At 45.5% G+C, this 72089-nt stretch overlaps 2 protein-coding genes across 2 annotated transcripts in view; one reads left to right on the top strand and one right to left on the bottom strand.

Annotated features, from left to right (window-relative positions):
- LOC136628738 (zinc finger protein 268-like) overlaps positions 1-27528 on the top strand; it is a 451149-nt gene extending 423621 nt beyond the window's left edge. The window contains exons 9-13 of the mRNA XM_066604840.1: positions 1655-2438; positions 10413-10515; positions 23795-23920; positions 24456-24630; positions 25799-27528. Coding sequence (XP_066460937.1) covers positions 1655-2438; positions 10413-10515; positions 23795-23920; positions 24456-24630; positions 25799-27051 — 2441 coding nt within the window. The 3' untranslated portion in view covers positions 27052-27528. The remainder of the gene's footprint in view (positions 1-1654; positions 2439-10412; positions 10516-23794; positions 23921-24455; positions 24631-25798) is intronic.
- A 13659-nt stretch (positions 27529-41187) lies between these two features.
- LOC136628739 (zinc finger protein 665-like) lies at positions 41188-58999 on the bottom strand. The gene is made up of 4 exons (XM_066604841.1): positions 58922-58999; positions 57802-57904; positions 52391-52729; positions 41188-45982 (listed from the first exon to the last, which is right to left on the bottom strand). Exons 1-4 carry the CDS (start codon positions 58997-58999, stop codon positions 44400-44402), a joined length of 2103 nt encoding a protein of 700 aa, XP_066460938.1. The 3' UTR covers positions 41188-44399.
- Positions 59000-72089: the final 13090 nt, after the last annotated feature.

Below are 72089 nucleotides of genomic sequence, written 5' to 3' on the forward strand. Positions count from 1 at the left end.
CGGGGGGGGGCGTGGCTAGGCATGGAAGAGTGAGGTCGCATGCTCCGGAGCTCCGCCACCACTAAACCTCAGCCTAACAGGAACTACCATCAAAAACAGCCCCACGGATGATGACTAGAGTGGGGAAATGAAGGGCAAGTCAGCCGCAGACCCACGGATCCCCACTGAGCAGATTCCTGCACGGGAAAAGCGCCGGAGGAGGAAGGAGACACCCCGGCATGGCGCTGGGTCTGCAAGTGGAGCTCGCACTGCACCCGCCCGAGAGATCAGAGGCTCCCTCTCCAGCACCACACGCGGGAATGAAGAAACTGCCCGCAATTAAAACCCCAGGACAGCAAGGGGAGCCCGACCAGCTGTGGTACACAGGTGCTCCATTCTCGGGCTCAGCAGGAGCAGTGAAGCACCTCACTACCCTGGCGCCGGGACCACATGAGAAGCCCGTGGGGGATGCAGAGGCTCCGGAGTCAGACGCCGCAAGAGCAGGGAAGCTCCCCCCAACAAGACCCCGAGAAGATCTGAAGAGTTCTCCACACAGCAGGTCTGGGGTGCAGAAGCCTCATCCTCAGGCACCGAGGGAGCACGAAGGTCCCCCCCCCCTCCAACATGGCACTGAGGCAACATGAGGTGCCAGAGACACTCCCAGGAGGGACACCAGAAACGGTCAGTAAGGGGAACGGGGAAAAAGACCCAGGGACACTGCAGGAGCCCCCTACCAACCCTTTATACCACACAGGGCGAAACAGAGCATATGAAGTCTCCAGACAGGGGTACAACAACACCTGAAAAGGCCAGCATAGGTGGTGCTGAGGCAGCCCCCCCATCCAGCTAAATGAGGTCACGATGGCCACAATTAAAGGGGTTGTCCCGCGCCGAAACGGGTTTTTTTTTTTTTCAACCCCCCCCCCCCCGTTCGGCGCGAGACAACCCCGATGCAGGGAAGTAAAGAAAGTTTACCGGAGCGCTTACCTTAATCCCCGCGCTCCGGTGACTTCAATACTTACCGCTGAAGATGGCCGCCGGGATCCTCTGTCTTCGTGGACCGCAGCTCTTCTGTGCGGTCCACTGCCGATTCCAGCCTCCTGATTGGCTGGAATCGGCACGTGACGGGGCGGAGCTACACGGAGCCGCTCTCTGGCACGAGCGGCTCCATAGAAGACTGCTGAAGACCCGGACTGCGCAAGCGCGGCTAATTTGGCCATCGGAGGCCAAAAATTAGTCGGCACCATGGAGACGAGGACGCTAGCAACGGAGCAGGTAAGTAAAAAACTTTTTATAACTTCTGTATGGCTCATAATTAATGCACAATGTATATTACAAAGTGCATTAATATGGCCATGCAGAAGTGTATAGACCCACTTGCTGCCTCGGGACAACCCCTTTAATACAAGGAAAAGAGGGACCCATGAAACCCGCAGACAGGGTCACAACACAAACGCAAAGACCAGCTTATACGGTCTAGAGGCAGTCCCCACCCAATCTATGAAGGACACTTCAACTACAAAAATAGAAGAGCAGGAAGGCACCATGGCCCCCTATACACAATCTCCATCCACTAAAGGGGTTAACGCAGGAGTCAACCATGCTACACTAGGCCCTACCTCTCCACAACTACCTATGACGGTGACTCCTGATAACCTAATGACGCCACCTACAGACGACTCTCAAACACTACAAGCCCTGTGGGTTATGATTCGTGCTTTACCCAAGACAGATCTAGAGATGCAACTGCGGCGTATAGAAGAGAAACATGATAAGGCTATCGCTACAGTTAGTCACTCAGTACAGGCTCTCACAGAACGGGTTACGGCCCTAGAAGAAAACCCTGAGGTCTCGTCTACGGACTTTCAACAGCTCACTCTTGTAGTAGAAAAACAACAGAAACAGCTTAGAGACCTGACCTTTCACCTCGACGATATTGAGAACAGAGGTCGACGTAACAGCCTCCCAGAAGACATACCCCCAGACACGCTACACGAATGTGTAACGGCCATCTTTAACAAATTACTGCAGCGTCCGGAAGACAGAGCAATTGAACTGGACAGGGTTCATAGAGCTCTGGGGGGCAGAACACGGAGCTCTAACTTGCTGAGGGACCTAATCTGCCGAGTGCATTTTTACAGGCAAAAGAAGGAAATCCAACGACTGGCCTGGGAAAGAGATGCAGTCCAATTCAATGGAGCGGAGATCACTATCTTGCCCGATGTGTCCAGACTGACCCTCAACAGCCGGAGGCTGATCCGCCCCCTGCTCGAAGCAGCGCGTAGAGCGGACGCGACGTACAAGTGGGGTCACCCCTTCCACCTGATCCTCCAAAAGCGGGGTCGCATCTACATGGTCAGATCTCCGATGGATCTGGAGGGGGCTTTTAGGTTCCTGGAGGTCCCAGCAGTCCCGGTTCCAGATTGGACTGAGCCCATGGACTCTGCCCCAACAAATCCGTGAGTCAAAGGGTCCCCACGATGCGGTCTCTAACGACACAGGTTCAGAAACAGACTCACACAATCTGAACAGTGAACACGGGACTTAATGTTTTCGTCGCCGAAATTTCTTCAAAAGACGCTCTCGGGTTGAATTAGCCTCTCAGTTGGTGGACTATACCGTGCCATACTCATTCACAGTTTCCCATATAGTTAGTTTTACCACCTGCGGCGGCTCGGAGCTCCCAGGCAGGATTGCAAAGAAAAGTAGTTACTACAAGAAAATAATATTGTTTCTATACTGTTTTATATTTCTAGTTAATAGATTCTGGAGTCCGGAAGTCGCCTCTCCAACCCGGTGCACTTCCACGTTTCCCCTAGTAGGGTATCAGGGGACCGGATTCTGCCCTACGGTTTTGGGGTGACAGGCTCCCTGATTAAAATATAGTTGCTAACCACTAGGTTGCTAGATACTATTGAATATAACTTACAGTACATAGAGGTAAGAAGTTCTACACGGCGCTCAATGGAAAGGACTACAGAGGGAGCCCTGAAGATCGGCAAGTTCTGCTTTATAATAATCTACCTCATGGCATGTTTTTATGTATATCAGGAAAATGTTCTCTGACTTCCCAAACCTCTAATATTGAGGCTCTTCGGAGACGTGTATAGGATGGATTTTTGAAAGTCATAATCCAGTTGTTATTGAATAATTAACTGCAATAAATAAAGAATTTATTTAAAAAAAAACTTCTCTTCATATACCAAATGTTATTTATATGCTTCATCTGTAATTTTTTATCTTCATTTGTAACTTTAAAGGAGATGTCCCGCGCCGAAACGGGTTTTTTTTTTTTTTAAACCCCCCCCCCCGTTCGGCGCGAGACAACCCCGATGCAGGGGTTAAAAAACCCACCCGCACAGCGCTTACCTGAATCCCGGCGGTCCGGCGTCTTCATACTCACCTGCTGAAGATGGCCGCCGGGATCCTCTGTCTTCATGGACCGCAGGGCTTCTGTGCGGTCCATTGCCGATTCCAGCCTCCTGATTGGCTGGAATCGGCACGTGACGGGGCGGAGCTACACGGAGCCCCATAGAGAAGAGGAGAAGACCCGGACTGCGCAAGCGCGGCTAATTTGGCCATCGGAGGGCGAAAATTAGTCGGCACCATGGAGACGAGGACGCCAGCAACGGAGCAGGTAAGTATAAAACTTTTTATAACTTCTGTATGGCTCATAATTAATGCACAATGTACATTACAAAGTGCATTATTATGGCCATGCAGAAGTGTATAGACCCACTTGCTGCCTCGGGACAACCCCTTTAACCCTTTCCAATCCATTAATTTTTTTCTCACCCATTCTCCCCAGCTCCAAATAAATTGGACTTGGGGAGAATGGATGAGAAAAAATACATTTTCCCTGCACCCTCCTGAACTGACAGAGTTCAGGAGGGTGCAGGGAGGGACCTGCTTATCTGTCCAGCGTCTTCCGCATTCTCCTTCTGCCTCCCGGCTCGGGGATCATGTGACCGCTGGGGTCAGGTGGCACCTGGCGGTCACATGATCGCCGGGCCGGGAGGCAGAAGGAGATTGCGCAAGACACCGGTCAGATAAGCAGGTCCTCCCACGGTGCAGGCTCCCGGCTCGGCATTCATGTGACCGCCGGGGGTCAGGTTACACTGGTGGTCACATGATCGCCGGCCGGAATCTCTATGCATTACATAGCGCTTATTAAGCGCTATGTAATGTGTAAATGAGAAGGCAGAAAGGGTTAAAAACTCTTTCTGCCCTCTCCTCGGGGGTCTGATGATCGGGTGCAGATGCACTCCAGCACTGCAGTGTCGGGCCTGTCCCGACATCGGAGCTGTGGAGGAAAATGATGATCTCCGGGCAGGCCCGACATTGGATTGGAAAGGGTTAATATATTTTCATGTTAATAATAGTTAGAAGTTAATAAATTCAACAGTTTAAAGTTTTATAATTTTTTTGGTGATTGTTGCTTTATTAACCCTCGACCTGTTCCATTTTTATACAGCATTTAAAAAAGTCAATATATCGAAATATTAATCGTTTTCCACCGATATTTTACAATTATCGATAGTTTGTTCAGCGATAGTCGATGCTGTCGGCTATCGATATTTTTGTGTCGATGTCCCAACCCTACACCTGTGTGACTGCTTGCAGAATTTCCAACACTCCTCTCTCTTGTAAGCCCAGAACAGAACTGTTTTGCACAAACCTTGCAATCACATATATCCAGCATGGTCAGGTGACCACCAGCTCACAACATAAAATGATACATTTCCAGACAGACATCTCACATACCAGACAGTTAAAGGGGTTGTCCTGCGAAAGCAAGTGGGTCTATACACTTCTGTATGGCCATATTAATGCACTTTGTAATGTACATTGTGCATTAATTATGAGCCATACAGAAGTTATCAAAAGTTTTTCACTTACCTGCTCCGTTGCTAGCGTCCTCGTCTCCATGGTTGCCGTCTAATTTTCGCCGTCTAATGGCCAAATTAGACGCGCTTGCGCAGTCCGGGTCTTCTTCTCTTCTCAATGGGGCTCCGTGTAGCTCCGTGTAGCTCCGCCCCGTCACGTGCCGATTCCAGCCAATCAGGAGGCTGGAATCGGCAATGGACCGCACAGAAGAGCTGCGGTCCACGGAGGTAGAAGATCCCGGCGGCCATCTTCACCGGTAAGTATGAAGTCACCGGAGCGCGGGGATTCAGGTAAGCGCTGTGCGGTGTTCTTTTTTAATACCTGCATCGGGGTTGTCTCGCGCCGAACGGGGGGGGTTGAAAAAAAAACAAAAAACGTTTCGGCGCGGGACAACCCCTTTAACTCTGACATTACAGTGGACAAATGCATACACACTATTATGGAGCGGCCCCATTGTTCTGAGCCTCTATATATACGGGATAGAGCTGTGTGTGTAATATATACGGGTTAGAGCAGTGTGTGTAATGTATACGGGGTAGTAGAGCTGTGTGTGTAATCTATATGGGGTAGTAGAGCCGTGTGTGTAATCTATATGGGGTAGTAGAGCCGTGTGTGTAATGTATATGGGTTACAGCAGTGTGTGTAATGTATACAGGGTAGTAGAGCCGTGTGTGTAATGTATACGGGGTAGTAGAGCCGTGTGTGTAATCTATATGGGGTAGTAGAGCCGTGTGTGTAATGTATACGGGTTACAGCAGTGTGTGTAATGTATACGGGGTAGTAGAGCTGTGTGTGCAATGCATACAGGGTAGTAGAGCAGTGTGTGTAATGTATACGGGTTAGAGCCGTGTGTGTAATGTATACGGGTTAGAGCCGTGTGTGTAATGTATATGGGTTAGAGCCGTGTGTGTAATGTATACGGGGTAGTAGAGCCGTGTGTGTAATGTATACGGGGTAGTAGAGCCGTGTGTGTAATGTATACGGGTTAGAGCAGTGTGTGTAATGTATACAAGGTAGTGGAGCTGTGTGTGTAATGTATATGGGTTAGAGCCGTGTGTGTAATGTATACGGGGTAGTAGAGCCGTGTGTGTAATGTATACGGGGTAGTAGAGCCGTGTGTGTAATGTATACGGGTTAGAGCAGTGTGTGTAATGTATACAAGGTAGTGGAGCTGTGTGTGTAATGTATATGGGGTAGTAGAGCCGTGTGTGTAATGTATATGGGGTAGTAGAGCCGTGTGTGTAATGTATACGGGGTAGTAGAGCCCTGTGTGTGTAATGTATACGGGGTAGTAGAGCCGTGTGTGTAATGTATACCGGGTAGTAGAGCTGTGTGTGTAATGTATACGGGGTAGAGCTGTGTGTGGAATGTATACGGGGTAGAGCCGTGTGTGTAATGTATACGGGGTAGAGCTGTGTGTGGAATGTATACGGGTTAGAGCAGTGTGTGTAATGTATACAAGGTAGTGGAGCTGTGTGTGTAATGTATACGGGGTAGTAGAGCCGTGTGTGTAATGTATAGGGGGTAGTAGAGCTGTGTGTGTAATGTATACGGGGTAGTAGAGCCGTGTGTGTAATGTATAGGGGGTAGTAGAGCCGTGTGTGTAATGTATACAGGGTAGAGCTGTGTGTGTAATGTATACAGGGTAGAGCTGTGTGTGTAATGTATACGGAGTAGTAGAGCTGTGTGTGTAATGTATACGGTGTAGTAGAGCCGTGTGTGTAATGTATACGGTGTAGTAGAGCCGTGTGTGTAATGTATACGGGATAGTAGAGCCGTGTGTGTAATGTATACAAGGTAGTAGAGCCGTGTGTGTAATGTATACGGGATAGAGCTGAGTGTGTAATGTATATGGAGTGGTAGAGCTGTATGTGTAATGTATACGGGGTAGTAGAGCCGTGTGTGTAATGTATACGGGGTAGTAGAGCTGTGTGTGTAATGTATACGGGGTAGTAGAGCCGTGTGAGTAATGTATACGGGGTAGTAGAGCCGTGTGTGTAATGTATACAGGGTAGCAGAGCCGTGTATGTAATGTATACAGGGTAGCAGAGCTGTGTGTGTAATGTATACGGGGTAGTAGAGCCGTGTGTGTAATGTATACGGGGTAGTAGAGCCGTGTGTGTAATGTATACGGGGTAGTAGAGCTCTGTGTGTTTAATGTATACGGGGTAGTAGAGCCGTGTGTAATGTATACGGGGTAGTAGAGCTGTGTGTGTAATGTATACAGGGTAGTAGAGCCGTGTGTGTAATGTATATGGGGTAGTAGAGCTGTGTGTGTAATGTATACGGGGTAGTAGAGCTCTGTGTGTAATGTATACAGGGTAGTAGAGCCGTGTGTGTAATGTATACGGGGTAGTGGAGCTGTGTGTAATGTATACGGGGTAGTAGAGCCGTGTGTGTAATGTATACGGGGTAGTAGAGTCGTGTGTGTAATGTATACAGGGCAGTAGAGCCGTGTGTGTAATGTATACGGGTTAGAGCCGTGTGTGTAATGTATACGGGTTAGAGCAGTGTGTGTAATGTATACAAGGTAGTGGAGCTGTGTGTGTAATATATATGGGGTAGTAGAGCCGTGTGTATAATGTATACGGGGTAGTAGAGCCGTGTGTGTAATGTATACGGGGTAGTAGAGCTGTCTGTAATGTATGTAAACTCCTCCCAGCCTGGAGCCTGACTCCTCCCACACATGAGACTGATCACATGACGATGACATCATCACAGGTCCTTGAAGCTGCTGTGGGCTCTGCAGGTGGAGGTCTGTGTGTCCCTCATGCCAGGTTATTATTAACCCTTCACTCCCTGTGTGAGATCAGACGTCCCGGCTGTGCGGTTACTGATAGAGGCAGCTTTCCTCCTCTTCTCTCCTAGTTCAGTAACTGCGCTGCATTCCTCAGCAGACAGGCGCCATCTAGTGGAGGACAGCGCACACTACAGATATGTACGACCTATACAACACGGCTCCTACTACTACACACTACACTCATGTTCAGGCCTTCCAAAAAAGTGCCTACAAAATCTGTTCTTTAACCCTTCGGGGTCGCAGCCTCGTCTGATACTTAACCCCTTGACAGCCCAGGACATAAATGTTTTCGCAAATAGACATATACTTTAGTTGTATGGAAGGCGCGGTGTCAGAACCTGAGCCCACAGCTTCCGCAGCGAGAGTCGGCTGTGACTGACAGCTGGCTTCCTGCTGCAACATCTGGGATGAGTGAGAACACCGATCCCCACTGTTAGCCCCCTACAGGCTGCAATCAATGTTGATTGAAGCCTGTGAATGGTTTACAGCAGATGGGTGTGGTATTATTGTATCTTGACGCCACCGGAAGCTAGGAGTTTGACAGGAGGAACGCCCCTCTCCCGATAGGATCAAGCATAGAAGGTCCTAGCAGCACAGTGTGCTTTGCTGTTGCTGGCTTAGGGTGAGGGTTTCTTTTCCATTTAGGCTTATATTATCAGCTGTAACAAAAAAAGGGACCCTCACGATAAGCCACCAGGCCCAGTAAAAAGCAATGTTTAGGGTGCCCCTGTGTCTCTCACTGATGCTGCCCACGCTGCTTGCCTGTGATTTCCCCCCGGCCTCAGGGAGGATGAGGGCTGATTGATGACGCCGTATGTGTCTTCCGCTCCGCTGGCTGCCTGCTCCCAGCATCCCGTGGCCTGTCTGCTCCGTAATGGAGGTTCCCCCGCACACACCTACTGGCCATATGCTGGCGCTGACTATGCTGCTGCGGTCCCGTGGTGCACTACAATCCCTGGTGTGCTGCTGCACTGTGCGTCTGCCCATCTGAGACAGTGCCTCCCCCCGTCGCGGTGCCCTCCCTGCTGTGTCCACCATCAGTAAGTTACATGGGCCAGCAGTGGTTCAGCCATATGCCTTTTTAAAAATAGGTTTAATTGCCTTCCAGGACCTTCTGCCTTGGCAGCTGTCTAGCCAATCATGTACAGGGGGCGTCATCCCCTGTCAATCTTGACGCCACCAGGACTTCCTGGTGGCGTCAAGATACAATAATACCAAAGGGTGCTCCCACTGTGATGTCATTGACCCTCTGCCATATGATTGTGGAGCGCCATTGGGTTGGCATGGTAACTAGACACCAGATAAAAGCTCCTGGGTCTGCCGTGGCTTGTGATTGCGAGTGCATTCATAGCACCGCAGGTTCAAGTCCCGACAGGGACATAAGATTTTAAAAACTAACATATTTGTTATCATTGCATCCGTAATGCTCTGGGGCAGGGTGGAGCGGTGCATACTATTATGGGGGGGGGGGGAGTGGTACATACTATTATGGCGCAGGGTGGAGGGGTACATACTATTATGGGGAAGGGTGGAGTGGTACATACTATTATAGCGCAGGGTAGTGCGGTACATACTATTATGGGGCAAGGTGGGGTGGTACATACTATTATGGGGCAGGGTGGGGTGGTACATACTATTATGGGGCAGGGTGGGGTGGTACATACTATTATGGGGCAGTGTGGATCGGTTCATACTATTATGGGGCAGGGTGGAGTGGTACATACTATTATGGTGCATGGTGGAGCGGTACATACTATTATGGTGCGGGGTGGAGCGGTACATACTATTATGGGGCAGGGTGGAGCAGTACATACTATTATGGTGCAGGGTGGAGCGGTACATACTATTATGGCGCAGGGTGGAGTGGTACAAACTATTATGGCGCAGGGTGGAGTGGTACAAACTATTATGGCGCAGGGTGGAGTGGTACATACTATTATGGTGCGGGGTGGAGCAGTACATACTATTATGGCGCAGGGTGGAGGGGTACATACTATTATGGGGCAGGGTAGAGCGGTACACAGTATTATGGGGCAGGGTGGAGCGGTACATACTATTATGGGGCAGGGTGGAGCTGTACATACTATTATGGGGCAGGGTGGAGTGGTACATACTATTATGGGGCAGGGTGGAGGGGTACATACTATTATGGGGCAGGGTGGAGCTGTACATACTATTATGGTGCAGGGTGGAGAGGTACATACTATTATGGTGCAGGGCAGATTGGTACATACTATTATGGGGCAGGGAGGAGGGGTACATACTTTTATGGTGCAGGGTGGAGGAGTACATACTATTATGGGGCAGGGTGGAGCTGTACATACTGTTATGGTGCAGGGTGGAGTGGTACATGCTATTATGGTGCAGGGTGGAGGGGTACATACTATTATGGGGCAGGGTGGAGGGGTACATACTATTATGGGGCAGGGTGGAGCTGTACATACTATTATGGTGCAGGGTGGAGTGGTACATACTATTATGGTGCAGGGTGGAGCGGTACATACTATTATGGGGCAGGGTGGAGTGGTACATAGTATTATGGGGCAGGGTGGAGTGGTACATACTATTATGGGGCAGGGTGGAGTGGTACATACTATTATGGTGCAGGGGGTCAACATGTCAATTTTTTTCCTTTTCACGAGTTATTGATGCATTTTACATTTCTGTCGCTCTCACATTGGCTTATCTTCTTTTCCTTTAGGTCTTTTCAATATAAGATCCTCTTTTGACATTTACTATACAACAGAATTCTCCTGATTGACCCATCAAGGATGAAGGAAGACACGGACAAGATGGTGAAGAGTGTATTAAATGTCACCCTTGAAATACTCTTCCATCTTACTGGAAAGGTGAGAGATTCTGATGATGTCACATTACATCATTCTTACCCATGGTAATAACAGATGATGTCACTGGGGAGGTGAGAGATTCTGATGATGTCACATTACATCAGTCTTATCTATGGTAATAACAGATGATGTCACTGGTGAGGTGAGAGATTCTGATGATGTCACATTACATCATTCTTAACCTATGGTAATAACAGATGATGTCACTGGAGAGATTCTGATGATGTCACATTACATCATTCTTACCCATGGTAATAACATGATATGACAGGAGAGGGAAGAGATTCTGATGATGTCACATTACATCATTCTTACCTATGGTAATAACATGATATGACAGGAGAGGGAAGAGATTCTGATGATGCTGTTAGCGCAATTGGTGCTGCCGGTATGTCGTGGGCATCAAAATTATATGATATTATATAAGTGTAATTATATTTAGCGCAAAGAATCGGAAACATGACTTACTAATGGAGTTCACAGCAAATATTTATTTTGGAGTAGTTGATATATTATTTCCAATAGAAACAACGCCTCACAGTGGGCCAATCACACGAATAGCAAGCTTCTGTGATGACATACGACCAATCATAACTTTTATTTGTATCAACGTATTAGCATATCATTTTAACCTCATAGCATATAATCAGTCATAGTAAATGTTAACATTAACCCATGCACATGCTATTTGTCTGTTCTCAGCAAATATTTCAGCTCAAGGCTCCCATTTCATCTGGCATTTGTTTATGGCTAGAGCCAGTAAGTAGTGTCAGTGTTATGGCTAATCTAAGTGTAAGGCCCCCTGCAGACGAATGGGTTGGATTCCGCATGCAGGATCACGCAGCGAAATCTGACCCTGTGTCCGGCTAGTGACCCCACATACCTCTCTTAATCTGTACTGCGGATGGTCCGGCCAGTGCGCTGGTACACATGCGCAGTACACATTTTGCTGCACTGTCGCTAGGCGATGATGCGGATTCAGCGACCTTTCCGCAATAATGATTGTGGAAAGCCTGCGGGTTGGACTACTACCGTTGACTTCCATGGAAGCCGTCCACATGGAATCTGCCTAATAATAGAGCAAGCTGCGATTTTTCCTCGGCGAGTGGAAAATCATAATTGATTTCCACTTGTGTGCAAGAAAAATCACTTTTCCATCGCATGCTGGTATTTGCTGCGGAATTTTAGTGGCAGATGCCCGCTCCAAAATCCGCAATGCAAATCCACCCGTGTGCAGACGGCCTAACTGGGAGACAGCTTGTTCACCCACACTTATCTTTGTATGTATTATAATGGTCACTGTCTTGGTATTTTGCTCTGAGAATCATGTACTTTGCAAATAATCATGGCTAACATTCTGAGCACACAAAATGGTTACTGTGCCCAGAAGAGGACCTCTCTACCCTAACATTTCCACTCCTTTGTTTGCAAATCGCATTAGTCTGATTCATGCAGATAGTCGGGACAAGTCAGGTCTATTGAATTTGTGGATGCGTGTTGTCTGCATCTCAAAACCCACTCCCACTGTCTATTGTGTCCTGTGGCAAGCTTGGGTCACTCACCTGCGGATCGCCGACCTCTCGGACAGGAAATAGGCACAACACGTGTAGACAGATACTCTGGACACAGGATTTTTTTTCAAATTTGGCGCCTGCCAGTTTTATTCCACATCAACCAACTTGTACAGGATACCATTATCTAGGGTTCACAAACTCGTAGAGTCCCCGTCACTAACCCCACCCAGGGTGTCAAGAGGGCGTCCTCCCCTTTCAGACCTCGTCCACACTGGATCTCAGGCTCCAAGTTCCTGACATGGATTCATGGCGCCTCTATCTGGTCCACACTGGATCTCAGGCTTGCAGCCCTTCTAGCTTTACTAAGCTGTCACTTCCCCTGAGTATGGCAGGAACTGATCTATTTATTTTACTTCCTGCCACACCCACAGTAAACCGGAAGAAAGCATTAACCGTTTCTGCAGTCCAGAATGCCTGTCTCTAGCCCTCTGTAGGTCACTCTGTACATTAAACTCCTACAGTGGCAATGGTATTATGTTGAGATTGAGAGTGTACTATACTAGCATTTAATTTCTTTTTCAATTACCACCAAAATTTTTGTCTATGTCAGAGTTCAAGGCAGGTGATAGTTCCCCCAGACAATAAGCTGTTATACAGGGCGGTAAGGTCCTAAATATTTTACTCCAGTCTACTTTCCGGAGTCTAGGGTCGGGTCTAGCATATAAATTCAAAGTATATATGCTCTTCTTGCCTCTGTAATGTGTCCTAGTTTGTCCCTTTGGCACAGGTCGATCACTAAGTCTGTCAAATTCTAGGTCGCCTCTAGCAGTTATTTGCAAGTCAAGAGAGCATACAAACAGGGGACATCTGTAGATATTAAGACTTTAAGTAACTATCAGATGACATATCCCTCTTTTGGGTTCTTGGACACGATTTATTAGCAAAAAAGGCTAGTGCCATCCAACTCACCCAGATATTGAAATGTTCCACTCGGGGAAAGACAGATAGTGTAGGTGTAAGGAAGCTTCTTACCATATTTTGGGGGCTTGTTATAATCTATCAGTCCTGCAATAGAATCCTCAGCAAGGTCTGGAAAAGGAGGAAAAGTTACCATGTTGGGCTCCCATTTTTGTTAGCGCAATTATATTGTGGGTATCCAAATTATATATGTAATTATATCGAGCTTGAAGAATCAGACACGTAAACCCCCTAATGGGTTCACAAGCAAATTCTCGTCTATGTTTGTTGTTAAGTAGTTGATATATTATTTCGAATAGAAACAACGCCCTACAGCTGGCCAATCGCAAGAATAGTACGCTTCTGTGATACGGTAACACACAACCAATCATAACTTGTATTTGTATCAATGCATTAGCATATTCTAATAGTGTTTTAGCATATACCTAGAGATGAGCGGGGACCAAAATGCTTGGGTGCTCAGTACTCGAGTCGTGCTTTTCGTAATACTCGAGAGCTGGTTTCGAGTAATGAACCATATTGAAGTCAATGGATGAGTCGAGCATTATTCAAGCTGACCGATGCTCCGCATAGGTGATGACTTGTGAAACACCGGAAAACCTCAAAAAGTCATGGAAACACCACAGAAAGAAATAGGGAACGGCAGGGGCAGCATGCATGGGTGCATCTGAGGCTCCCAGGTTGCACTATAAAGCCAAATAGGGGGCAAGAACCTAGCGGTCACCCTCCTAACAATTTACTTGGGCATAAAGTGGACTCGGATGCTAGTACAGCTGTGAACGTCTCATTAAATCAGTTACGCTTGCTTTCATCACTACAAAGATGGGATGAACTGACAACAAGTTCCACAGGCCAAGCCTGGCACAGTTGCCCCCCCAGGACCTTGGCCTCCTACCTACACCCTCAGCAATCGTGGTCATAAAGCAGACTCGGATGCTAGTACAGCTGTGAACGTCTCATTAAATCAGTTGTGCTTCTTTTGATTGGTCAAAACCAGTGTCTCAGATAACTGTGGTAACACAACAGCAAATACATGTCGACCAGCGCTGATCCCCAGACCCCAAGCAGGAGGAAGAGGTGGCATAATAAGCCCGAGAAACCGTGACCGAGGTAGGACCCACAATACTGTGTGGGAAGCATGTGAGCGGCCCAGGATCAGGGTTGGTCCCAGCTTCCACCTGGTTGACCCAAGGTGTCGTGAGTTACATAGCTACGGGAAATCTATGTGTCCCCACACAATTCATTTGGTGTATGTGTCAAATAGTTGAACACCACAATGGGAAACCTTTGTGCACCCATAGCACAGGTGAACCCATGAAACCAAAAGAAGGTATTACACATGAAGAAATGACAGTGCCCAAACATGGCAGAGTTTCACGTCGGCCAGGACCTCGGTCTCGACCCACTCTTCTGCCCAAGTTATTCTGTGTATTTGTGCCAGACAGCTGAACACCGCTATGTGAAACCTTTGTGCACCCACAGTATAGGCGGACCCGTGAAACATATCTGTGGCAAGAGTATAGGCAGACCCCTGAAACATTTATGTAGCAAGAGTATAGGCGAACACCTCAAACCTTTCAGTAGAAGTGTATAGGCGGACCCCTGTAACATTTATGTAGCAAGAGTATAGGCAAACCCATCAAACCTTTCAGTAGCAAGTGTATAGGCGGACCCCTCAAACCTTTGTGTAGCAAGTGTATAGGCGGACCCCTCAAACCTTTGTGTAGCAAGTGTATAGGTGGACCCCTCAAACCTTTCAGTAGCAAGTGTATAGGCGGACCCCTGTAACATTTCTGTAGCAAGAGTATAGGCAGACCCCTGAAACATTTCTGTAGCAAAAGTATAGGCGGACCCCTCAAACCTTTCAGTAGCAAGGGTATAGGTGGACCCCTCAAACCTTTTAGTAGCAAGTGTATAGACGGACCACTGTAACATTTCTGTAGCAAGAGTATAGGCGGACCCCTGTAACATTTCTGTAGCAAGAGTATGAAGAACCCCTCAAACCTTTCATTAGCAAGTGTATAGGTGGAACCCTGTAACATTTATGTAGCAAGAGTATAGGCAAACCCATCAAACATTTCAGTAGCAAGTGTATAGGCGAACCCCTGAAACATTTATGTAGCAAGAGTATAGGTGCACCCCTCAAACCTTTCAATAGCAAGTGTATAGGCGGACCCCTCAAACCTTTCAATAGCAAGTGTATAGGCGGACCCCTCAAACCTTTCAGTAGCAAGTGTATAGGTGGAACCCTGTAACATTTATGTAACAAGAGTATAGGCAAACCCCTCAAACATTTCAGTAGCAAGTGTATAGGCGAACCCCTGTAACATTTATGTAGCAAGAGTATAGGCGAACCCCTCAAACCTTTTAGTAGAAGTGCATAGGCGGACCCCTGTAACATTTATGTAGCAAGAGTATAGGCGAACCCCTCAAACCTTTTAGTAGAAGTGTATAGGCGGACCCCTGTAACATTTATGTAGCAAGAGTATAGGCAAACCCCTCAAACATTTCAGTAGCAAGTGTATAGGCGAACCCCTGTAACATTTATGTAGCAAGAGTATAGGCGAACCCCTCAAACCTTTTAGTAGAAGTGTATAGGCGGACCCCTGTAACATTTATGTAGCAAGAGTATAGGCAAACCCCTCAAACCTTTGAGTAGCAAGTGTATAGGTGGACCCCTCAAACCTTTCAGTAGCAAGTGTATATACGGACCACTGTAACATTTCTGTAGCAAGAGTATAGGCGGACCCCTGAAACATTTCTGTAGCAAGAGTATAGGCGAATCCCGTGAAACATTTCTGTAGCAAGAGTATAGGCGAAACCCTTAAACCTTTCAGTAGCAAGTGTATAGGCGGACCCCTCAAGCCTTTCAGTAGCAAGTGTATAGGCGGACCCCTGTAACATTTCTGTAGCAAGAGTATAGGCGAACCCCTCAAACCTTTCAGTAGCAAGTGTACAGGTGGACCCCTCAAACCTTTCAGTAGCAAGTGTATAGGTGGACCCCTGTAACATTTCTGTAGCAAGAGTATGACGAACCCCTTAAACCTTTCATTAGCAAGTGTATAGGTGGAACCCTGTAACATTTATGTAGCAAGAGTATACGCGAACCCCTCAAACATTTCAGTAGCAAGTGTTTAGGCGAACCCCTAAAACATTTATGTAGCAAGAATATAGGCGAACCCCTCAAACCTTTCTGTAGCAAGTGTATAGGCGGACCCTGGTAACATTTCTGTAGCAAGAGTATAAGCGGACTCCTCAAACCTTTCAGTAGCAAGTGTATAGGTGGAACCCTGTAACATTTCTGTAGCAAGAGTATAGGTGGACCCCTCAAACCTGCCACAAAACTGGCAAAGGCCTTGGAGAGTGTTCCCCTGCCTACGCTGGACATGCTGCCTGATCCCCGCACCTCCCCTGCTAGTTGGCTCACTGAACTGCGTCTTCTGCCGTTAGCGCTGTCACATTGGAACTTCAGCATCACTTTTTCCACCAGGGCCCTGTGGTACTGCATCACTCTCGTACCCCTTTCCTTTTCGGGAATGAATGTGGAAAGGTTTTCCTTATACCGTGGGTCGAGATGGGTGTACACTCAGTAATCCGTGTTGGCCAGAATGCATCTAACGCATGGGTCATGGGAAAGGCAGCCTAACATGAAGTCAGCCATGTGTGCCAGAGTGCCAGTACGCACATCGCTGTCCTCAGTAGGAGGATGCTCCTCCTCCTCTTCAGCCCTTCCCCCTCCTCCTCCTCCAAAACGCGCTGAGATATAGACGTGAAGGTGGTCTGGCTATCAAGCGACATACTGTCATCCCCCGTCTCCTGCTCTAACCACAAAGTGTCGGCCCTTATGCTTAGCAGCGAAGTTCTTAGTAGGCAAAGCAGCGGGAAGGTAACGCTAATGATGGCCGCATTGCCGCTCACCATTTTGGTAGACTCCCCAAAGTTTCCAAGGACCTGGCAGATGTCTGCCATCCATGCCCACTCCTCTGTAAAGAACTGCGGAGGCTGACCAACACTGCGCCGCCCATGTTGCAACTGGTACTCCACAATTGCTCTACGCTGCTCATACAGACTTGCTATCATGTGCAGCATAGAATTCCATCACGTGGGCACGTCGCACAGCAGTCGGTGCTCTGGCAGCTGAAACCGATGTTGCAGTGTCCTGAGGGTGGCAGCATCCGTGGTGGACTTGCGGAAATGTGCGCAGACGCAGCGCACCTTGCCGAGCAGGTCAGACAAGTTAAGTGGACCTTCCCATTAACTGCGTTGGTGAGGGCACGGTTAATGTTGCAGGAGATGTGCTGGTGTAGGGCGGGGATGGCACACCGGGAAAAACAGTGGCGACTGGGGACAGAGTACTGTGGGACTGCCGCCACCATCATGTTTCTAAAAGCCTCCATCTCCACAAGGCTGTACGGCAGCATCTCCAGGCTAATTCATTTGGCAATATGCGCATTTAAAGCTTAAGTATGTGGGTGGGTGGCGGCGCATTTCTGCTTTTGCTCCAATGCTTGTGTTAGCGACAGCTGAACCCTGTGCTGAGAGACATTGCTGGATGGAGTGGAGGACTGTGGAGGTGAGGGTGTGGGTGCAGGCCGGGACGTGCTCGTGCCTGCGTCCTGGAAGGGGGATTGGATCTGTGTGCCAGGTTGTGGCACAGGGGAAGAGGCCGGGGGGATTGGACCCGGAGGAGGTGAATGACCTTCGTCCCACCTTGTGTGATACTTGGCCATCATACGCCTGCGCATGCTGGTGGTGGTGAGGCTGGTAGTGGTGGCTCCCTGGCTGATCTTGTTGTGGCACAGGTTGTACACCACTGTTCGTCGGTCATCCGTGCTCTCACTAAAAAACATCCACACCATTGAGCACCTAGCCCTCTGCACAGAGGCTTGCCGCGAGTGGGTGCTGTGGGAAACAGTTACAGGATTTTTGCTCAGGCCCTGCCTCTCCCCCTGGCCACCCCACTGCCTCTTCCAACCTGTCCTGCTGCTGCACTTGCCTCCCCCTTTGAAGCCCTGTCTTCAGTTGGCTTAGCAAGCCAGGTGGGGTCAGTCACCTAATCATCCAGCAGCTCTTCCTCTGAATCCTCTGTGCGCTCCTCCTCTTATTGCCCTTAATACTACCTCAACGACAGAAAACTGTGTCTCATCATCCTCATTGGCAAAAAGCTCTTGAGACAGTTGCCGCAAGTCCCCTGCCTTATCACCCAGACTCTGGGAACTTTCCAAATGTTGAGCATCGGTGACGACAAACTCAGCAGGTGAGAGAGGAACCATTTTTTCCCACTCAGGGCAGGGACCCGAGAACAGTTCCTGGGAGTCTGCCTGCTCAGAATCTGTCATTTTCCTGGAGTGACGAGGCTCGGAGGATGGAAGAGCAGCCAGAGGATTCAGAGGTGCAGTGCCTAGGCTGGGAGTAGTGGACTGCGTAGAAGACTGGGGGGTCGATTCATTGCTGGACGCGTTTTCTGCCATCCATGACAGGACCTGCTCACACTGCTCTGCTTGTAATACATGTCTACCATGTGGACCCGCAAATTGTGATATGAATCTGGGGACCATATGGACTTGGCGCTCTCCTCATCCCTCAATAGCCGGCTGTGTTTCACCCCGCCCAGGACCTTGGCCTGTGCCCACACCCTCACTTAGATGACCGCGGCGACGTCCTCGACCCTTACCTCTACTCCTCATCATGCGGGATTAAGGATAGAGCAGGGCCCAAATGAATTACCCCACCGTATAGCGCTGAGAACTGTGGCTAATTCACTGCACACAGAGACTTGTAGATAGTGGAGGCTCTATGCTGTGACTGGAAAAAATGAAACCGCTGTCTTGCACTGATACCTAGGGGTAATTTACCACTCACAGAAACTTGTAGATAAAAGAGGCTGTATGGAGTGGGAGAAAACTCTAAAGCCAGTGGATAGTGCTGGTAACTGCGGCTACCTCAACTCCCCCCCCCCCTCCCCCCAAGGAAAGGGTATTGGGCGACGCTCTGCACAGGGGCAGAAAGCTATACAGCCAGTGGATAGTGCGAATAACCGCGGCTACTTCACTGCACCCGAGGAAAGGGTATTACGCTCTGCACAGGAGCAGAAAGCTATAAAGCCAGTGGATAGTGCGAATAACCGCGGCTACTTCACTGCACCCGAGGAAAGGGTATTGTGAGACGCTCTGCACAGGGGCAGAAAGCTGTAAAGCCAGTGGATAGTGTGAATAACTGCGGCTACTTCAACACATCCAAGGACAGGGTATTGTGAGACGCTCTGTACAGGAGCATAAAGCTATACAGCCAGTGGATAGTGCTGGTAACTGCGGCTACCTCAACCCTCCAAAGGAAAGGGTATTGTGCGACGCTCTGCACAGAGGCAGAAAACTATATAGCCAGTGGACAGTGCGAATAGCTGTGGCTACTTCACCGCACCCAAGGAAAGGGTATTGTGAGACACTCTGCACAGGAGCAGAAAGCTATAAAGCCAGTGGATAGTGCGAATAACCGCGGCTACTTCACTGCACCAGAGGAAAGGGTATTGTGAGATGCTCTGCACAGGGGCAGAAAGCTGTAAAGCTAGTGGATAGTGCGAATAACTGCGACTACTTCACCGCACCCAAGGACAGGATATTGTGAGATGCTCTGTACAGGGGCATAAAGGTATACAGCCAGTGGATAGTGCTGGTAACTGCGGCTATCTCAACCCCCCTCCCCCCCCACAAGGAAAGGGAATTGTGCGAGTCTCTGCACAGGGGCAGGAAACTATACAGCCAGTGGACAGTGCTAATAACTGCGGCTACTTCACCCAACACAGAAAATGGTATCTGTGAAATGCCTTTCTGCAGTGGGCCAGGCAATATTTGCGTTCTATTTAGCGATGCGACCTGTGCCTATTGCACTGCACACATAGAATGGTATAGCTGAAATGATCTGCAGTGGCACAGGAAATATTAGAGTACTGTTTAGCATTGAGACCTGTGCCTAATGCACTGCACACACAGAACAGTATAGCTGCAATGGCCTGCACAGGCCTAGATGCTTAAAAAAAATGGTGCACTACTGCTCCCAGCCAGCCACAACAGTAATGCACACAATAAGGAGTAGCCCTAAGAAGGACCTTGGGGTTCTTGAAGAGAGGATCCTACTCTTACACTTTCCCTATATCAGCATCAGCACTTTCCCTAACCTCTGCCAGCATGCATCTGAGGCGAGCCACTCGGTGGTCACCTGATCCCGCTAGCCACTCACTGCTGTAGATGTGCACAGGGCTGGCACTGCACAGCAGGAAGTGGTAATGCCTTCCCCCATGTTTATTGGTTAGAAAATGGCACTAAACATGCGGGAAAGGGAAATGAAATTGACTCGAGTACCGCGTGGTGTTCGTCTCGAGTAACGAACATCTCGAGTACCCTAATGCTCGAACGAGTGTGCTCGCTCATCTCTATATATAAAGACGAAAGCCCTCACTGACTCATTCACTGACTCACTGACTGACTGACTCACTCACTGACTCGCCAAAAGTTCTCCAACTTCCCAATGTCGTAGAAACATGAAATTTGCCACAAGCATAGATTATCTCCAAAATAGGAAAAGCTAATGGGTCCCAACTCGATTATTCAATTCTAGCGCAAAAGAATTGGCGTCAAAATTTTGCGTACGGAATCTAAATCTCTCACTTCCCAATGTCATAGAAACTTAAAATTTGGCACGCGCATTGATTATGTCATAAAAAGGAAAAGTTAATGGGTCCCAACTCGATTATTTAATTCTATGCGCAAAAGAATTAGCGTCCAAATTTTACGTACGGAATGTAATTTTCTCACTTTCCGGTGTTATAGAAACGTGAAATTTGGCACGAGCATTGATTATGTCATAAATAGGAAAAGTACATAGGTCCCAACTCGATTATTCAATTCTAGCGCAAAATAATTGGCGTCGAAATTTTACGTGCGGAATGTAATTTTTTCACTTTCCGGTGTCATAAAAACGTGAAATTTGGCACGAGCATTGATTATGTCATAAATAGGAAAAGCTAATGGGTCCCAACTCGATTATTCAATTCTATGCGCAAAAGAATTAGCGTCCAAATTTTACGTGCGGAATGTAATTTCTTCACTTTCCGGTGTCATAGAAACAGGAAATTTGGCACGAGCATTGATTATGTCATAAATAGGAAAAACTAATGGGTCCCAACTCCATTATTTAATTCTATGCGCAAAAGAATTAGCGTCCAAATTTTACGTACATAATCTAAATCTCTCACTTCCCAATGTCATAGAAACATGAAATTTGGCACGAGCATTGATTGTGTCATAAATATGAAAAGTTAATGGGTCCCAACTCGATTATTCAATTCTATGCGCAAAAGAATTATCGTCTAATTTTCTCACTTTCCGGTGTCATAGAATCGTGAAATTTGGCACAAGCATTGATTATGTCATGAATAGGAAAAGTTCATAGGTCCCAACTCAATTATTCAATTCTATGCGCAAAAGAATTAGCATCCAAATTTTACGTGCGGAATGTAATTTCTTCACTTTCCGGTGTCATAGAAACAGGAAATTTGGCACGAGCATTGATTATGTCATAAATAGGAAAAGCTAATGGGTCCCAACTCGATTATTTAGTTCTATGCGCAAAAGAAGTAGCGTCAAAATTTTACGTGCGGAATGTAATTTTCTCACTTTCCGGTGTCATAGAAACGTGAAATTTGGCACGAGCATTGATTATGTCACAAATAGGAAAAGCTAATGGGTCCCAACTCCATTATTCAATTCTATGCGCAAAAGAATTAGCGTCCAAATTTTACGTGCGGAATGTAATTTTCTCAGTTTCCGGTGTCATAGAAACGGGAAATTTGGCACGAGCATTGATTATGTCATAAATAGGAAAAGTTAATGGGTCCCAACTCCATTATTCAATTCTATGCGCAAAAGAATTAGCGTCCAAATTTTACGTACATAATCTAAATCTCTCACTTCCCAATGTCATAGAAACATGAAATTTGGCACGAGCATTGATTGTGTCATAAATATGAAAAGTTAATGGGTCCCAACTCGATTATTCAATTCTATGCGCAAAAGAATTATCATCCAAATTTTACGTACGGAATCTAATTTTCTCACTTTCCGGTGTCATAGAATCGTGAAATTTGGCACAAGCATTGATTATGTCATGAATAGGAAACGTTCATAGGTCCCAACTCGATTATTTAATTCTATGCGCAAAAGAATTAGCGTCCAAATTTTACGTGCGGAATGTAATTTTCTCAGTTTCCGGTGTCATAGAAACGGGAAATTTGGCACGAGCATTGATTATGTCATAAATAGGAAAAGTTAATGGGTCCCAACTCCATTATTCAATTCTATGCGCAAAAGAATTAGCGTCCAAATTTTACGTACATAATCTAAATCTTTCACTTCCCAATGTCATAGAAACATGAAATTTGGCACAAGCATTGATTGTGTCATAAATAAGAAAAGCTAATGGGTCCCAACTCGATTATTCAATTCTAAGCGCAAAATAATTAGTGTCCAAATTTTACGTACGGAATCTAATTTTCTCACTTTCCGGTGTCATAGAATCGTGAAATTTGGCACAAGCATTGATTATGTCATGAATAGGAAACGTTCATAGGTCCCAACTCGATTATTCAATTTTATGTGCAAAAGAATTAGCGTCCAAATTTTACGTGCGGAATGTAATTTCTTCACTTTCCGGTGTCATAGAAACAGGAAATTTGGCACGAGCATTGATTATGTCATAAATAGGAAAAGCTAATGGGTCCCAACTCGATTATTCAATTCTATGCGCAAAAGAATTAGCATCCAAATTTTACGTGCGGAATGTAATTTTCTCACTTTCCGGTGTCATAGAAACGGGAAATTTGGCACGAGCATTGATTATGTCATAAATAGGAAAAGTTAATGGGTCCCAACTCCATTATTCAATTCTATGCGCAAAAGAATTAGCGTCCAAATTTTACGTACATAATCTAAATCTTTCACTTCCCAATGTCATAGAAACATGAAATTTGGCACAAGCATTGATTGTGTCATAAATAAGAAAAGCTAATGGGTCCCAACTCGATTATTCAATTCTATGCGCAAAATAATTAGTGTCCAAATTTTATGTACGTAGTCTAATTCTCTCACTTCCTGATGTCATTTTATATAGAGGAAACGTTGCATGGTTGCCTCCATGGGGTGTTTCCTGGGTAACGCAGAGAACTATGCAAAATGGTGAACATATGTTTTTCCTCAGTATCTCTAAAGTAACCACGACTTCATAAGATTTTCCGTGTGAACACCAGATAAACACCAGTACCAAATTAACTCGGGCGAAGCCGGGTATATCAGCTAGTCTCTACATATAACCAATCATAGCAGATATTAACATTAACGCATGCACATGCTAATTGTCTGTTCTCAGCAAATATTTCCGCTCAAGGCTCCTATTTCATCTGGCATTTGTTTATGGCTAGCGCCAATAAATGAGGTTAGTGTTACGGCTAATCTAAATGTTATTGAGAGACAATATGTTCACCCACACTTATTTTTGTACGTCTTGTAAAGGTCAGCATCTTGGTATTTTGTTCTGAGAATTATGTACTTTGCAAACAATCATGGCTCTAACACAGACTGAGCACACAAAATGGCTGCTATACATAGAAGAAGGCTTCTCTACCCCAACTATGTCACATTGCATCCTATTTATCTATGGTAATAACTGATGATGTCACTGATGATGGACTCTGGAAATGTCTGCAGTGATATTTATTACTGTCTCCCCATGTACAGGATTACACAGTAGTGAAGAAGACCTCTAGTGATGGCTGTCAGTCCCCTGTGTGCGATGGATGGGAAAGACCCCTGAGCCCAATCACGGGGCCCCCACCTCACCCCCTGATACATGAGGACATCAATGTACTGAAGATTCTAGAACTCGCCAACAAGATGATTGAGCTGCTGACTGGAGAGGTGATGCTGCAGGGAATGCTGGGAAATTATACAGTAACAGCACTGGAGGCTTCTGGGTAATGACCGTATATTGTGTTGTCAGGTTCCTATAAGGTGTCAGGATGTCGCTGTCTATTTCTCCATGGAGCAGTGGGAGTATTTATAAGGACACAAGGATCTGTACAAGGAGGCCATGATGGAGACCCTCCAGCCGCTCCCATCACCAGGTAATAGACAGGACTAAATACACGGGGACTTTATTATGTATGTAAAGAATGACTTCAGTGTCCGTCTGCGGTTCCTCCAGTTCCACTTCTTGGTCATAGTAACCTCAATCAGGAAGGTCTCCAAATTGGGAGCCCTCTCTTGCCATTTGGCCTTTCTGATCCTTCATCAGATAATCTAATTTTATTGTCACCCTTTGTTCCCTCTCTGTCCCATCCCACGGAGGTGTCACTACAAGAACTGTACGTTATGAGGACCATTTGTCTGTATTTGGCAGCCACATCTTCCTTCAGGAGCTCATACTCTCTTTTTGTCATACTGGACAGTTGATGTACGGGATTTCCAGATTCTATGTCAACCATATGTGGTGAATTCACTCATTTGTAAAGCTAACCAACTGGAAGGTCAAGATAACCCCTTCAGGATTTCAGCACACTTCACTTGTTCAGTGGGTAACTTATGAGCAGTGCAGCACCAGGAATTGACCTGAAAATTCTAATTCTGTTTCCAACCCCAGGGATTGCTGTGGGGCATTCCATAATCCTGTGTCCCCTAATGAAACAACCAAGAAAAGAGGATTTTTGTCTTCCTGTAAAATCCTTTCTCGTAGTTTTCATTGAGGGACACAGCATCCACCCATTTTTCCTCATGTTTCTGGGCCCTTCTCAGTTGTAGCATGTTCTTGGATTTGTTCAGTTCTTTTGTTCTTTGATATTGTTTTATTTCAGCTTTTATGTCTCCTACTGCTGGCATATAGACTAATTAGGTAGGTGCCTGTAGTTTGGGCATGACCTGCATAGAAGGTACCATTTTTTCTTCTTCTTAGTGTCATGCCTACTAGTGGCAGCAGTCTATATCCATGGTCCTGTGTTTCGAATGAATGCTACGAGAAAAGGATTTTATGGTAAGACAAAAATCCTCTTTTTATGTACCTTGAGCTTAGTGATCTACCCAGGACAGGAACCTGAGGATCATGGAGGACAGAGCTGTAAAATATTTTGAGTGCCACTTTTACAGATCCCCTAGAGGCCACATATGATTAATGACCATCACAATTCGTTACTTACAAGGCCATATTAGCACATTAAGTTTTTAGGGATGTTGTTTATGCAAAATTTTTTTTTTACTAATTCCAGAAACACAGATTATAATAAAAAGAAAAACTTAAAATATCTTATTATCGTACTTTGTATTCACTTCTTCTAACTTCAAATAAATATAATTACTTCTCCTGACTTCTACCCTGAATGATAAAGGGCATGTAGGTATCAGGAAGTGTGTGGGATTGACACCAGTTAATAGCACTGACTCACAAGAAACTTTGTGGTTCTTCACTGAGCATTTATAAGAGTGGTGACAGGTTCACTGATACATGGACCTATGAAGATGGAGGCATCACAACAATAGTGAAGAACTGCAAGAGAACAGCCTGGTGACCGAACACTATGATCTGGTAGTCCCCGCTGTGAGATCTGTTTTTCCATCACTATCATAGCTAATAAATGTTATGTGACTTGCAATTTGCACTGAAATGTTTATTTAGAAATGTTATAAAATATCAATATAATTTTTAGGGTTATTTCAATAAAAAAATTGTAAAATCTGTTTTATTCTTGGCAGATGACAGTACTGAGAGCTCAGAGGGACGACTGATATCTGCAGATTGTAAAGCAGAGGAATGTGGTGTTACACAAGATACATGTGAAGAACCTGCCATTATCCCAGATATCCCCTCAGCCCCTCACAGCAAAGATCCATCAACTAATCACCTTATACAGGTCCCATCATCTGATTCATCACAGACTGATAAGCAAAAGAAAAGTCACAGAAGGAGAGAACATCAAAGAACTCACATAGAGAAGAAGCCATATTCATGTTCAGAATGTGGGAAGTATTTTACTTCAAAATCAAATCTTGGTAAACACCAAAAAACTCACACAGGAGAGAAGCCATTTTCTTGCACAGAATGTGGGAAATGTTTTAGCTACAAAGCAGACCTTGTCCTACATCAGAGAAGTCACACAGGGGTGAAGCCATTTTCATGTTCAGAATGTGGCAAGTATTTTACTTCAAAATCAAATCTTGTTCAACACCAAATAAGTCACACCGCAGAGAAGCAATTTTCATGCTCAGAATGTGAAAAGTGTTTTGTATATAAATCATCTTTAGTTATACATCAGAGAAGTCACACAGGGGAGAAGCAATTTTCATGTTCAGAATGCGGTAAATGTTTTTGTACTAAATCGGATCTTGTTGTACATCAACGAATTCACACAGGAGAGAAGCCATTTCCATGTTCAGAATGTGGCAAGTCTTTTTCTTCAAAATCAAATCTTGTTCAACACCAAAAAAATCACACAGGGGAGAAGCCATTTTCATGTTCAGAATGTGGAAAATGTGTTTCTACTAAATTTGAACTTATTTCACATCAAAGAAGTCACACAGGGCATAAGCCATTTTCTTGTTCAGAATGTGGAAAATGTTTCTCTACTAAACCATATCTTGTCACACATCGGAGAATTCACACAGGGGAAAAGCCATTTTCATGTTCAGAATGTGGCAAGTATTTTACTTCAAAATCAAATCTTGTTCAACACCAAAAAAGTCACATAGGGGAGAAACCATTTTCATGTTCAGAATGTGGGAAGTGCCTTACTAGAAAAGCAAGTCTTGTTGAACATCAGAGAACTCACACCGGGGAGAAGCCATTTTTATGTTCAGAATGTGGGAAATCTTTTAACAACAAATCAGATCTTATTAAACATCAGAGAACTCACACAGGGGAGAAGCCATTTTCATGTTCAGAATGTGAGAAATCTTTTACCAACAAATCAGATCTTTGTAAACATCAAAGAACTCACACAGTGCAATAGATATTTTCTTTTAAACATGTCTCCTGCAGCCTGACAGATTTACTATTAATTACACCAAAAATTGACATACAATATAACTAGAGATGAGTGAGCATGCTCGGTAAGTTCAGTTACTCGAGCGAGCCTCGTTCATCTCGAGTCACTGCCTTCTCCTCCGAGTGTGCTTTTTTTTTTTCATCGTTTTCCAAAAGCTATAATGTTTTTCTTTTATTTTCTTCACCATACCTACAGACGGGCTTGTTTTTTTGCAGGGGAGATATATTTATAATGGCACCACTTTAGGGTAAACATGTTGTATTGTTTAACTTTTATAGATTTTTGGGGGGCAGAGTGAATGGGAAAAAAAAACCAAGCGTTATATTTTATTTTTAATGCTTTCACTGCAGAGTATAAGCAACTTGTTAAATTTAATCTATGAATCAATACAATTATAATGATACCAAATTTATACATCTTTCTATGTGTTGCTACCTTTGTACACTTTAATAAAATTGCATTTGCATTGCTGCCATCCCAGACTAATAAGATTTTATATTTTTTCACCAATATAGCTGTTTGAGATGTTGTCTTTTTGTGAGAGGGTGCGTGCACAGGACCCTGAAAAGAGTCAGATTTTTGTGCTGCGCACCAGCTTCAGAGGGGGACAGCTCTGGATTGTGGGAGTGGGTGAGTATTAAAAACACCTCATCCAGCTCCCTGTCACGTTCCCGAATATCGTTGAAGAAGTATTTTTTGGTAGTTTGAGAAATTCTTCTATTGCAGCAGGTGTCTTTTCGTGAGTAAAAAGGAGGGTGGGTTTAATGAACTAAACAAAATTATGGTACGTCATGCTTACTCTCTTCCACCCATCCCTGATTTCTTCAATCAACTTGTGGGGGCATGTTGGTGTTCTAAAATAGACTTGCGACAGGACTTACAATTGCATGTTATTTTGTGAAGGGGATGAGTGGAAGACGACATTCAACACCCTAAAAAGACACTCTGAGTACCTACTGATGTCTGGCTGCATCCACACAGGCTACAAAACGCATGTATGTAAAGCCCATGGTTTCCAATGGGTTCTTTCACATGAGATGTTTTGTAGCCTGAAAGAACCCATTGGAAACTATGGGCTTCACATACATGCTTTTTGTAGCGATCATTTTGTAGCCCGTGTGGATGCAGCCATTATATAATTTAATATGGGTTAACCAATGTGCGGCAGTCTTTCAGTTGATCATTAATATCCTCCAGGAACCTATTGGTCAATTTGCTTTAGTCTTTCTTGATGATATATTAATTTGTTTACTTGATTTGCCTTACCAGAAGACTCATGTTCAACAGGTTCTACAAATTCTCATGGAAAATTCCCTGTTTGCTATGAGGCAAAAACTTTATTCTTAAAATATTTTATTACTCCTCAGGGGTTCAAGATGGATCCTGCTAAGGTACGAGCAATTCTGGACTGGCTTCACCTGGAAAATCTCAAAGCTCTACAATGTTTTCTAGGATTTGCCAATTAATTAGTATAGAAAATGTATTCATGGCTTTTCGAAAATAGTTAAACGTTTTACGGAAGTTACCAAGAAGAAGCCTAATGTGTTGAAATAGAACCCCACTACTAAGGACACATCAAGATTTGAAAAAAAACCTAAAAAATATTGATCCAAATGGTTGTCTTGGAGTAGACGGCACAGAAATTAGTGCAGAGGCAGTGTTGTTGCAGGGCTGGAGTAATCTCTCTTATTTACGCTCTTGTGCTTTCCTTTCTAGGAAACTTTTGCTGTCAGAACAAGACTATTATATTGGCATTAGAGAATTATTAGCTCTAAAATAGACCTTTAACAAGTGGAAACACTTCCTTGAGGTTGCTCAACCTAAAATACCAGTGATTGATGATCATGAAAATTTTCTTTATTTCGAATCCACCAAAAGATTGAACTCCAGACAAACTGGGTGGTCTCTCTTTTTCTTTTTTCCATATTTTAATTTTGTGACTTATTGACCTGTAATTAAGAATGTGAAAGCAAATGCTCCCGCTAGATGTTTTGTTTCTCAGATTCAGTAGAAATAACCTGCTCCTATTTTACCTAAAGGTGTAGTGTTTCATTCTCTTCATTAGATTTGGAATCTCAGATAAGGGAAGCTTAAAATCTTGCTCTCAATGTTCTTCCAAATGGGAAATTATACGGGTTCAGTTACATGGAGAGGCATGATTCCTTTTATTAGACACTCCGGCATTAATAATCCATTTCTACAAGCTTTAGGTGGCCAACTCTTTGCTATAATGTTGAGAAATATGTGGTGGATTATGGTGTTGGTGCTTGGTCCAAGGCTCTTTGGATTCACCCGTTTTTAGAGATAATTACCTCTATCTATGGATTTCATTATGAACTTTCCTTGTTCTGAAGAAAATACTGTAGTTCAGGTAGTAGTTAACTGTTTAAGTAAGTTTCATCTCATCGCTCTACCTAGTCTATAAAGAATTTAGCCAGAGTGTTCATTGCTAATATTGGTACACCAGTAAATATAGTTTCCGATAGAGGGGTTCCATTTGTATCTATTCTTGTTGATGGCACATTATAATTTGAGGTATACAAGATTTTGAATTCTCGATGGTTCATAACTCTTTATAATAAAGCTTGTTTATTGGCGGCATTATAGATTGGAAGAACCTAGATTCCTGTAGCAGATGTTAATGCTACATACTTAGTGAAGATGTTTCATAGTTGTAACTCTTTAAAGCCTAGTCCTAGGGGTACAAATGGGGGTACTGTCACGGCATTGCTGGCGCTGACAAGTTCGGGCACATGCGCTGGTCTCGTGTAACATCACAGTATCAACGTCAAATCACGTAATGTGCTTCCTAGCATATGTGCAGTTGGGGCTGGATACTGAGGAAGAAGCATCTCCCTACTGTTATAGTGATGAGAGGCTAACTGAGCTGTCTATTGTTTCAGTCAGCCTGTTATTGTCTCTCTTAAGGCCCATTTACATGGGATGAATGTTGGGCAGACTATGCCGGAAACTCGTCCCCACACAAACCCCCTGCTATGCTGCTGCACAGGAGCGAGCATAAATGATGGCCGATGAGCTGATCGATGATCCTTCAGTGTAAATAGCAGCCATTCAGTACTGAACAGCTGCTATGTTAAGTGAATGGAGAGATGGAGAGGGGCAGGGGAGAGAGAGGAGAGAAATCTCCTGCCATCCCAGCCCCCTGCTGGCCATGCTGTCAGAGAGCCAGCTATACTCGTTCCTGTGCAGCAGCATGGAAGCGAAGACACACAGGGATGCGTGACAGGCATAGTTTGCCCGACATTCGTCCCGTGTAAATTTTACAGGGTGTCTGGTGGGAGTTGTAGTCCATCACTATTTTACAGCTGGGCCTGTGTGCAGCCTTCCGTATAATTTTTTTCTGGCTGGAGTTTGTATTACAATACCGCTCTCTGCGTGAAAGTGTACGCAAACAATTCCATAATTATTTACACGGGTCTGTGTCTGCAGTGAATTTGAGACGCACAGTGTACGGCCTACACGGCCACTTATAGAGGGAAAGTGTTATACACACTATACAGCCTGTATTCTTTTTTTTTTAAAGCCCCTTTTTAGGGCTACCTCTGACCGTCTGAACTTTACAGGGTGTCTGGTGTGAGTTGTAGTCCATCACTATTGCACAGCTAGGCCTGTTTGCAGCCTTCAGTATAATATTTTTCTGGATGGAGTTTGCATTACAATACCGCTCTCAGCGAGAAACTGTACGCAAACAATTCCATAATTATTTACACCGGTCTGTGTCCGCAGTGAATTTGAGATGCACAGCGTACGGCCAACACAGCCACTTATAGAGGGAAAGTGATATACACACTATACAGCCTGTCTTCTTTTTTCCAAAAAAACAAAAAGCTCCTTTGTTGGGCTACCTTTGACCGTTTAAATTTTACTGGATGTCTGGTGGGAGTTTTAGTCCATCACTATTGCAGTTAGGCCTCTTTGCGGCCTTCCTTACTATTTTTTTCTGCCTGGAGTTTGCCTTGAAATACCGGGGTCTGCCTATACTGCCTATAATAAGTATAGGGGTCTGCCTATACTTCTACTACAGAAATGGTACTGGGGTCTGCCAATACTTCTACTACAGAAATGGTACTGGGGTCTGCCCATACTGCAGCTACAAAAATGTTACAGGGGTCTGCCTATACTGCTGCTACAGGAATGTTACAGGGGTCTGTCTCTACTATGGGTGCACTAAGTCTTCCGATCGCGGTGTTTTACCTATGTGGCACAAAGAATACAGTGACTGACTAGGCCAGAATTGCTGGCCGAGGCCAAGTTGCTTGGCGGGGCGAAACTCTCCCATGGTTGGGCACTCCGATTTCTTCCTGTGTAATACCATCTTTGTGCACTTACAGCATAGGCTAGGCTAAGGAACTCAAAGACTGCCCCTTCCAGTGTTGAGCTATCTGTGTTGGGACACATGGATTTCCCATTGCTATGTAACTCTGAGCACCTTGGGTCACACAAGGTGGAGGCTCGGAACCGAGTCTGACCCTGGGACCACTAACGTGCTTCCCACACAGACTATAGCGGGTCCTGGTAATGGTGTCTTGGCCTTGTAATGCCACCTCCTCCTCCTGCTTGGGGTCAGGGGATCAGCACTGGGCATCATGTATTTTCTCCCGTGTTACCACAGTTATCTGAGACACTGGTTTGGGCCAAAGAAATGGAGCGTTACTGCATTGATGAGACGTTCACAGCTGTACTAGCCCACGATTGCTGAGAGTGTGTGCAGAGGCCTATGTCCTCAGCACAGTGAAAGTCTGCCATGTATGGGCACTGTCATTTCTTCATCTTTATTACTGTCTTTGGGTTCCTTCAGCTCGCCTATGCTGTGAGTGCACAAAGACCTCCCATAGCGGTGATTTACCTGTCTGGCACAAAGTCACTGACTGACTTGGGTAGGGTGCAGAGTGCAGATGGATTTCCCCTTGCGGTGTCGATAGAGCTATCCGACACCTAGACAGAATGAATACTGTGTTGGCACATGGATTTCCCATTGCTATGTCAGTCATGGCACCTTGGGTCTCACAAGGTGTTTGCAGGGACCGAGCCTGGCCAAGGGCCCGCTCACATCCTTCCCACACAGGCTACAGCGGGTTTCTTGGCCTTGTAAGGCCACCTCCTCCTCCTAGTTGGGGTCCGGGGATCAGTACTGGGCATCATATATTTTCTCTCGTGTTACCACAGTTATCTGAGAAACTCATTTGGGCCAAAGGAGAGGAGTATTACTGCATTAATGAGACGTTCACTGCTGTACTAGCATCGGAGTCCGCTTCATGCCCGCGATTGCTGAGGGTGTGGGCCGAGGACAATGTCCCGGGGGAACAGCAACCGCGTCAGGTTGGGCCTGTGGAACGTTTTCCTGGCTAATCCAGTCTTTGGAGCAGTGAAAGAAAATGTAACTGATTCAATGAGACCTTTACAGGTGTACTAGCATCGAAGTCCGCTTCATGCCCAAGTGCTGAGGCTGTGGGCCGAGGATAATGTCCCGGGGGAACTGCAACTGCGCCAGGTTGGACCTGTGGTACTTTTTCCTGGCTAAGGAGCAGTGAAAGAAAACTTAACATTTAATGAGACCTTCACAGGTGTACTAGCATCGAAGTCCGCTTCATGCCTCCGATTGCTGAGGGTGTGGGCTGAGGCCTATGTCCTCGGCGCAGTGAAAGTCTGCCATGTTTGGGCACTCCGATTTCTTTATTGTTCATGTCTTGGGTTGCCTAGGACCCACCTATGCTGTGGGTGCACACAGACTTCCCATTGCTGTGTTTGACCTGTCTGGCACAAAGACACTGACTGACTTGGGTAGGGGGCAGAGTGCAGATGGCTTTCCCCTTGCGGTGTCGATTGAGCTATCCGACACCTAGACAGAATGAATACTGTGTGGGCACATGGATTCCCCATTGCTATGTAACTCGCGGCACCTTGGGTCACGCAAGATGTAGGCTGGGAATGAGCTTGACCCTGGGCCCGCTTACGTGCTTCCCACACTAAGTATTGCTGCATTGTGGAGATGTGTATAAGTGCTGGCACCTGAGTTCCCTTTATGCCCATGTTTGCAGCTCCTGACGGAGGTGGCACAGGGTTGGAATAAAGATCGAACGTCAATTTCTTATGGACTCCATCTCCCCTCCCTCCCCCCCCCCCCCCGTTTAAAGAGGGTCGCTGCCTGGCCCTGCCAACCCTCTGCAGTGTGTGACTCCGGTTCATCCTCATCGCAGACGCACTTGGAAATAGACATGAGGGTAGTGTAGCTATGAAGCGAGCGTGTGGCATGAGAGCAGCTGAAGGCTGCGCAGGGACACTTTTGTGTGTGCTGCAGACGCAGGGTCGTGCGGGGAGTCGGGCAGCATGTAACCCAGGAGAAGAGGCAGCGGTGTGACCCGCAGGCAGTGATTATGCTTGGTTGGAGGTAGTGTGGTGCTTAGCTAAGGTGTCCCTTGCTAATGAGGGTTTGTCCGAAGTAAAAATTGTTGGGGGGGGGGGGCACACTCTTGCCGCTATTGTGGCTTAATAGTGAGACCTGGGAGCCTGAGATGCAGCTCTGCATGCTGCTCCTGCCCTGCCCTGCCCTATCCGTTTCTGAGGCGTTTCCATGACTTTCAGATGTTTTCCAGATTTTCACAAGTGAAAACCTAAGCGGAGCATCGGTCATATACAAAAATGCTCGAGTCGCCCATTGACTTCAATGGGGTTCGTTACTGAAAGCGAGCTCTCGAGCATCGCGGGAAGTTCGACTCGAGCAACGAGCACCCGAGCATTTTGGTGCTCGCTCATCTCTAATCATCTGTAAACTGGTTTATTTGTTCTTTACCATCCACCATATTTACTAAGCAACAGGTCATTTAATCGACTCCTGATGACGTGCTCAAGAAAACAAAATATTTTCTTTTACGTTGTGTCTAGAGCTGAAAGTGGAGTATCTGTCATAATAGCTGGCCCACACTATGAGCTACACCACGGCTGTGTAGCCTCACACCAGCCATCTATTGACTATTGTGTTTCGAGTGCCTTGATTTTAATAATACTAATAAAAGGTACACTTTAGGGAATTTATCTTTTCCTTTTGTTTTGACCCAATTCTGTGATTATATCTCCTCATGGAGTAATTTAAATCCAAATGTAAAATCTGGGGCTCTCCACCACTCACAGTAGTAGCTGGTCGCATATAGTTAATTAAAATGATAGTATTATCAAAAGGTCTCTATATCCTACAACATATCTCGACATTGGTTCTGCGTTGTTTTTTCAGGTCAATGAACTCACTAATGTCGTCCTTCATATGAGAAGCTCTCGCCTGAAGTTAAGAATTTCTACTCTCCAGAGGGTGATGCAAGATGCTGGAGCTGCTCTCCCGGATCTGTTCATGTCCGTTGGTTCACTTATGATTCTGGATAAAATGTGAACCTCTTCCTTAAGGTCCATTTACACAGGACGAATGTCGGGCAAACGATGCCCGACACTCGTCCCTGTGTCTCTACGGTCCTGTGCTTCTGCACGGGAGCTAGCAGAGCTGTCTCACTCACGGAGCAGCCAGCAGGGGGGCGCGGCAGTGCAGGAGATTTCTCTCCTCTTGCTCCCCCCCCCTCTCTATTTACATACCACAGCTGTTTATACTGAGTGATGCGCTTCATCGCTGATCTTTCATACTGCATAAACGATAAGTGATGAGCTGATCGCTCCTCTTGCAGTTTAAACAGCCGCCATTCAGTAGTGGACAGCCGCTGTGTTATGTGAACGGAGAGGGGCGGGAGAGCAAGAGGAGAGAAATCTCCTACACTGCCCCACCCCCCTGCTGGCCGCACCATGAGCAAGACAGCTCTGCTAGCTCCCCTGCAGAAGCACAGGAATGAGGGAAAGTCGGGAAAACCAACCAAAGTCATGGAAACGACACAGAAACGGATAGGGCAGGCGAGGGGCAACATGCAGGGCTGCATCTCAGGTTCCAAGGACCCACTCTTAAGCTCTAATAGCGGCAAGAGTGCCCTCCCCCCTAACAATGCAGGTTGGCTTCGGCCCACACTGCATGCGCTAGTCAGTCTTGTTTTTTTTTTTTAGGACCAGATACGTAGAGCACCGCGATGGGACAACGTAGTACACCCATACTATGCACAGACCCCTGTAATATTCCTGTAGCAAAGGTATAAGCTGACCCCACTAACAGTTATGTTGCAGAAGTCAAGGGAGACCCCAGTAACACTTTAGTAGTAACAGTATAGACGGACCACGGTAACATTTCAGGAGCAGAAGTATAGGCAGACCGAAGTAACATTTCTGTTGCAGAAGTATATACAGACCCCTGTAGCATTACTGTGGCAGATGTATAGGCAGGCAGACCCGAGTTACATTTCTGTAGCAAGAGTATAGGCCAACCCCTGACACATTGGTGTATCATAAGTGTAGGCGAATCCCAGAAAAATTACTGCCTCACTGGAGGCAGCCCTGTTAAAAAAAAAATTGGTTCATGTTGAAGCTTCAGTGCTTTAGTTAGAAACGTAGAAATATTGTTTGAAAAAAGTTATATGAGCCTTTTGGGCCTCAGAAAAATTGGCAGTTCAGCGTGATGACATGATGTTTCAGGAGGAGGAGCAGGAGGACTAATATACACAGATTGACAAAGGTAAATGTCCCTTTTTTCACGGTGATAGAGAACAATGCTTGCATCCACGGTTGCAGCGAAAAGAATCTTTAGGTAACGCTGCTCTCCGCTGGTGGAGAAGAGAAGTCTGGGGAAATCCAGGCTTTGATCATCTTTATGAGTGTAAGCATGTCGGCACTGGCAGTTGACTGGTGGGTATGCTTATCCGTGATGATTCCCCCAGCTGCGCTAAACACCCTCTGTGACAAGACGCTAGCGGCAGGGCAAGCAAGCACCTCCAGGGCATACAGCGCGAGTTCGTGCCACATGTCCAGCTTTGACACCCAGTAGCTGTACGGAGCAGAGTCCTCACGGAGGACGGTGGTACGATCGGCTACGTACTCTCTCACCATCCTTTTAGAGTGCTCCCTCTGACTCAGCCTTGACTGGGGAGGGGTAACACAGTCTTGCTGGGGAGCCAGAAAGCTGTCAAAGGCCTTAGAGAGTGTTCCCCTGCCTGTGTTGTACATGCTGCCTGATCTCTGCGCCGCCCCTGCTACCTAGCCCTCGGAACTGCGCCTTCTGCCACTAGTGCTGTTGGATGGGAAGTTTACCATCAGTTTGTCCGCCAGGGCCCTGTGGTATTGCATCACTCTCGAACCCCTTTCCTCTTCGGGAATGAGAGGGGAAAGGTTCTCCTTATACCGTGGGTCGAGCAGTGTGTACACCCAGTAATCTATAGTGGCCAGAATGCGTCTAAAGCGAGGGTCACAAGAAAGGCATCCTAACATGAAGACAGCCATGTGTGCCAGGGTACCTGTACGCAATACATCACTGTCCTCACTAGGAAGATCACTTTCAGGATCCTCCTCCACAGGCCATTCACGCTGAACAGATGAGAGGCAAACAGCATGGGTACCCTCTGCAGTGGGCCCAGCTGTCTTTTCCCCATCCTCCTCCTCCAAAACGTGCTGAGATATAGACATGAGGGTGCTCTGACTATCCAGCAACATACTGTCTTCCCCCGTCTCCTGTTCCGACCGCAAAGCGTCAGCCTTTATGCTTTGCAGGGAACTTCTCAACAGGCATAGCAGAGGAATGGTGACGCTAATGATTGCAGCATCGCCGCTCACCATGTGGGTAGACTCCTTAAAGTTTCCAAGGACCTGGCAGATATCTGCCTCTCATGCCGACTCCTCTGTAAAGAATTGAGGAGGCTGACTCCCACTACGCCGCCCATGTTGGAGTTGGTATTCCACTATAGCTCTACGCTGCTCATACAGCCTGGCCAACATGTGCAGCGTAGAGTTCCACTGTGTGGGCACGTCGCTCAGCAGTCGGTGCACTGGCAGATTAAACCGATGTTGCAGGGTCCGCAGGGTGGCGGCATCCGTGTTGGACTTGCGGAAATATGCGCTGACCCGGCGCACCTTGCCGAGGAGGTCTGACAAGTGTGGGTAGTTTTTCAGAAACCACTGAACCACCAAATTAAAGACGTGGGCCGTCTTTAAAAGTCGTTTTTTAATAAAGGTCTACGACGTGGACCCAAAAATTGTGATATGAAGCTGGGGACCCCAGAAACTTTCCTCTCTCCTAATCCCGCAGCAGCCGGCTGCGATTCACCTGGACCAGGAACTCGGCCTATGCCCACACCCTCACGTGGAACTCTGCGTCCTCGCCCTTGTCCACGTCCTCCAGCCTTACCCCTACCCCTCAGCATGGGGGATTAAGAATTGAGCAGACACTGAGCGGTGTAAAAAATTTTGTGAATTAGTGGCGCGCAGTTGGTGGCTGACAGCGGTTATGTAACGCAAACTGAAGCCAGAAATAAATTATTCGGAAGGCTGCAAGCAGGCCTAGCTGTGCAATAGTGATGCACCTGAACTCCCAGCAGCCACGCAGTGAAATGCACGCGGTCACAGGTAACCGTAAGAAGTTTTTTTTTTTTTGGAAATGCAATGCAAGCTATATAGCGTCTATCTGACTTTCCCTCTATCAAGGGCTGTCGTCGTACGCTGTGCGTGCAGTTGACGGCAGACACAGAGCAGTGTAAAAAATGTTGGAATTTTTGGCGTAGTTGGAGGCTCACAGCGGTTATGTTACGCAAACTGCACCCAGAAAAAAACTATACGGAAGGCTGCAAGCAGGCCTTGCTGTGCAATATGCAGTTGTGATGCACCTCAACTCCCACAGGCCAAGCAGTGAAATGCAGTCAGTCACAGGTAGCCATAAAAAAAATTTATTTTTTGAAAAAGTTTTTTTTAAATGTAATGCAGGCTACATAGCGTCTATCTGACTTTCCCTCTATCGGGGGCTGTCACAGTACCCTGTGCGTGCAGTTGACGGCACACACAGAGCGGTGTAAAAAATTTTTGGTTTATTGGCGTGCAGTTGGAGGCAGACAGCGCTTATGTTACGCAAACTGCAGCCAGAAAAAAATTATTCGGAAGGCTGCAAGCAGGCCTAGCTGTGCAATAGTGAGGTACTACAACTCCCAGCAGTCATGGAGTTAAATGCACACGGTTACAAGTAGCGCTAAGAAGGACTGTTGGGTTCTTGTAGACAGGATTCCACACCACCACTCTCCCTATCTCAGCAACGCTGTCCCTATACTATGTAGTACAGACTGCAGCCTGAGAACGCTATAGCCTGCACGCCCAATATAAAAAAAAAAAAAAATTGTACAAAACTGCTCCAAGCAGCCACAACAGTAAGGAACACGGTCAGATGTGACCCTAAGAAGGACTGTTGGGGTTCTTGCAGACGCTAACACTCTCCCTATAGCACCAGTAGCACTCTCCCTAATCTCTGCCAGCCTGTGTCTGTGGCGAGCCGCGGACAGGCCCACTTTATATACTCGTCGGTCACTTGATCTCTCCAGCCACTCACTGCAGAGGGGTGGTATAGGGCTGGAACGTCACAGGAGGAAGTTGTAATGCCTTCCCTGCATGTCTGTTGGCCAGAACATGGCGCTAAACATGCAGGGAAGGAAATGGAATTGACTCGAGTACCGCATGGTGCTCATCTAGAGTAACGAGCATCTCAAGTACCCTAATGCTCGAACGAGCATCAAGCTCGGAGTATGCTCGCTCATGTCTAGTCCTGATCTTTAATATTAAGGAGGTTATATTTTCTTATTGCTTCCTTTGTACACTAATTTGTCATGTACGGTGAGCTATAGTGCTTATATGCCTGTATGTAACGTTAAAAAACAATTGTTAAAAAAAATAAGCAAAGGGGAATAAATGAAGACCGAGCAGGACAGAAAAGAGAAGTAAACAAGACGATGTCAGAGTAGGGGAGCAACAATGACGGGACAGTAGGAGGCTGATATCCATGAATGAAAGGCACAAAAAAAAGAAAAAAGAACCCTCAGAAGCTCCATGTCAAAACCCTCCTAACCACTGAACACAGCCAGCAAACAAATGTATGACCAGCATTCTGTGCCAAGAGGACCTAAATAAATAAATATCCCAAGAGCGACCCTGATAGGCTGATTAAGACAATAGACATCTTAGGCTGCCTATCATTGCTGTAACAGAAGGAAGATGCTTCTCCCTCGGCATCCAGTGTCACATGCCACCACTAAGCATATCACCGATGCGTGATCTCACACCAGACCAGCACATGCGCCCGAACCTCATTGATGCAAGGGGCGCTATGACAGCTGGTCACTAAGGGGTTAAGTCCCCTTGAGGGACAAAGAAAAATGCAATCTAAAAAAATAATCCAGAGGAGAAAAACACAAGACAAAAAAATGAGAATGGGTATCAGCACATTTATAATCACCCAAGCCATAAAAATGTAGTATTCATTTATTCCTCATGGTGAAAGAAGATTTTGTAAAGCAAAATAATTGCTGTTTTTCGTTAATCTGCCTTCCAATGAAACACAATTTAACCCCTTCCCGCTCCATGATGTACGAGTACGTCATGGCAGGGTGGTACTTCGCGCAAAATAACGTACCCTTCCGTCATTGGGATAGCACGATCATGACTGACCTCCCGCTATCCCGCAGTGGGATCCAGCTGTCAGTCACAGCCGGCGTCCCGCTGAAACAGATCTGCTTAGATCGCGGCAGGGGAACAGTTCACAGAGGGAGCGCACTCCCTCTGTGTCTCCAGCCAGCTCTTGCGATGTTATCGCGAGAGCCCCGCCTGTCGCCATGGCACTGGCGTCCTGTAGTGCCAATGACTATGATCGCTGTATAAGCGATAAGGCATGGCAGGGCAGTAGCTCTGCCATGTCTTATCACGGCGATCATAAGTGCAGTGATGTAAGTCCCTCAGAGGGACTCAAATAGTGTAAAAAAAGGAAAAGAAAAATGTAAAAAAAAACCTTTTTTGTGCGTTTTTAATATTAGCATAAAAAAGGTAAAAAAAATTAAAACCCCACATATTGGGTATTGACGCATCCGTAACAATGTGTACAAAAATTTGAATATGCTTTTTATTTTGTACGGCAAAAAGCGTTAAAAAAAACGCTAAAAAACAGAGGCAAAATGCTAATTTTTAGCATTTTGCCTCCCAAAAAAAGGCAATAAAAGTGATCAAAAAAGCTGTATGCTCCCCAAAATGGTACCAATAAAAACTCCAGCTCGTCTCGCAAATAATAAGCCCTCACAGAGCTCCGTACATAGAAAAATAAAAAAGTTACAGGACTTTGAATGCAGCTATAGAGAAAAAAAAAGGGGTTTTATTGGCAAAAATGTGTAAAAACCGAAAAAAAATATAAGAATTTTGGTATCATTGAAATTGTACCGACCCGCAGAAAAAAATTAATGTGTCATTTATGCTGCATGATTAACGCTGTAAAAAAAAAAAAATCTATGGCAGAATTGATGCGTTTTCTCTCCCTGTTATCATAAAAAAAAAATAAGAAAAGTTTTACGATATAGTCTATGTACCCAAAAGTGGCACCGATAATAACTACAGCTTTCCACGCAAAAAACAAGCCCTTATACGGCCGCATCGACGGAAAAATAAAAAAGTTATGGCTTTTGAAAAATGGAGATGGAAAAATACCAAAAATCGCTTGGTCCTCAACGCCAAAGTAGGCCCTGTCATTAAGGGGTTAAAGCAATAAAACACACAAAAAAAACACGTACTAAAAATTGATGCCAGTAGAAACTGCAACTTCCCATACAAAGAAATCCCTTAGAGAACTTTATAAATCTGATTAGATCCGATAAAACAAATACATTTTTTGTAAAGCATTTTGTGTAAACGTCATAAAAGATATTAATTTGCTGCTGCCGAAAATGAAGCCGTTCCTTCTACCACACAGCGAATGGAGGAAAGATAAAAATGAAAAAAAGGAACAGAATTGCACTTTTTCTGCCATCTTCCTATGAAAAAACAGACTAAGAAGGGATTAAAAAGTCAAATCTACCACATGGCAGCAATATGAATCCTATATGAAGGCAACTAGAGTCCCATCAAAAAAATGTCAGTCCGTACATGAACGATCTAACAAACCCCAAAATAAACATCCAAGACGGGACGGCGGGAATGTAGCATCAAAAACGGTTTATTGAGAATTATAAATATAATAAAAGCATTTAAGAAGCGGGACAGACAGGAAATGCAGCAGGAATATAAGGGCTTGTTCACGCGTCCGTATATCGCCCGGCCGATATTTTATTGCGTTTTTTCTGGGAGACAGGGTAACTCAAAAAGTGCATTTCTGGTGTTCTTTATTTTTTTTTCGGACGACGTTCACCGTGCAGGACAAATAATGCACTACTTTGATAGATCGGACTTTTACGGACGCGGCGATACCAAATACATATTTTTATTTTATGATTTTGATTTTTTAATAATAGATATGGCAAAAGGGGGGCGATTTAAACATTTATAACGTTTTTTTTTTTTACAATTAAAAAAACTTTATTGATTTTTTTTTTTACTTTACTTTGAAGTCCCCCTGGGGGACTTTAACATGCGATGCTTTGATCGCTCCTGCAGTATGACGTAATGCTGTAGCATTACGTCATACTGCTATTTCACAGTCAGTCTATGAAGCCACCCCACGGGGATGGCTTGATAGGCAGTCTGCTAAGGCAGCCATAGGGCCTTTCTAAAGGCCCCCGGCTGCCATGACACCTGCAGGGCTCTACCGATCTTACCGTTCGGGGGATTTAAAGGGTTAATAGCCGCAATCGACCGAACAGCGGAGTGCAGCTATTGCCCGCGGGTGTCAGCTGTAACAAACAGCTGACACCCGCGCTGTATGGAGGGAGATAGCGGCGCTACCTCCCTCCATACACGTCCTGCAACAGCAGGACATAGTTTTACTATAGCAACGTCACTAAGGGGTTAAAGGTTTTCTTTTGTGTCGCCACATTCCAAGAGCCGTATTAATTTTTTTTCACTGCCAGAGCCCTAGAACGCTGTGTTTTTTTAGCGGGATGAACTCTAGGCCTTATTTATCTAATTTTTAGGAACATGTACAATTTTGATCGCTTTTTATTTGATTTTTTCTAGGGGCAAGATTAACAAAATCTGTAATTCTGGCATGTTTTTTATTTTTATTTTTCCCTGCATTCTCTGGGCCGTATTAATGATATATTAACGTCATTCTTCACGCCAGTACGATTATGCCAATACCAAATATGCAACTTTTTCACAGTTTTTTTTTTATAGTAATAAAAGTTTAAATCACCCTCCTTTTGCCATATCTATAATAAAAAAAATCTAAATCATAAAAGAAAAATACATACTTGGTATCGCCGCGTCCGTAAAAGTCCGATCAATCAAAGTAGTGCATCATTTACCGAGCGCGGTAAACGTAGTCTGAAAAAAAAATAAAGAACCCCAGAAATGCACTTTTTCAGTCACTCTGTCTCCCAGAAAAAAATGCAATAAAAAGCGATCAAAAAGTCGAATGTATTCCGAATTAGCACTAACGTAAACTAAAGGACAACCCGCAAAAAATGAGCCCTTGCACAACTATGTCGATGGAAGAATAAAAAAGTCATTGCGGGCAGAAGATGCAGCAGAAAATAATTTTTAAAAATGTAATGTCTTTGAAAAAAATTCAAGTACTACAGCAAAAAGAAAACCTATACACATTTGGTATCGTAGTAATCGTACTGCCCCCTAGAATAGAGTTAGCATGTCATTTTTGTTGCAGTTTGTGCACCGTACAAACAAAACGCACTGAAAGATGGTGGAATGTCATTTTACTCCACTTCGAATTTTGTAAAAGTCTTTCAGTACATTATACGGTACTTTAAATAGCACCATTGAAAAGTACAACTCGTCCCGCAAAAAACAAGCCCTCATACAGCGGCATCGATGAATAAATAAAGGAGTCATGATTTTTTAAATGCGGGAAGGAAGAAAAAAAGAAGGGGAAGAAAAGAAAGGGGACTGCTTCATTAAGGGGTTAAATAATGTACTAACTTCTTTCTCTGAGTCATTACAATGCAGGGATACCACATGTGTGATTTTGTTTTTAATTAAGTCAAAGGGAGACAAGTGTTTTTATTTTTAAATAATTTTTTTTAACTTTTTTTTAAAATTTTGTCCTTTTGGGGGACTTCCACAGAAACCCATCAGGAACCTATGATCTCATTGCAGGGGTCCGACCGGGACATCCCTTTACATGCTGCAGTCGCATAGACTGCGGCATGTAAAGGGTTACCACAGCAGAGATCGGAGGCTTTCTCCATTCTCTGCTGTGTCAGAGCTGGTGCCTGGCTATCCTCTGACAGCCAAGCACCAGCTCTCTCTGCGACAGAGACCATCGGCTGGCTTGTGATAACCCGATGGTCTCCATGGCAACCTGTAAACAAACCAGTGCAGGAGTTTGAAATTAGAAGCAGGAGATTGCCGGCAGATCGGTAATATTTTCCTGCTTCTTATTTCAAAGTCCTGCATTGTTCTATGAGGGACTGTACAGGCAGAGCACATTGCCACAGCTTATGGCAATGTGCTCTGCAGGTCCCATAGTGAAACATAGCACGGAAATATTCTACCGGGCTATATCACTATGGGCAGTGGAACTCGTTCCGGAAAATTTCCAGGCGTGCCACTCAATGGGTTAATGTATGCCAGTTTTTCATGTAAATCATAGTAAATATGTCGGGCCGCAGGAGACATGTCCAAAGTTGCTAAGCCAACCCAATTTATGGAAAAGTGGAAAACAAAATTGTGAGACGATAAAAAGTCACTTTTTTTGGTGCAATAACAAGTGTGACAAAATTTGCAACATTTCATTCCAAAAAACTGCCTCAAGAGCTTTAATACGTTTTCCTTTAGAGCCCTATAGCACTTTCACTTTCTCTTGTATTACATACAACATTACTACGACTGTAAATGTTTCATTTTAAATGCAAAAGGCACAAAAATAAAAATGTTAAAAAAAAAGCAATAGCTCCGTCAATGTGTGAGTGGTTTTGATGCTTAAGAAGATTTAATTGGCGGGTAAAAGATTTTTTCCGATTCTGAACATGAAAATGGCTTCTCATCTATGTGACTTCTCTGATGTCTGACAAGTTGTGATTTCACTCTAAGACATTTCCCACATTCTGAACATGAAAATTGCTTCTCTGCTGTGCAACCTTTTTTGGTGTTGATTTTGAAATAAAAAAAAAAACTTGCCATATTCTGAACATGATAAACAAGATGAGATTAAAAAACATTTCTCAATCTGAACATGAAAATGCCTTCTCACCTGTGTGGCTTCCCTGATGTCTGACAAGTTCTGCTTTATCTCTAAACCTTTTCCCAGATTATGAATACAAAAATGGCTTCTCCTTTGTGTGACTTCTCTGATGTCTGACAAGTCCTACTCTGTCTCTAAAACATTTCTCACATTGTGAACATGAAAATGGCTTCTCTCCTGTGTGAGCTCTCTGATGTATGACAAGTTGTGATCTCACTACAAAACATTTCCCACATTCTAAACATAAAAATGGCTTCTCTCCTGTGTGACTTCTTTGGTGTTGAACTAGATTTGATTTTAAAGAAAAATACTTCCCACATTCTGAACATGAAAATGGTTTCTCCCCTGTGTGAGTTCTCTGATGCATCACAAGTTCAGATTTAGTAGAGAAACATTTCCCACATTCTAAGCATGGAAATGGCTTCTCTCCTGTGTGACTTCTCTGATGTATGACAAGTTGTGATTTCACCCTAAAACATTTCCCACATTCTGAACATGAAAATGGCTTCTCCTTCGTGTGAACTTTTTGGTGTTTACGAAGAGTTGATTTTAAAGAAAAATACTTCCCACATTCTGAACATGAAAATGGCTTCTCTCCTGTGTGAGTTCTCTGATGCATGACAAGTTGTGATTTCAGTCTAAAACATTTCCCACATTCTGAACATGAAAATGGTTTCTCCCCTGTGTGAGTTGTCTGATGCATCACAAGATCAGATTTAGTAGAGAAACATTTCTCACATTCTAAACATGGAAATGGCTTCTCTCCTGTGTGACCTCTCTGATGTCTGTCAAGTCGTAATTTCACTCTAAAACATTTCCCACATTCTGAACATGAAAATGGCTTCTCCTTCATGTGAACTTTTTGGTGTTGAACAAGAGTTGATTTTAAAGAAAAATGCTTCCCACATTCTGAACATAAAAATGGCTTCTCTCCTGTGTGAGTTCTCTGATGCATGACAAGTTGTGATTTTCGTCTAAAACATTTCCCACATTCTGAACATGAAAATGGCTTTTCCCCTGTGTGACTTCTCTGATGGATCACAAGATCAGATTTAGTAGAGAAACATTTTCCACATTCTAAACATGGAAATGGCTTCTCTCCTGTGTGAATTCTCCGATGTCTGTCAAGTCGTGATTTCACTCTAAAGCATTTCCCACATTCTGAACATGAAAATGGCTTCTCCTTCGTGTGACTTTTTTGGTGTCGAACAAGACTTGCGTTTGAAGTAAAACACCTGCCACATTCTGAACATGAAAATGGCTTTTCCCCAGTGTGACTTCTCTGATGTATGTCAAGTTTTGATTTCACTTTAAAACATTTTTCACATTCTGAACATGAAAATGGCTTCTCTACTGTGTGAATTCTCTGGTGCTTGACAAGATGTAATTTCCAAGCGAAACATTTCCCACATTCTGGACATGAATGGGACCTCTCCCCAGTGTGAGCTTTTAAATGTTTTCCCCTTCTGTGACTTTTCTTCTGCTTTTCAGTCAGTGATGTATTAGAAAATGGGACATGTATAAAAAGATTAGATGATGGCTCTTTGCTTTGAAGAACTGAAGGGATATCTGGGATAAGAGCAGGTTCTTCATATGTATCATGTGTGATGTGTGATACCACAATCCTCTGCTTTACAATCTGCAGATATCAGACGTCCCTCTGGGCTTCCAATACCATTATCTGCCAAAAATAAAGGTGATTTTACTATTTTTTTTTAATTGAAGCAACCTTAAGAATGATATAGATATTTTATAACATGTCTATGTATACACATTTCATTGCAAATTACAAGTGACATAGCATTTATTAACTAAGAAAGTGGTGAAAAAACAGATCACAATCTAACAGACCTCAAAGTGAGAACCAGTAAATCATTTTTGGCCACCAGGTTGCAGCTTTCATATTCATAGGTTTATGTATCAGTGTACCTGTCATCACTCTGTGACTAAATTGCTCAGTGGCAAATCATAAATATTCTTGTGAGGGGGGAAGGAGGGTGCGGCCTGGCACGGCATGCAGATGGAGGTCTGAGCTAGAGCTCTGCTCAAGACCTTTCCTTCAGAACCAACTACAGCGCAACCTGGGCATCCAATCTTAATAAGTCAGACTTTTTAAAAGGTCAGAGAGTGGGATGCCAAAAGAAAAAAAAGACTCCAAAGCAACTCCACGGAAACTGGCTTTGTTTTTCCCAACATGGGAGAGCTCATCCAAGAGGGCGGCGCTCTCCCTGCTGAAGATTGCAGCCACTAGCGGAGAAGAGGACACTATCAGTTCTACGCAGTTCACAAAGGAGCAACATATACTTCAACAGCAGTAGAGGGGTGACCGCAAGTGAGGCAAAACTCTCTTCCTGAGACAGTGGACAGTGGGGGAGAAGAGAAATAGCGTGGGAATCAGGGGAGGCTCCTATGCAGCCAAGATGGCACTGGAACAGTCTCTGCTTGCAGGGGAGGAGGATTTCTCAACATCTAGTCAGGAGAAGCAAAAGCACAAAATGATGGAACAACTAAACAGGGATATAGAAGAAACACTTGTTAAAACCAATACCTGTCAGTCATATCTTTTATGTTTCAAAGGGTTTTATTTGGTTTAAACTTAAAGTTGGCAACACTCTGCCGCATGGACCCCACGCAGGGGAGGATAGAGTCAAATCTTTACATTGGAGCACAGAGATTCCGTTTTTAAACTGGCAGGAACCATTAGCAGTAATAAAACAAGAGAGAAAAGAGAAGAAAAAAAGAAAGAAAGGAAAGAGAAACAATAGATGGTAGAATTTTCAGTTGTATGCATGGAAAAGTCAACATCTCATCGTACATCACTCAGAAAGAAAGGAACCAATCTCAATATCTCCATCTCTTATTGTCTTATAAGTCGTCTGAAATATATGGGTGTAGAACTACTCCAGCGCCATTCTTATTTTTCTGATGCGTGACTTAGTCGTCTTCCGCCTATAATCTCACAAAATAGTGTAGGTTCGGAACGTTGGTGTAGACTATCCAGGGGTTCCAGACCTTTTCAAATGGCAGGATTTTGTCTTGGCGTATAGCTATGAGTTTTTCGTTCAAAAGGGTTTTATTAATGCGGGTTCTAAGGGGTTCAAATGGGAGCGTTGGTTTCTGCCACTGCTGTGCTATTGAGATTCATGCTGCCATCGTAATATATTGTAATAATTTGAAGGGGGCGTTGCACATCCCGGCGGGTTTATTTCCTAGGAGTGGAACAAAGGGGTCAAGTCTGAGGCTTGTCCCAGTCACAGAGGCTATCAGGTGGGAGGCCCTTCTCCAAAAAGCTTGTGCTAATGGGCACAACCACCAGATGTGGTGCTGAGAGCCCACGTCCTTACATCCTCGGAAACATAGATTGGAGATCTCCGGATAGATGGCATTTAGTCTCTCAGGTACTAGATAAGCTCTATGTAAGACTTTTATGGACGTCTCTGTCAAAGAGACTTGACAGTGTTGCGTCCTTACCGGACGTGCAATATGCATAAACTAAAGAATAGGCACAACTGTGCAACATAAATACAAAACTAAGGGAAAGGCTTTCCCTACAAACCCCTAACCCGGGATGGGGGCCCTGCCTACTCGGCGGGCCGATCGCTCCGAAAGGTGCAGACCCACAATGCATGCCTGGGCCACTAACTATTCCCTGACAGGAAGCCCTGATACAAAGAAAAAGGGAACAGTATACCATAAACGAAAGATACTTAGCTGCAGCAGCAAAGTGGAGGAGCTCCAGAGCAGTCAGTGCTCCTCAGCAGCAGTCCAGGAGACAACTGAAAATTGACCAGCACTGAGGTCAATTTTAGCACAGCTTATATAGGAGCTGAGCCAGTCACAAACAGGTGAGGACTGACATCACTCATCCATTCACCACACCCCTCAGGTCCAGGAAAGGCAGAGACACTGCTAAACCCTGGTCCGGCCTGAAAGCAAGGTGAAGACTTCAGAACGGCTGCAAGAGACAGCTATTTTTGCTTATGGTCTCACAGCAGTGGTGCCAACGGTCTAGTGACAGGGAGGAGTGTAAGTCGGACTCCCATTGTAGCATAAAGAGGTGTTTGGAATCCTGCAGTGTTTTGTTAAGCATATTGTAGAAATTGGAAAGAGTGCCTGGGTGTGTGGGGCAGAATGTGCATATGGCTTCCATGTGAGTCATCTCTGTCTTGGTCGATGGGGGTAAGATTGAGGACCAGTAATGGAAGACTTGCATTTTTCTCCACCATTCCTGTGGAGGTGGTCTATGTTGACTGGTGAAGTAGGATACTGAGATCAGTTTGCCATGTATAAGGAAGTCATACTAAGACAGCAAGTTATTTGTTTGCCACCATATAAACTGAGTCGCATCTAGGCCGGGGGGGGGGGGGTAGTCTGGGTTGTGTAGTAGCGGAGTAAGTGGAGGATGGGGTGGGTTGAGGGTTCAGTTTAAATCTGACTTGTCTCCATAACAGGATGGAGAAAAAGGTGTAAGGTGTATTAGTTCTGAAGTTGGAAGGGAGGGGGACTTTTGTCCAAAGTAGGGCGGGCCAAGTGTGCGGAGAAAACTGGGCTTCCTTGTTGGAGGTCCACAGTGGGGCCTGGGGGCCAGCATAGACAGGTGGCATTTGCGCCAGGCGGGTGGCTTTATAGTATTTCAAAATACATGGAACAGAAAGGCCTCCTTATACAGACACATTATGGACTTAGAGATTCTGGGTCGTTTATGTGCCCATATAAAGGCAAATATTTTTTTTTTAAACGCTTGGAGGTCTGAGGCTGGGACAGGGATAGGAAGAGTTCTGAACAAGTAAAGCAGTTTTGGGAGTAGGGTCATCTTGATGCTGTGGATGCGACCAATCCACGAGAGGTATGGGCAATCCCATTTATCTAAATCTAGGCCCAGTTGACGAAAGAGTGGTTCATAGTTGCACTTGTATAGAGAGTCTAGTGCATTTGTAAGCTTGATCCCCTGATAAGGTAGATAGTGGCATTGAGTTTTAAATTGGAAATTGATTTTGATTAGTCTTTGTGTGTTTAAAGGAGTATTGCAGTGGAGAATTTCTGATTTTGCCTGGTTGATTTTAAGGCCAGAGATAAGACAACATTTTTTAACAACTCCAGAAGGTTGGGTAAAGAAGTTAGTGGTTTAGTTAGGGTTAGGAGCAGGCAGTTGGCGAATAGACTAAGCTTGTTATTGGTGTTACCTACCGGTAGCCCAGTGATATTGGGTTTTCCCAAATAGCAATGGCCAATAGCTCCATTGCCAGCGCAAATAGGGCAGGTGAGAGTGGGCATCCTTGACGGGTGCCTCTCAGGATTTGAATTGGAGATGGCTGGGTCTATGGAATTTTAACATATGCTGAAGGAGTAGAGAAGAGGGCTGAGATTATATTTAGGAATGGACCAGTGAATCCTAGTTTACTGAGGACTAATTGGAGGTAGGGCCATGAGAGGGAACCAAAGGCTTTCCCTATATCTAATGCTAATACTGACATGGGGGTTTTGGTGTTGTTTGCGATATGAATGAGATTGAGAATTTTTCTTACATTATCGGGGGCTTGCCTACCTGGGATGAAGCCCACCTGGTCCTGGTGTATCAGTGAAGGGAATAGTCTGTTGACCCTATTGGCTATTATGGAAGTGAAAAGTTTTAGCTCTACATTGAGAAGGGAAATGAGTCTGTAATTAGAGGGAAGAGTATGGTCTTTTCCTGGCTTAGGGATGGCTGTGATTAGGGCTTGCAGAAAGTCTGGATGTATATGGCCTTGGCGGAGAATGTAGTTAAAAAGTGAAACTAGATGGGGTTTTAATATTGGGGCGAATTTTTTATAATATAGAGACATAAGTCCATCCGGTCCTGGGGCTTTGCCTCGTTTGATCGCCCAGTCAATATCCTCCTCAGTTATGTTGGCATTAAGATCCGATAGACCTGACTCTGATAAGTGGGGTAGCTTAAGTTGGGAGAAGAAGTCAGTGATGTGGGTCTCCAAGGGGCCTTAATGGTCCTTGTAAGATTTTTGATAGTATTGATGGAAGATTTTATATATTTTATCCGGATTGGAAGTGAGTTGGCCACGCCTAGACTGGATTTTATGAATTGTGTTAATAGTTTGCTTTTCCTTGAGTTTGTTCGCTAAAAGTCTGTCTGGTTTATTCGTGTATTGGAAGTACGTTGTCAGAGTCCAGGCAAGCTCTCTTTCCGTTTTATGGGCCAGCAGTGCATTTAACTCCAGTCTGGCATCCTGGATGGCTTTTCTTAAATACAAGAGGGGTGTTGAGTGTATGCTATTTCTAGCTTTTGGATTTTGTATTCTAAGGTAGTGTGGGCTCTGGTTTTCTCCCTTTTCCGTTGTGAGGCCAGAGAGATCAGAACACCTCGTATCACAGGATTATGTGCTAACCAGCAGATGTCGATCTCTGTGTCGTCAGGACTGTTGTGGTGAAAGTAATCTTCGAGTTTCTGTTGTAGGCTGATGGCTAGTGTGGGGTTAGTGAGGAGAGCTTCGTTTAATCTCCATGTATATGGGATTCGTGTTTGGGCGATAATAGAAACTCGGATAGGACTGCGTCATGGTCTGACCATGCACTTACAAGATGGCAAGAGAAGGATAATAATGGGAGGGTCAGGGAGTTGGTGAGGATCCAGTCTAGTCTGTAATGGTACTTGTGTGCTGGGGAGAAATAGGTGTAACCTCTCTTGTTTTGATTGAATTCTCTCCAGGTGTCTGATAATGTTAATAGCTGGAAAGCTTCCTTGAACCTAGTCCTCAAATTTTTATCTCTCGTGGGAGGGACCGGGGAAGTGGAGTCAATATTAGGGTCATTGGTAAAGTTGAAATCTCCGCACCATATTATTCTAGTGTAATCTAGGGGGATAAGGATGTCGCAGATAGTTAGGAAGAATTCTATTGGATTATAGTTAGGTGCGTAGGTGTTGACAATGCATAGTTTGTCGTTGTATAATTCTCCCACCAGAATCAGATATCGACCCTGGTCGTCGCTTAAAGAAGCAGTCAGTTTGAAGGAGAGGGAGTTTCGAAGGAAGGTGGACACCCCCCTGCTTTTGTGACATATCGTGCATGGTAATGTGCTTGGTATCTAGGGTTGAAGAATTTTGAGATAGACGTGGTCGAGAAATGGGACTCTTGTATGCAGATGATGTTAGGTTTATGTCTTTCATAATCAATGAAGGCCTTTCTGCGTTTATCTGGGGAATAAAGACCCCGGACATTGTGACTTAGTACTCTACACATAGTTTTTTGAATTGGATAGCATGCTGCTGTCAGGAGATGGTTGGTTAGATGTAATCTTACACGAAGGGAGAGCTTTAAGATTATTTTGGAGAGTGGGATGTATTATTGGAGAGAGACTAAAGTACCCTGTATCAGAAATAACAATCGGAAAAACAATACTGAAAACTTTCATAGAAACCATAAACATGAAAATATCTAGGATGCGAAGGGGGTCCTTGTATGAGACCGACCTAAATCGCATATACCAGTCGGACAGCATGTAGTCCGTAATGGTGACAGTGATCTTATGGGAAACAGATAGTGGCCTATGGGCCGCTAGGGTTGCAACTTAAAATCTAATTTAGCTCTACTATTGTTATAAGATAGGGCGCACTATCAGTGCACACCTTGGATGTGAGAAAATAATGCAATAAACATGGCACCTTAGGTGAAAATCTAATAAAGGTTATACATTACAGTTCTTAACGTGCTTTACTGTAATCGGGGTCATCATTCTGGAGTTCCTTGAGAGGGCAGAAGATGGGGCCTCTGGCATCTTTTGTCCCAAAGCCTTGCAGGGCGTTGGGATAATGGGGGCTGTTGTCTTGAGGTTGTGATGTCGTCAAGTGGTATATTTGCAGCCTGAAGTATTTCTTGCCCTTCGGATAGCGTGTGGATGATATGCTCTTGACCTTCAATTTTAAAGGACAACATAAACGGGAAACCCCAGCAGTAGCGTATCTGTGCTTTTTGTAGTGCCAGGGTGATGGGACGTAGTCTAGTCGTCACCTGCACTCAAGTGTAGACGGGGCTAAGTCCGGAAATATCTGCACTCACTGATCTGTACCTGGGAGTGGGGACACATTTCTTGCTGCCATGAGGATCATGTCTCGAGCCTCTGGATAGTGGAGTTTTAGAATAATGTCCCTAGGTTGGTTTGGGTTGCCAGGTTTGTTAAGGGCTTTATGAATGCGGTCCATTCTGAAGAGGTTTTGGTCTGCTTGTGGTAGAAGGGCTAGGAAGATATTTAACACGGTTTCTTTAAGTGCTACAAAGCGCTTCGGTAGTCCTCTAATGCGTAGGTTTGCTCTTCTTGACCTGTTTTCAAGGTCTTCAAGCTTTAGTTCTAGTTGCTCAATTTTGTCTTGGTTCTCTTTGATATGGTTTCTGTCTAGATCTATTGCTTCTATAATTTTGTCAGTTTTATTTTCAACTTAGTCTACTCGTTGGCCCAGCTCTTGTATTTGTTTAGAAAATTCGGATATAGCTCCTTGTAGCTCGTTTTTGAATAACTTATGGCTGCTCTCATATGATTCTTTAATGTCAAGGTTTGAAAGACTAGAGCTGCCTTGGGGGAAGTTTGGTGGGGTTGGATCATTATTTTGAGAGGTAGACGGGTGGTCTGATTCTTGGTCCTCCATATCTGAAGTTTGTTGGAAGCTGAAAATTTTTGGGATTGTTTGAGACACATAATGGAGTGGAGCGGGTTTAGTATATTTCCCATATTTTGACATAGTAGGCTGGATGTTGTGGTAGAGAAGATCAGTTCGTTAGTAAGATTGTGAGTTGCGGCTTAAAGGTATCACATGCCACCAGTCGGTCGGGGGTCAATACAGTGGCCTAGGACCTTCGGGCATGTGTTTGCTGGATAGTTGCATTGATAGATTTACAGCTTGGGCCAGGTAGGGTTTAAAGGCCGCCTGTGTTTGCAGAGGGAATGTTTGCTGAGGGATTTAGAAGGGGTAGAGAGTTGCCTCCGCAAAAAATTAGGGCTCTATATCCCTCAAGTGCTGCATCGTTAAAGTCTTTTGAACAGTTAGTGACTAGTGGCCGTTGTTGGTAAGGCCTGGTCAGTAACGTCTGCGGTAGTATTGCTGTAGCGCTGGTGTGGACAGTGGCAAATAGAATGGAGGCTGTCTGATATGCAGAGGGAGGATTTTCCCGTCTTGGGTCAGCAACACCACAGCAACAGCCCTTGGACAGCCACAGCGTAGTGGTGTAGTCTCTGGGGTGTGTGGGCGAGTGTGGGGGGGTTAACACTCACCGCGGTCCCTGGCGTCTTCAGGGTTTTCTCCCTGACAAGGGGCTGGGTGGAGGTGCTCCCTTTCCATTCTCGGTAGCCGGCGGTGTTGTCAGCTAGAGCCTCTGGGGCAGCGGAGGCCTTCAGCGGTGCAGGGGGGGACCTCTGTCTGGCGGGCAACAGCGCTTCTCCGCTCCTCCGAGCCCCACACCTTCTTGGCTGCTGCGGGGTTCTTCCTCTCTTCCTCCAGTGTCACTTCTTCGCTCTCACTGGCAGCGGTGGCGGGGCTTGACTGTCTCCTGCTTGAGTGCGGATCCCCTTCCTCCTGGTATCGTCAGGGTGAACCTCCGCTGCACCTCCCGTTGGACTTCCGGCTGGCGGGGCCTCCGGACTCTAGGCCGCGGCTGCCGCTGCTCAGGTAGGCCGCAGGCCTTACTAGCGTCCACGGAGCCACGAGAGGGCTCAAACTGTGCCTCTCAGTCAGGGGATGTTGCTCTGGATGTTTTCGGGCACCTTAGGGCCAAACTGAGCCGCCAAGGTGCGCATGTCTGCTCCCGCTTGGCCACGCCCCGCCCCCAGTCACATCTTTTAGACCAGCATGTCATAGTGATCCAGAGGAAAACACTGCACCTCTCCCACCCCCCAAAGTCCAAATTTAAACCCAGAAAGCATGCTCACAAAAGATCATATCAGTCATCAGACCAGCTTTCTACAAAAAGTTTTATTAAAGGAATAATTATGGCTATTAGAGGCTCTATTCAAGCTGATATTAAAAGCATATCTACCACTGTTAACACTTCTATCCAGGAACTGGGGAGCAGAGTAGACCCCACAAACAAAATTGAGCGAGTTTGCAAAATCACACGATTTGATAGACTTTCATTACTCATTGGAAGACGACAAAGTAAAAACTTAAAACCAAATTGGCAGACATTGAAGCCCACAGCAGGTGGAACAATATTAAAATTTGTGGAGTTCTTGAGATAGTTTCTGTGTTTGAACTCCAGGATTTCATTAAGTGACTAATTTTAAAAATTCTGCCAGACACAGTCTCCCGTGACTTGGTCATAGATAGGGCCCACAGACTCCATAAGCCTAGGTTGCTCTCAGATTCAATCCCTCGCGATATCATAACTTGCATACACTTTTATTATGTGAAGGAAGCCTTGATGCTGGCAGCAAGAAATATGGACTATCTCCCTAGCCTATTCTCCGAAGTCCAACTTTATATGGACCTATCACAAACTACAATACAATCAAGATGGCTCTTTCTGCCCGTAACTGCATCTCTCAGACAAGCTAGCATTGCTTATAAATGGGGCTTTACTACAAAGCTAATTGTCAACAAAGAGGGAAACAAACATGTCTTTTACAGAGCATCAGCAGGAGAGGAAGCTCTTAAAGATTGGGGAATCCCCATAAATAGACCGGCAAACCAAAAGCAAGATTGGATCCTAAAGAAACCTGCCCCCTGATCATAAAACGTTTCTTCTAAAGGAATGAGAATTAGTTACATGTTAAAGAAACTTTACACCCCTTATCGATCGCAGACCTATCACAGAACTCAGCCAAGCAGAGGCAGCGCTGTCAGGAGGCAGGGATTTTTAAATCACCGGTCACCAGAAAGACAGAAGAAGACTGACAGGGACCGAGGAGGCAGCGCTTCTTGGGGAGTTAGCTTGATGATTTTTGGGGTAGGGCTTATATTTCTAATTTTGACACCATATTATGACCTTATAACTTTTTATGTTTGCATTGATAGGGCTCTGTGTGGCCTTCTATTTTTGTGTGGCAACCAACATTTTTTTAATGCTATCATTTTAGGGTACATACCATTTTTTAAATTACTCTATATTAAAGGTCATTTGCGTGGTGTGGGGACACAAAATCTCAATCTCTGCATTTTTTTGTATTACGGCATTCACTGTGCATAATAAATAATGCCATACTTGATATATTCAATTTTTTGGACATTGCAATACAAATATCCAAGAAGCTTCTGTTTGTAGGAGTCTTTATTTATATCTCTGGATCTACCATTTGAACGTATCTATTCAATTCTACGGAAAGATACTAATTTGGCATCCCCTTGATGGTGGGTTCTTATGTGGGATGTTAGAGGAGTTTCTTCATCTTGTCTGATATTTCCCACATGTGCAAGGATACGTCGCCTTAACTGCTGGATCATTTTCCCAACATAGTCCTTAGGGTATGGGCATGGAGCCAGGTAAACAACATTGAGTGGTTAGCATATTTTCCATCCCATAAATATCATCACTGATGGTCATTTTTGGCTGACCTATGCCGTTGCACCTCAGTCTCATTTAATTGTGACTAGAGGCTCAGGGGTTGTCTCCATACCAATAGCCCTGTCCGTCTAGTGGTAGGTTTCCACACTTTTGTATTTTTTTTGCAACTTATCAGCCCTTATTTGATATTTTAGACCAATGGTTCCTAAACTTTTTCAGACATGGAGCCCTTTTTAAGTAAAAGTTTCCAGTGGAGCCCCAAGGTGTGATTGGGGAGGGGTTAAGGAGGTGACTTATCACAACATATGATTATTACCTTTGCTTTTTTAAAAAGGACAGGGCTGTTAAAAAAACGCTGGGTGGGCAATTGATATACATTATATTTAAAATTAACATGCTGCAGAATTAAATCCCGCCCCTCATGTCATCCGCGCGGGTTTTGTACAGATTGTTTAAACCCTGTGTCGATGAGATTTTCAAAATCTCATCCACTTTGCTGCTACTGTGAATTACGCAGCAAATCCACCCCGTGTAGTAATAGTGACCCCCCTATACTGGTGGCCCCAGTAGAAATAACATCCCCTATGTTGGCCCCAGTAGTAATAGCGTCCCCTATATTGGCCCCAGTAGTAACAGTGACCCATATATTGGCCCCAGTAGTAATAGCGTCCCCTATATTGGCCCATATTGTGGCTCCAGTGGTAATAGTTTCCCCTATATCGGCCCCAGTAGTAATAGTGTAGTGGCCCAGAGTTGGGCACTACAGAAAGTAAATGTATTTACTGTTGTTTAAATGTGTATGTGCCTTTAAAGGAAATGTTGTATATTAATTACTGATGATTTATTCTGCCAGACAATCTGCAGCCTCTCGCTCTGATTGGCTGTCGGGAGCATTATTTTGATTGGACATTTCACCACCCAGCAACAGGTCTGTGATTGGTGGAGGAATTCTAGTCAGAGTAATTCCAAGTGTGCGTACGCTGGCAGTTGTCAGTGTGAGGAGAAGACATTGAAGGGAGAGGATGTAAAGGGTAGAGCAGGAGGAAAGGACCTGTGGTGCGGCAAGAAGGCAGAAGTGTGAGTACCAACAAAAGACAGCAAGAAACACGATTAGAATACAGATGTGGTTCCTGTACTAACTAGTTGTTACATTGGTCACACATGAGACAAGAATTGGCCAGAATGGATCAAATTAATTCTATGTCCGATCATTCATATGAACAGTCCAACGTCAGCATGTGAGATTAAACTGGCAGATCAGCGAGAGGTCTTGTGCAAAGTGATAGATGATAAGCTGTATGTGTCTGATCATGCCACATGTAGATTGTCCTAATAAAAGATAAAAGACTCCAACCTGACAGATGACGTTTGGCAGACAGTCTCTATCGGCCATCATGAAATACCATTTGTATATAATTTTCTTTAAATGATGGTCAGCCAAAATGGTCAAATTTTGTAGGTCATTAGTCATAGTGCTCTGATGACTGGGGGCCTGCATCTAATAAGGAAAGTGAGGTGTAGACCGCAGCACAATCACACAGTCAATAAGGAAAGGAGACACAGGTGGTACATGATCCGATCAGTAGGTCCGGACATGAAGACCCTCCAACTGCTAGCATATAGGTATTGTAGATCAGCACACAGCATGCAGGACAAAGACCTATAATAGGTCAAACTGTTGCAGCACTTCTTTGTGACTGATGGAGTAATAAAGGAGCATGATTCGATCATGCAAAGAGTATGCTGAGTTCCTGTGTGCTGATCTACAATACCTACCTACCTACAATGCCCTAGTGACTGGGGGCCCGCAGTCTCATATATCCACTTTCAATAACAGGCTTACAAGATGAACCAGCTGGGAGGACGGGGCCCGGGCTGCAGGATCTGTCATCCCCAATAATCCCACAGACCACAGAAGAACATATCTGCAGCCGCTGACTGAGGAGAATCTGTGACTCCTCTCTGCTGTATTTAGTGGTTACTACTCACCTGGGCGGTTACCTGTAGGAATCTCCTCTTCAAACTCCTGTTTGACTGTCACAATTGTTACTGTATCATCAATATCAGTCAGATCTTCATCCGGATACAAAAGCTTGAAGACAAATATTGTAAAAGTCAGCAGGCGGTTGGAGAAGTCGTGTGGAAGGTTTTACATGACAAGAAAAGCACATTGTCTCAGTGGAGGAGATCAGCGTCTACCACATCCGCTGCTTGTCTCGGGGGAAATAAAGGAGCAGACAGATATAAATCCAACCTGTTGGCTCCTTATTCCCACCAGCAGTCTCCACCGCCAGAAAACTGGGAGAAGATCCAGACAACATGTAATGTCTCTGGTCAGCGGTAATCCTGCCATCTCCACCGGCCTCATCACACAAGTAGAAGACATCTAATAAGACTGAAGACAAGAGCTTCACAGCCTTCTACAGATCAGAGGGACATCTCCATCTACCTGATTCTCCTGTGGAAGAAGAGGACGGGGACATCTCTCTGGTGGGCTTCTCTTACTGGATGGAACTGGAGGAAACACAGACAGACACTGAAGTCATTCTTTACATACAGATAATAAAGTCCCCGTGTATTTAGTCCTGTCTATTACCTGGTGATGGGAGCAGCTGGTGGGTCTCCATCATGGCCTCCTTGTACAGATCCTTGTGTCCTTCTAAATACTCCCACTCCTCCATGGAGAAATAGACAGCGACATCCTGACACCTTATAGGAACCTGACAACATAATATACAGTCATTACCCAGAAGCCTCCAGTGCTGTTACTGTATAATGTCCCAGCATTCCCTGCAGCGTCACCTCTCCAGTCAGCAGCTCAATCATCTTGTTGGTGAGCTCTAGAATCTTCTGTACATTGATGTCCTCATGTATCAGGGGGTGAGGTGGGGGCCCCGTGATTGGGCTCAGGGGTCTTCCCCATTCATCACACACAGGGGCCCGACAGCCATCACTGGAGGTCTTCTTCACTACTGTGTAATCCTGTATATGGGGAGACAGTAATAAATATCACTGCAGACATTTCCAGAGTCCATCACCTCTCCAGTGACATCATCTGCTATTACCATAGATAATAATTGTGTAATGTGACATCATCAGAATCTCTCACCTCTCCAGTAAGCTGGAAGATGATCTCTCGGAAGAGACTTACTAAACTTTTGGCCATCTTGTTCATGCCTTCCTTCATCTTTGAATAGTCAGTTCGGAAAATTCTGTTTCACAGAAGAGATCAAAAGATGTTCATATACTGAAGGGACCTGAAGGAAAAGAAGATGAGCCAATGTGCGAGCGACGGAAATGTAAAAAAACAACAAGAACTCAACATAAGGGTAAAACTTTGAGATGTTAGCCATCCTTCATCATAATAGTATGCACCGCTCCACCCTGCGCCATAATAGTATGCAGCGCTCCACCCTGCCCCATAATAGTATGTACCCCTCCCCCCCTGCCCCATAATAGTATGTACCGCTCCACCCTGCGCCATAATAGTATGCAGCGCTCCACCCTGCGCCATAATAGTATGCAGCGCTCCACCCTGCACCATAATAGAATGTTCCGCTCCACCCTGCCCTATAATAGTATGCACCGCTCCACCCTGCTCCATAATAATATGCAGCGCTCCACCCTGCACCATAATAGTATGCACCGCTCCACCTTGCGCCATAATAGTATGCACCGCTCCACCCTGCTCCATAATAATATGCAGCGCTCCACCCTGCGCCATAATAGTATGCAGCGCTCCACCCTGCCCCATAATAGTATGTACGGCTCCACCCAGCGCCATAATACAATGTACCGCTCCACCCTGCCCCATAATAGTATGCACCGCTCCACCCTGCGCCATAATAGTATGCACCGCTCCACCGTGCTCCCTAATAGTATGCACCGCTCCACCCTGCTCCCTAATAGTATGCACCGCTCCACCCTGCTCCATAATAGTATTGTTACGATCGTGTGGGCAAACTAGGCACAAGGCCCACACGATCTTGACCAAGAGGAGGACTGGGTACGCACACGGGTTAAATGTAAACTGACCCGGTTCTACACGGGAGGATGGCAAGGCCCTACCTAAGCAGGGCCATTGCCCAATAAGGGCAGCCCAGCGGTCTTCACACCTGGGCCCTAGCTGATCCTAGGAGCCACGCACCAGAACAAGACGCATTCACATGTCACATGACAGGGACTAAATAACAGGACACACAGAGCCAGAGTACATGGCATACAGCAGCCAAAATGCAACCACTATTAAGAGATGATAAGCTGAATAGAAATACCAGGTATTAGTTGACATATTGTACAAAACATGACAGCTAGCGGGCCACTTCATGGCTCCTGGGTATGCCGCTAGTCCCTACACTAACCAGGAGCCCTGCAGAACCGGACACAGTTCACACAGAACGCTGCAACAGGACACAGATAGCAGGTCACACAGGAAGCTAACACAAAACTAACAGAATATAAACGAACAAACGGACATGAACCAGCAATACACAGATCACACAGCAAGCTTCAACAGACAAGGATTCATGACTGCTCACCCTGAACACCAGACAGAGACTGACCAGGAGCTGGGTTTATATGTGAGCACAGACCCAGATGATTTGCAAGCAGGAAGTACCAAACCCAGCCAGCTCAATCAATTAACCCTGTGAGGGCTGTGCTGCTAGGAAGCTCAGTAGTACAAAATGTCTCAGCAGCACACGTAACAAGTATGTACCGTTCCACCCTGCGCCATAATAGTATGTACCGCTCCACCCTGCGCCATAATAGTATGTACCACTCCACCCTGCACCATAATTGTATGTACCACTCCACCCTGCCCCATAATAGTATGTACCACTCCACCCTGCCCCATAATACTATATACCGCTCCACCCTGCCCCATAATAGTATATACCCCTCCACCTTGCCCCATAATAGTACGTACCACTCCACCCTGCACCATAATAGTATGTACTGCTCCACCCTGCCCCATAATAGTATGTATGACTACACCCTGCAACATAATAGTTTGTACAGCTCCACCCTGCACCATAATAGTATGTCCCGCTCCATCCTGCCCCATAATAGTACGCACAGAGCGACTCTGCACCATAATAGTATGCACCGCTCCACCCTGCCCCATAAAAGTATGTACCGCTCCAGCCTGCACCATAATAGTATGTACTGCTCCACCCTGCCCCATAATAGTATGTACTGCTCCACCCTGCACCATAATAGTATGTACTGCTCCACCCTGCACCATAATAGTATGTACTGCTCCACCCTGCATTATAATAGTATGTACCGCTCCACCCTGCCCCATAATAGTATGTACCACTCAATCCTGCCCCTTAATAGTATGTACCCCTCCACCCTGCCCCATAATAGTTTGCACCACTCCACCCTGCCCCATAATAGTATGTACCACTCCACCCTGCCCCATAATAGTATGCACCACTCCACCCTGCTCCATAATAGTATGCACCACTCCACCCTGCCCCATAATAGTATGCAGCACTCCACCCCGCCCCATAACAGTATGTACCGCTCCCCCCTGCCCCATAATAGTATGTACCGCTCCCCCCTGCTCCATAATAGTATGCACCACTCCACCCTGCCCCATAATAGTATGTACCCCTCCACCCTGCGCCATAATAGTATGTACCGCTCCACCCTGCCCCATAATAGTATGTACCACTCAATCCTGCCCCTTAATAGTATGTACCCCTCCACCCTGCCCCATAATAGTTTGCACCACTCCACCCTGCCCCATAATAGTATGTACCACTCCACCCTGCCCCATAATAGTATGCACCACTCCACCCTGCTCCATAATAGTATGCACCACTCCACCCTGCCCCATAATAGTATGCACCACTCCACCCCGCCCCATAACAGTATGTACCGCTCCCCCCTGCCCCATAATAGTATGTACCGCTCCCCCCTGCTCCATAATAGTATGCACCACTCCACCCTGCCCCATAATAGTATGTACCCCTCCACCCTGCGCCATAATAGTATGTACCGCTCCCCCCTGCTCCATAATAGTATGCACCACTCCACCCTGCCCCATAATAGTATGTACCGCTCCCCCCTGCTCCATAATAGTATGCACCACTCCACCCTGCCCCATAATAGTATGTACCACTCCACCCTGCCCCATAATAGTATGTACCGCTCCCCCCTGCTCCATAATAGTATGCACCGCTCCACTCTGCCCCATAATAGTATGCACCGCTCCACTCTGCCCCATAATAGTATGCACCGCTCCACTCTGCCCCATAATAGTATGTACCGCTCCCCCCTGCCCCATAATAGTATGTACCACTCCACCCTACTGAACACAGAGCATCTACTGAACTAGGACAGAAGAGGAGGAAAGCTGCTGCAATCAGTCACCTCACAGCCGGGACGTCTTATCCCACACAGGGAGTGAAGGGTTAATATTAACCTGCCATGAGGGACACACAGACCTCCACCTGCAGAGCTGGAAGCATATATTAATATTAAACCCCAGTTCGGCACTAACAACCAGTGAGGTTGAATGAGGAAACCCAAACAACCAATGAGGTTGAATCACACAAGCCAAACAACCAATGAGATTGCTGGAATTGTGATTCAGAACCAATGAGGTTGCTGGAATTGCTGCATAGTGCTGAACTGGGGTTTAATATAGATATATGCGAGCTGGACAGCAGCCATTTGCTTCCAGGACCTGTGATGATGTCACCGTCATGTGATCAGTAACGTGTGTGGGAGGAGTCAGGGATCACATGACCTGGGAGTAATATAGGGACCGTGTTAGAGTAGGATCCTTTCGTCAAGAACCCCAACGGTCCTCCTTAGGGCTACTCTTCATTGTGTGCATTACTCTTGTGGCTGGCTGAGAGCTGTAGTGCATTTTTTTTTTTTTTCCATCTCGGGCTGTGCAGGCCATTTCATCTATAGTGTTCTCAGTCTGCAGTGTATTATGCAGAGTATAGGGAAAGAGCTGCTGCTGATATAGGGAAAGTGTTAGAGTAGGTCCTGTCTTCAAGAACCCCAATGGTCCTTCTTAGGGCTACATCTGACCGTGTGCATTATAGTTGTGGCTGGCTGGGAGTAGTAGTGCATCAATTTTTGTATTACACATCTTGGGCCTAGGCCAGTTCCCAGCCTTTCAGTAATAGCGTTCTCAGGCTGCAGTGCCATACAACCAGCTCTCACCGTGAAACTGCTCTCTAATATCTCCTAGCCTACTGCAAGCGACTTTATTTATACCGTTCTGTGTCTGCAGTGCATTAGACAGCGGTCTCACCGCTAAACAGTACTCTAATATTTCCTAGGCCACTGCAAAGTATTTCAGCTCCCCCCGAGTTGTTACAGGGTCTGACAGAGCAGACCGACCTCTGGCTTTCGCCGCTGAGCCTCCAACCGGGCATGGTCGTGTGTGACAACGGCCGTAACCCGGTGGCGGCCCTGCAGCTCGGCAGCCTCACACATGTGCCATGCCTGTCCCACGTCTTCAATCTGGTGGTTCAGCGGTTTCTAAAAAACTATCCCCACTTGCCTGACCTGCTCGGCAAGGTGCGCCGCGCACATTTCCGCAAGTCCACCACCAACGCTGCCACCCTGAGGACCCTACAGCATCGGTTTCAGCTGCCAGAGCACCGACTGCTGTGCGATGTGCCCACACGCTGGAATTCTACGCTGCACATGTTGACCAGGCTGTACGAACAGTGTAGAGCCATAGTGGAATACCAGCTGCAACATGGGCAGCGGAGTGGTAGTCAGCCTCTGCAATTCTTTACTGAGAAGTGGGCATGGATGGTAGATAACTTGAAAATTTGGGGAGTCTACTCAGATGGTGAGCGGCAATGCGGCAATCATTAGCGTTACTATCCCGCTACTTTGCCTGCTGAGAAGTTTGCTGCAAAGCATAAAGGCCGACGGGGGATGACAGTATGTCGCTTGATAGCCAGACCACCCTCATGTCTATATCTCAGCGCGTTTTGGAGGAGGAGGAGGGGGAAGAGACTGCTGGGCACACTGCAGAGGGTACCCATGCTGCTTGCTTCTCATCTGCTCAGTGTGTATGGGCTGTAGAAGAGGGGGAGGAGGAGGAGGATCCTGAAAGTCATCTTCCTAGTGAGGACAGCGATGTGTTGCGTACTGGGACCCTGGCACACATGGCTGACTTCATGTTAGGTTGCCTTTCCCGTGACCCTCGCGTTAGATGCATTCTGGGCAACACAGATTACTGGGTGTACACCCTTCTTGACCAACGGTATAAGGAGAACCTTTCCACTCTCATTCCTGAAGAGTGATGCAATACCACAGGGCCGTGGTGGAAAAGGTGATGCTAAAGTTCCCATCTGACAGCGCTAGTGGCAGAAGAAGCAGTTCCGAGGGCCAAGTAGCAAGGGAGGCACGGGGATCAGGCAGCATGTTCAGCGCAGGCAGGGGAACACTCCCCAAGGCCTTTGCCAGCTTCATGGCTCCCCAGCAAAACTGTGTCACCACTCCCCAGTCAAGGCTGAGTCAGAGGGAGCACTGTAAAAAGATGGTGAGGGAATACGTAGCCGAATGTACCACCGTCCTCCGTGATGCCTCTGCTCCATACAACTATTGGGTGTCAAAGCTGGAAACGTGGCACGAACTTGCGCTGTACGCCCTGGAGGTTCTGGCCTGCCCTGCCGCTAGCGTCTTGTCAGAGAGGGTGTTTAGTGCAGCTGGGGGATTCATCACGGATAAGCGTACCCGCTTGTCAACTGCCAGTGCCGACATGCTTACACTCATAAAGATGAACAAAGGCTGGATTTCCCCAGACTTCTCTTCACCGGCGGAAAGCAGCGGAACCTAATGATTTTTTTCTCTGCAACAGGAGAAAAAAGCATCCTCTATCACCAGAAAAAAAGGGGGAATTAGCTTTGTCAATCACTCTTGGATATTATTACTCCTCCTACTACTACTCCTCCTCCTAAAACAGCATGTCATCACTCTGAACTGCAATTTTTACTGAGGCCCAAAAGGCTCTGTTTATTACAAGTTTTTTACAATTTTTCAAAGTTTCAAAAGTATTGATACTTTAACAGAAACCAATTTTTTTCACAGTGCTGCCTCCAGGCTCTGTTACAAATTAAGCAACAGCGAGCTGTATCTTTAAAAAATGTTTATGGGTTTCACCTGCCCTCGCGGTTGAGCAGTTTTTCAGGGGTACAGTTGTACTCTTGGTACACCAATTTTTCTGGCCCTCGCCTATACTGTTATCTAACTAATTTTTTCGGCCTTCGCCTACACTCATGGTACACCAATGTTTCAGGGGTTCGCCTATACTCTTGTTACAGAAATGTTACCGGGGTCTGCCTATACTTTTGCAACAGAAATGTTACAGGGGTCCGCCAATACCTTTGCTACAGAAATGTTACTTGGGTCTGCCTCTACTTTTGCTACAGAAATGTTACTGAGGTCTGCCTATACTCTTGCTACAGAAATGTTACTGGGGTATGCCTATACCTTTGCTACACAAATGTTACTGGGGTCCGCCTATACTCTTGGTACACCAATGTTTCAAGGGTCCGCCTATAGTCTTGCTACAGAAATGTTACTGGGGTCTGCCTATGCAGTTTCTACTGAATGGTTTGAGGGGTTCGCCTACACTCTTGCTACAGAAATGTTACTGGGGTCTGCCTATACTCTTGCTACAGAAATGTTACTGGGGTCTGCCTATACCTTTGCTACAGAAATGTTACTGGGGTCTGCCTATATCTTTGCTACAGAAATGTTACTGCGGTCCGCCTATGCAGTTTCTACTGAATGGTTTGAGGGGTTTGCGTATACTCTTGCTACAGAAATGTTACTCGGGTCCACCTATACTCTTGTTACAGAAATGTAACAGGGGTCTGCCTATGCAGTTTCTACTGAATGGTTTGAGGGGTTCGCCTATATCTTTGCTACAGAAATGTTACTGGGGTCTGCCTATGCTGTGGGTGCACAAAGACTTCCCATTGCGGTGTTTTACCAGTCTGGCACAAATACACTGACTGACTAGGGTAGAAATGTGGGCCGAGGTCCTTGTTCGGGTGAAACTCTGCCATGTTTGGGTGCTGTGATTTCTTTAGGTGTAATACCATCTTTAAGTTCCTTGGGCTCGCCTATGCTGTGGGTGCACAAAGACTTTCCATTCCGGTGTTTTACCGTCTGGCACAAATACACTAACTGACTAGGGTAGAAATGTGGGCCGAGGTCTTTGGTGGGGTGAAACTCTGCCATAGGCGAGCCCAAGGAACTCAAAGTCTTCCCATTGCGGTGTTGAGCTATCTGACACCTACACAGAATGAACTGTGTGGGAACACATGGATTTCCCATTGCTATTTAACTCGCGACACCTTGGGTCACACAAGGTGGAGGCTGGGACCAAGCCTGATTCTGGGCCCACTCACGTGCTTCCCACACAGAGTATTGCTGCATTGTGGAGATGTGTAGAAGTGCTGGCACCTGAGTCCCCTTTATGCCCACGTTTGCGGCTCCTGACCACTTTGTGACAGAGGTGGCACGGGATTGGAATGATGATCGTATGTCAATCTATCATCAATTCTCAACAGCATTGTGGGCTATCGCCCACACTTTCAGATAGGGTCGCTGCCGGGTCCTGCCAACCCTCTGCAGAGTGTGTCTCCGGTTCCTCCTCATCGTAGATGCACTTATAAATCGACATGAGTGTGGTGTGCCTATGAAGCGAGCGTGTGGCATGAGGCCAGCTGAACGCTATGCAGGGAATATTTTGTGTGCGCTGTGGATGCAGGGTCATGCGGGGGATTGGACAGCAATGCCAGCATGTAACCCAGTAGAAGAGGCAGCGGGGTCACCCGCAAGCAGTCATTATCCCTGGTTGCAGGTAGTGTGGTGCTTGGCTAAGATGTGCCAGCGCGTCTGCCCTGCTAATGAGAGTTTGTCCGAAGTAAATTGTTAGGGGGGTGATGCCAGACTCTTGCCCCCATTTTGGCTTAATAGTGGGACCTGGGAGCCTGAGATGCAGCCATGCATGCTGCCCCTGCCCTTCCCTATCAGTTTCTGTGGTGTTTCTGTGACTTTCTGGTGTTTGACAAGTCATCAGCTATGCGGAGCATCGGTCCCATACAAAAATGCTCTAGTCCCCCATTAACTTCAATGGAGTTCGTTACTCGAAATGAGCTCTTGAGCTTTACGAAAAGTTCAACTCGAGCAATGAACACCTGAGCATTTTGGTGCTCGCTCATCTCTAAAAATCACAACATGGGAAAACCTCAAAGAGCTCACACAGGGAAGAATCCATATTCATGTCCAGAATGTGGGAAATATTTTACAAATAAATCAAGTCTTTCACAGTTTTCCTATGTTTCACGTAAGAAAAATCACACAGGGGAGAAGCCATTTTCATGTTCAGAATGTGGAAAATGTTTTGGACAGAAATCCTCACTTGCCAAACATCAGAGGATTCACACAGGGGAGAAGCCATTTTCATGTTCAGAATGAGAGAAGTGTTTCGAAGAGAAATCCACACTTGTCAGACATCAGAGAACACACACAGGAGTGAAGCCGTTTTCATGTTCAGAATGTGGGAAATGTTTTATAGAGAAAGCTGCACTTGCCAAACATCAGAGAAGTCACACAAGGAAGAAGCCTTTCTCCTCTTTAGAATGTGGAAAATGTTTTGGACAATAATCCTCACTTGTCAGACATCAGAGTACTCACACAGGAGTGAAGTCATATTTATGTTCAGAATATGGGAAATGTTTCATAGAGAAATCAGAACTTGTCAGACATCAGAGCAATCACACAGGAGAGAAGCCTTTTTCATGTTCAGAATGTGAAAAATCTTTTACCCGCAAATCAGATTTTCCTAAACATCAAAGAACTTACACAGGGATGTAGCTATTTTGTTTTTAACTCATTTTAATGTAAAAGACACAAAAAAAACTGTTGCAGTCAAAGTAATGTTAGATTTGATACATGTGAAAATACTAAAGAGCCTTGGGGTAAAATTTATTTCAGCTCGAGTCAGTTTTTTTTTTTTAATTAAAAGTCAAAAATGTTGTCACACGTCATTGAGCAAAAACAATTATGACTTTTTTTGCAGGTTGCACAATGTTTTCCCGTTTTCTAAAAATTGCGCAGACTTAACGGAATGGGACATGTCTCCTCTTAGCCGACAAATTTACTATCATTTACACCAAAAACTTGCATACATTACAACAATATAACTTAAAGGGGTTGTCCGGCCATAAACATTAGGTCTCATTACTTCTGTTTGCCCAATACAATGCACTTTGTAATATACATTGTGCATTGTAAATTAGGCAAACAGAAGTTATTCACTTACCTCTTGGGCTGCCCCCCCCCTGTGTTGCTCCTCGGTTGCCATGGGTTCCGACAAGTCTCTTGTCCTCTTCTTGTCGGGACAAGCTTCTCCAGCACAGCTCTGCGCATGTGCAGAAGAACTTCAGCCGCTGGGAAGCTCAGTTCTGCCTGTAGGGGAGGCGTGGCTGCTGGCTCTTCATCTCCAAGGTAAGAATGAGTGGAGGGGTGGGCTCTCGCGGGGGGGGGGGGAGAGGGAGAGATGGATGGATGGATGTGTGCAGGGGGGGGGGGTGCAGTGATGTGTGTGTGTGTGCTAGTGGTGTCTGGAGACCCGGCTGTCAGAAGTCCCGGGGGAAGGGGGGGGGGTGTGGAGAGGGAGAGATGGATGGATGGATGGATGTGTGCAAGGGGGGGGGGTGCAGTGATGTGTGTGTGTGTGCAGGGACCCGGCTGACAGAAGTCAGGGGGGGGTCATTGTGAGAGGGGTCGCTGTGGGAGGGGCACTATGAGGGCATGTGTGTGTGGGGAAATGTTTTGTTTTACTTTACTTTAGCAGGGTGGTGGGGGGGCAGTAGGTAGCTTTGCAGTGGGGGGCTGCAGGAGAGTTCTCTCTCGGCTCTCCCCTGCCCCTCTCCATTTACTATACACTGTGCTGCTGTTTACACTCATGGTAGGATTTTATCGTGAACCATGAGTGTATAAGTGTCCCCTGGCCACAACCCCTCTGATTATAGTATGCAGCAGGGGGCGGGGCCTGGGCGGGGAGAGACTGTAGAGCAGTTCAATAGAGGTGGGCGTGTCGTGGGCGGGGCTAGGACATGAGCTGAGGGAAATCCTGCCTTTTCATGTCTCTTACTACCATCGAGAGCGCGCACACAGAAGAGGGAGAGCGCAGAGCATTGTGGGAAGGCAACACAGAGGCGCCATCTTTGAAAGCTGCAGTGAACATCAGATTCTAAGGTAAGAAACTGACATTGCAGCTGATCTGCCGGCCGGTTTGAGCCCCTGTATGCTGTCTGTTACTATCCTTACTGAAAGGAAAGCAGCAGCATTATAAAAATTTTTACCCTGTGTGGCCAGACAACCTCTTTAAGTGCACCATAAACCACTCTGAGACGTGGGCATTAAAAGAAGCACCACCTAATATCCTCCACTCTGATGCTCGTGCAACAATATACTTCAAGCACGACTCCAGCTGTTGTGATGCCCATGCAACAATACACACTGCGCATAGTCTATGCTGTCCTGGCGCACATGCAACAATAGACTTTGAGTGCAAGGCTTGCTGCCCCGATGCTTGCACAATAATACACCTGAGCGTGGTGCCCACGGTCCTGAGACTCAAGCAAGAATTTACCCCAAACACAGCTTCCACTGTCCTGAGTCTTGAGCAACAAGGTACCCTGAACACAGCATTTACTACCCTGGCACTCGTGCAACAATAGTCGCTGAGCGCATTCCCTGTTGCCCTGATACTTATGCAACAATATACTTTGAGCGCAGCACATGCTGTTCTGATACGTGTGCAACAATAGAATCTGAAGACAGTCCCCGCTATACTGATACTTATGCAACAATATACTTTGAGCGCATATACCCAATTTCAAGAAAAACCAAACAATCAAAATAAACAAAAGTGGATATCAACGAAGGAATCATATGAGGCCTGGCTACAAAAAAGGGAAGCACTAGCATACTCGCGAAAAGAAGTAAAATTATTTAAATATGGGAACAAAGCAGGGAAAATTATGGCTAACCTAGCAAGAGGGCCTTTCCAAAGATCTAATATCACATGCTTAAGGGAACCTACAGGTAAATCGCATTCACATCCCCAAAAAATTAACAACATATTTTTCGAATTTTATTCAAAACTCTACTCTCAATCACAAATACACACAATTACTGGGGAAGATTCATTCTCAGACGTGTCGTGGCCCACGTTAACCGAGGAACAAATCAATATTTTAAACGCACCTGTATCCCAAGGGGAAATTAAAGAAGACATCAAAAATATGGGTAATAATAAAGCCCCGGGACCAGACGGTTATACAAGCGAATTCTTTAAAATAATAAAAAAAAAGACGACCCCACTACTCAAGACCCTATTTAACGGATACATGCGAGACAATCCAATCCCCTCGGACATGAACGTCGCTCATATTAAACTATTACTAAAACCCGATAAGGACCCAACAGAGGCCAAATCTTACAGACCAATCTCCCTAATTAACACCGACTTAAAACTAATGGCCAAAATTATGGCAGATCGCCTAGCTACTATTATGCCACATTTAGTGTCACCAATGCAGGCGGGTTTTACGAAGGGACGCTCAGCTATTATAAACATACGGAAGATCTTGACAGTCCTAGATGATATCAAGATGCATCCAAATGCTCACCCTTCCCCGGCCCTTCTTACAATAGACGCCGAAAAAGCCTTCGACAATGTCTCATGGTCTTGGCTGAGGGAAGTGATGAATAAGAGGGGCTTTAAAGGCCTGTTCTGCACTTATCTGTGGAAACTATACTCTTCTCCACAATTCACACTCCAGGTTTTCTATTGCCAAATTTTCCTCTACAGAAAGGGACTAGACAAGGATGCCCTCTATCTCCATTTTTATTTAACTTGGCAATCGAACCACTAGCACGAAAGCTAGAGAGCAATATCGAAATTGAAGGTATAAAGGTCCGGGGGAAAACTATAAAACCATGCTATTTGCGGAAGATATATTGATAGCGCTCTCCCGACCAAAATCCGACCTGCCACGGGTGTTTGCCATGCTGGAAGCCTTTGGAAATCTGTCAGTGTTTAAAGTGAACACCACGAAATGCGAGCCACTAGATATCTCCCCTGGGGGTAAGCTCACCGATGCAGATACTGGAGGTTACCCTGTCAGCGTGGCAAGAACCTAAATCAAATATCTGGGCATAAACATAGGCAAAAGACCAGAATCTCTGTACTCATTGAATTTCCCCCCAACAATATCTAAAATAATAAAATGGGTGGAGTAACCTCCCGCTCTCCTTCATGGGCAGATGCCACCTGATCAAAATGATTAGCTTCCCAAGACTTCTCTACCCACTGCAGACAATCCCACTTCTACTCCAAAGACGAGACCTAGCAAAACTTCATACAGCATTCACGACCTTTGTGTGGGCACGGAAAAAACCACGCATAGCATTGAAAAAACTAATGCTCCCCAAAAGTGAAGGAGGCCTTAACTTTCCAGACATTCCACTTCATAATGTGGCTAATCTCATGAGACACTCCCTAGACTGGCTGCGAGACAACTACTTGAACACAGACATAGAATCAGAACTGTTCACCCCTTGGAGTCTAAATGCCCTACTACATATGGCCTACTCCAGTCTTCCAATAGAATATAAACACTCAATCATGGCAAGAGACACTATAGCAGCTTGGAAAATAGTCCGCAAGGCTCACTGCCTGCCATTTAGACTTTCCAAACATATGGACTTTTGGCAACACCCAGAATTTAAGGAGGGGAGAGAAAACAGAATGTTTAAAATTTGGCACCACAAGGGGATTATGAAAGTACACCATTTCATCCACCCAGATAGCCCTAGATAAAGGACCTTTAGAGAAGTCTGCGAAGAATATAACCTACCTCTGTCGCACTTGCTACCATTTGCACAAATACGTAACTTCCTCCGGGAAAGACTAGCGGTTATATCTAAAGAAGCAATACTAAACCAAATAGATATCATGGTAAGAGACAACTCTTACAAACAATCAATTTCAAAACTATATACCAAACTCAGAGAAGGAGGAAGGGTGAAAAAGAGCTCTAACCCTAACCTATTCAAAAAATAGGCACGAGTATTCCAAGAGGGCGGTGGTTTGCACCGTAAAGCAGGTCTTCCTTACTAAGCCTGACAGCGGAAGTGACGTCAGACGCCAGGAGCAGCACGCCGAAGCTGAAGAGCAGAAGGGGACATCGGAGCAGCGCAGGGGC

Source organism: Eleutherodactylus coqui, chromosome 5 (genome assembly GCF_035609145.1).
Source record: "Eleutherodactylus coqui strain aEleCoq1 chromosome 5, aEleCoq1.hap1, whole genome shotgun sequence".
Taxonomy (NCBI): domain Eukaryota; kingdom Metazoa; phylum Chordata; class Amphibia; order Anura; family Eleutherodactylidae; genus Eleutherodactylus; species Eleutherodactylus coqui.

Coding starts and splice junctions, on each gene's coding strand:
- LOC136628739 (XM_066604841.1), bottom strand. CDS start 58,999: ATGAAGGAAGGCATGAACAAGATGGCCAAAAGTTTAGTAAGTCTCTTC. Junction 57,905..58,921: donor TCTTCCAGCTTACTGGAGAG/GTGAGAGATTCT, acceptor TTTGTCTTCAAG/CTTTTGTATCCGGATGAAGA. Junction 52,730..57,801: donor TCCTACAGGTAACCGCCCAG/GTGAGTAGTAAC, acceptor ACAAAATTATAG/AAGCAATAGATCTAGACAGA.